The following is a 66,261-nucleotide window of genomic DNA, read 5'->3' on the forward strand; positions in this document are numbered from 1 at the left end:
CATCCCACCCATCCTGGCACATCCCACCCATCCCTGGCACATCCCACCCATCCTGGCACATCCCACCCATCCTGGCACATCCCACCCATCCTGGCACATCCCACCCATCCCCTGCACATCCCACCCATCCCGGGCTCATCCCACCCATCCCTGGCACATCCCTGGCTCATCCCACCCATCCCGGGCTCATCCCACCCATCCCGGGCACATCCCACCCATCCTGGCACATCCCACCCTGCTGGGCACATCCCACCCATCCTGCTGGGCTCATCCCACCCATCTCTGGCACATCCCACCCATCTCTGGCACATCCCACCCATCTCTGGCCCATCCCACCCATCCCTGGCACATCCCACCCATCCCGGGCACATCCCACCCTGCTGGGCTCATCCCACCCATCCCGGCACATCCCACCCATCCCGGGCACATCCCGGGCTCATCCCACCCATCCCTGGCTCATCCCACCCATCCCGGGCTCATCCCACCCTGCTGGGCTCATCCCACCCATCCCGGGCTCATCCCACCCATCTCTGGCACATCCCACCCATCCCGGGCTCATCCCACCCATCCCGGGCTCATCCCACCCATCCCCGGCTCATCCCACCCATCCCGGGCTGATCCCACCCATCTCTGGCTCATCCCACCCATCCCGGGCTCATCCCTGGCACATCCCGGGCACATCCCACCCATCCCGGGCTCATCCCTGGCACATCCCGGGCACATCCCACCCATCCCGGGCTCATCCCACCCATCCCTGGCACATCCCACCCATCCCGGGCTCATCCCACCCATCCCGGGCACATCCCGGGCTCATCCCACCCATCCCGGGCTCATCCCACCCACCCCGGGCTCATCCCGGTGCCGGGACTCATCCATCCCTGCAGAGGCAGCCGAAGGAAGGAGCAGCAGCAGCTGCAGGGCTGTTCCCAGCCTGACTTTCCTGTAGGAACACGCCAAGGGTGCCCGGGAGCCTCCCCCGCCCAGGAAACCTTTCCCCGCTGGAATTTGGCACCGGAGCTCCCCATTCATTTTAATTATAAAAACCAACATCCTGAATGTCAAACCCAACTGTTTGCCGTGGAGAGGTGGAACTAATCCATCCCTTAAAAGCTTTTTCTCCTAGGAATGATTTTTCTGGGGCTCTCCGAGTTTTCTAACGGAGGTTATTTTGAATCCAGCCAGGACTGACTGATATTCCCGGAGGAGAAGGGCAGGGAGTCCAGGCAGGGTCCCTGCTGCACCTCCTGGGATTCAGCAGAGCTGCACTGACTCGCACCAGCTGAGCATTTGACCTGGAACATGTTTGGCTTCAGCAAAAAGGGATTTATTTCTTGGCAAGCAGAAAAAAGAGTTTTTGCTAATAGCCCTTGTCATGCTTAAACTGCTGTAACACTGCAGCTGCAGAGGGGACTTCTGGAATCCAAATGAAACAAGAATTTTCCTGCCAATGTTAATTACTTGGGCTTTCTTTCCCCCCCCCCCCCCCAAAAAAAAATATTTTAACCTGTGGCCTAAAAAATCTCCCTGTGCTGTCAGCTCAGAATACCTGAAGGGACAGCTGGGAAGGATAATGATTGTCGTGAGCCTCTTGTGCAGGCTGAGCTTGCTGTGGGGACAGAAAATATAATATTTATTTAGGATTCTTATGCCCTGAGGCTGCAGAACAGAGACTGGAGGTGTCTCCCAGGATGGTATCAGGAAAATTAAAGTCCAGAATGGTTTTAGGAGGTTCTCAGCCAGGTGACAGGCAGACTTTCACCCTCAGAAATTTCCTTTATTGTAGGTGATTCCTGATACAATTAACAGTTTGTGGAGGGCGTAGGATAAAACGCCAAATTTTTGTGGAACAATTTACTGAGGAATAAATCCGCTGCTGTTTTCAAACAGAAGCAGAGAAAGTATGAAAGCGAATCGGGATCCTGAATTGGGAAGGAAAAGACCCTCTAAAATTAATCTTGCTGCTTAGCACAGAACAAAACTCGATTTTTCCAGCTGCGTTATTCCTGCAATCCAAAGATTGAAGCTCTTATTAGGGGCTGCTTATGGCGCTAGGCTGCTGCGATTCAGAGCCAGTGCTTTAATCCATCCTTCAAATTAGAATCCTCGAAAAGGATTTGGATATCCTCGGCTTATCCTGTCCTCAGGAGTACACGGGAGACGTCAAATTCGGCTTCCCATAAACCCGGACTCACCCAGCCCTGCTGCAGCCGCCTCTCACCTCCCTTCTCTTCCAAAAGCCACAGAAATTCGGGGATAATTCTGTCTGAATGAACGCGGAACAAATCGCAACGAGCGAGAGCGGCGGGGAAGGGCCAGCGGTGCCCCGAATGACTCAGGGATGTGTCACCGTCCCCAGCCGGGGGAGCAGGGGGTGACAGGGGGTGACAGGGGGTGACAGGGACCCCCCACCCTCCGTGCCACCCCCGGCGGTCACTCGCGGTGCCAGGGGAAGGGGCGGCAGCCCCAGGCACTCCCAGGTTCGGCCGCGATTCTTTCTCCCTTTCACCCTCCCCACGAGCTCGGGGAGGGAATTCCTGCGTGTCCCAGCCCTCCAGGCTGTCCCTGCAGAGGGGACAGGGGGCTTTTCCCAGCGGTGCCCCACGCGTGACCGTCCTGCCCCGGCGGGGACAAAGCGCGGGGGATGCGGCTGAGATGAGGCCGGGGGAAAACCTCTGGCTGTGCTTGGTGGGAGCCCCCCGGGGCACCCCAGACCCGCGGGGGCCATCGTCCAGGGTCTGGGGTGCCCGGGGGGGTCCCACCAAGCACAGCCAGAGGGGATTCCCGGCCAGAAGCGGCTGCGGGGACATTCCCAGGGCGCGGACGGGGAATCCCACGGCCGGGAGCGCGTCCACGGGGAAACATCGCTGCGGGGGAAGCTGCCAAGCAGCCCCGATGCTCGGGGTGGGGGGGTCCCCGCGGGGCCGGTCCCGGTGCCACCCCCGCCCCTCCCGCCGTGTCTCCTCCCTCCCGGCCGGTCCAAGGCGCCTGCGCTGCCCCGTTCCAGCCGCTCCGAGCCCATGGCATCGCCGGCCGTGGGGCCGTGCCCCCGGCCGCTGCCGCCCCCCGCTGCCAAGCGCCGCCGGCCGCCCGGCCCCGCCGCGACCCCCGCGGGCGTCCGCTCTCCGGAGAGCCCCGGCGGGGCCAGGGCTGCGCGGCGGCTGCGGCGGCGAGGGGGAGCCCCGAGGCTGCTGCCGGACGTGCGGAGCATCTTCGCGGTGCCGCGGGAGCCCCCCGAGCTCGGCCGAGGGCACCGCTTCGCCCCGCGGCTGCCGCGCCGGGGATGGTGCGACCTGTGCGGGGAGGCGGTGCGGGAGCGAGCCCTGCGCTGCGACTGTGAGTGCTGTCCTGTGTCTTCTCTGTGTCCTGTCTGTCCCCTGTCTGTCCCCTGTCTGTCCCCTGCCTGTCCCCTGCCCGCTCCTCGCTGTCCCGCACCCCTGCCCTGCCCGCATCCCCGCCCGCTGCTGCCGTCCCGCATCCCTCACCCTGCCCGGACTCTGCCCCTCCGGACCCTCTCCCTCCCCTTCTCCCCATCTCTGCACCCCTCAGGACCAGCTTTGGTGCTGCCAGGACCTGCGGGCTCCCCCCGCTTCCCCTGGGGGCTGCGCATCGGGAGTGGCCGGGCCGGGGTCTCTTCATTTTCCGGGTTTGGAAAATGAAGCTTTTCCAGGAAAGAGGAGATGATCGGCTCATGGGCGGGGCTGGCATCAGCGGTGAGCGGGGAGGGTTCGTGTTTGTAAAGATTTCCAGTGGGGGGTAAAGTCCTCCAGAATTTGCAAGTTTGCCTGAAGCTCTGCCCGAACTCCTGGGGTGAGGGAGCTTGTGGCAGTGGGATGCACCGAGGAGCTCCTCACTCCGCATCCGTCCTGCCCCGGTTCGTGCTCTGCAGGACATCCATCCTTCCCCGGGGTGCGAAGGGGCACGGAGGGGCCCGGGGTGACCCAGATGGGGCCGTGTCCCCTGGCCCTGGCGAGCTGTGAGCCGGGTTAGGCGTTGTGGGAGAGGAAACGAAGAGTTTTTACCGATCTGTCGCTGAAAACTTGGGGATTTGAGCCCTGCTGGCTGTGAAATAACTCCTGTCCAGCTCAGCCCCTCAGGCTGGAGGGGAAACTCTTTTGGGATGCAGCTGCTGGGGCTTGAGGGGTTTGAAAATTCGCTGGTGGGGGTCAGCTGAGCCTCCTGATTTTTGGCAGAAGGTGCTAACGCTGATGCCATCCCCTGCAGGTTTGTGCCCACAACATCCCCTGGACCTGCGAGGGTGTGCAGGGCAGGGAGGCGGTGCCGGGGATAATTTGGGACTGAGCCGCGGGCTGGGGCTGGGGGAAGCGTCGCCGCTCATTTTTGGGGTTGTTTGGGAGGGCTGTGCCAGGCACGTGCAGCAGCAGCAGCAGCAGCAGCAGCTAATTGCCTCAGCGGGGTAATTAGAGCCTGGCTCAGCCAGTTCTGGTCCTTGCGCTTGGCTTTCCTTGGCTTAGGAGGCAATTGAAATGTTTCTGGTGGGGATTTGCGGGGCGGGCAGGGCTGTCGGCGCTGCCGTTTGGGATGAGGAGGATGAGGAGGATGAGGAAGGACAGCAGCACCATATGGCCCTGCTGCAGCTCATTAAGGCTTTAGCCCTGACTGCTGTTAATTAAATGTAACCCAGCACAACGTGACACGGGGACACGCCGGCACCTCGGTGGAACGAGGGGGATGTAAATCTGATTTCTGGGGTGCACCTTTGCTTCCTGATTAATTCCCCCAAAAGCTGCTGAGGGCCGGGCGATTCCCCCGGGCTGGGAGCTCCTGGAGTGCCGCAGGGAATGTGGGAATGAACGTGCTTTAAAAATACCGAGTTTAGGAGAAATAAGGTTTATTTGAGGGAATAAAACTTTGTGGAGGCTCTTTCGCCAGCCCCTGGAAACTGGGGCGAGGTGCGAGGTGAGCTCCTGGTCCCTGTGTGCTTTGAAATGCCGACTTTAAGTGGCAATTCACAGAATTTTGTGGCGTTGCGAAATGCTGTATAAATAGCTGTTTTGAGGGACTTCTCCTCTGACAGGATGTTTTCCATACTTATATTGAAACAGATTTTAAATAACTCTATTTCCCTTTTCATTTCGGAGAATTATACAGACTGGGGGAGTAATTCTGCCTCAAAAACTCCCCAAACAACCGGGATGGGAGGGGAGGGACACCCATATCTGCATTCCCTGTCATCCCAGTAGCGATTCCCATTAAAAATGCCTGAGAGCTGCAGACGGGGCGTGCTCTCCCCCTTTGGTGAACATTTATTTTTTACTCTCTGATGCAGAGTTGCTGCTTGTTTGCTTCTGACTTGCAGCCCGAGGATACTCAGGTTTTTTGTTTGTGCAGTTCTGGCCTATTTTTATTTAAGCCAAATCTGGTTGTATTTAGGAAAATGGGAAAGTGGCATTTATATGTTTATATTTATTTATATATTTATTTATATATTTATATTTATTTATACATTTATATTAATTTATCTATATTTTATGCATTTTTATATTTATTTATATATTTATAATTACCTATGTATTTATATAAATTTATATTAATTTATATATTTATATTAATTTATCTATATTTTATATACTTTTATATTTATTTATATATTTATATTAATTTATATATTTATATTTATTTATATATTTATATTTATTTATATATTTATATTTATCTATATTTTATATTTATCTATATTTTATATTTATTTATATATTTATATTAATTTATATATTTACTTATTATAAATACAATATCAATAAATATAATTATAAAGAAGATATAATACAATATAGTAATACTATTATAATAATAGTAATATAATTAGAATAATATAATATATTAAGAAATATAACAGCAATATAAATATAACAGCAATATAATATTAATATATTATATAAATATAATTAATATACTAATCAATATACTCTATAAATATGTTTTTACGTATTTATATATTTATTTATTATAATAATTTACTGTTCAGTCTGGAGAAAAGGAAGCTCAGGGGGATTTTCTTTGATTTTAGCCCAAGTCCTGCCCGTGGCTGCTGCCCCTGGGGCTGATGCAGACGCTGCCTGAGACATGGGAGCCTTTTTCCCTGTTTTTATTTGGAATGGGGGGATCTCAGCTGCAGTTTTTGGGTGTTTAATGCAGCTCCAAAGCTCTCTGAGTGTTTGGTGAGCTCTGGGGGGATCTCAGCTGCAGTTTTTGGGTGTTTAATGCAGCTCCAAAGCTCTCTGAGTGTTTGGTGAGCTCTGGGGAGATCTCAGCTGCAGTTTTTGGGTGTTTCATGCAGCTCCAAAGCTCTCTGAGTGTTTGGTGAGCTCTGGGGAGATCTCAGCTGCAGTTTTTGGGTGTTTCATGCAGCTCCAAAGCTCTCTGAGTGTTTGGTGAGCTCTGGGGAGATCTCAGCTGCAGTTTTTGGGTGTTTCATGCAGCTCCAAAGCTCTCTGAGTGTTTGGTGAGCTCTGGGGGGATCTCAGCTGCAGTTTTTGGGTGTTTAATGCAGCTCCAAAGCTCTCTGAGTGTTTGGTGAGCTCTGGGGGGATCTCAGCTGCAGTTTTTGGGTGTTTAATGCAGCTCCAAAGCTCTCTGAGTGTTTGGTGAGCTCTGGGGGGATCTCAGCTGCAGTTTTTGGGTGTTTAATGCAGCTCCAAAGCTCTCTGTGTGTTCTATCTGCCTTTGGGACAGCACAGAGACCGGGCTGGGGCAGCTTCGTGCTGGGAACGCTTGGGTGGACACCGGCTGGGAATGGCTCAGGTGCTTCCCTGCCTCTCTGATAACCAAAAAAATCGAGTATTTTTATTGATATTTGTATTGATAATTGAATATTTGAATATTGGTTTCTTTGCTGCTGGAAAACACTGCGTGTGGGGCAGCCCTCGGGGGAAACCTCCGAGCGTGTCCAGCAGCTCTGGGAACGCTGCCACACCCGGATCCAGCCTTTGATCCGCAGATCTTGCCACAGAGCCGGCTCAGCATCATCCAAAGGGTTTTGTGCCTCTGCTCTGGAGCCGCCCCTGTCTCCCGGAGCAGTTCTGTGCTCTGCCTCTATTTCCTTAAGGAGGCAGCCGGTTAAACCCCATTTCTCTCTCCAATTTCTAGAGTAAAGCTCAGTTCCGATCGCAGTTTGCTTTAGATAAGGAGTTCTTTACCGAGCCCTGGACGAGGCTCTGCTGCTCCCTGATTTTTGTGTCTCCCACGCTCAGTCTCTGAGCCGCTGTAAACAATAATCGCCGGCACTTCACAGGACCCACAGCGCTTTGCATTTCTGTCCCATTCAGCTGATCCTGGAGCAGATTCCCGGAGCTTTTCCTGCTGCCAGGTGGCTGGGATGGGGTTGGGTGAGGACGGGGTGGGGTCCGGGGGTGCCTCCCGCCCATTGAGGCTGCCCCGGGCAGGGCAGGGCAGGCAGGGCAGGGAGGGCTCCTTCCTGGAGCTGCCCAGAGCCCTGGGGACCTGCCCAGAACCCCGGGGACCTGCCCAAAGCCCCGGAGACCTGCCCAGAGCCCTGGGGACCTGCCCAGAGCCCCGGAGACCTGCCCAGAGCCCCGGGGACCTGCCCAGAGCCCTGGGGACCTGCCCAGAGCCCTGGGGACCTGCCCAGAGCCCTGGGGACCTGCCCAGAGCCCTGGGGAGCTGCCCAAAGCCCTGGGGACCTGCCCAAAGCCCTGGGGACCTGCCCAGAGCCCTGGGGACCTGCCCAGAGCCCCGGAGACCTGCCCAGAGCCCTGGGGACCTGCCCAGAGCCCCGGAGACCTGCCCAGAACCCCGGGGACCTGCCCAAAGCCCTGGGGACCTGCCCAGAGCCCTGGGGACCTGCCCAGAACCCTGGGGACCTGCCCAAAGCCCTGGGACAGGCTCCTGGCGAATCTCAGCTCTCCCAGGGTCATGTTCCCTGCTGCGTTCCACTCCGCTGCCTTGGGAAGGGTTTATGGAGAGAGACACCGGCCCAGGCTCCAGCTCTTGCCTTGCAGGTTGGTTTTCATCCCAGTGAAGCTCAGTGGAGTTTGCTGGTCTGGCTGTGGGAAGGAGGGAGGGAGGGAGGTGCACAGGGGTCTCTGGGTGACTGAGGAAGATCCCCCTCATTGCTCTGGCTGCTCGGGGTGGGGTTTGGACTGGTTAAATTCCATCTTTGTTATTCCCTGTGTGGTGCTGGACGCTGTTTGTGACAGGGGTTCTGAGCAGAGAGGGTGTGGGGTACAAAGTGACAGATTTCAGGGGCCTTGTTAAGCTGGTGTTTGTGTCCCACCCCATCACTTGACCCCTGGGACAGCTGTAACTGATCCACCATGGAATGGTTTGGGTGGGAAGGACCTCAAAACTCATCTCATCCCACCCCAGCCATGGCAGGGACACCTTCCCCTGCCCCAGGCTGCTCCAAACCCCATCCAGCCTGGCATTGGGCACTGCCAGGGATCCAGGGGCAGCCCCAGCTCCTCTGGGCACCTGTGCCAGGGCCTGCCCACCCTCCCAGGGAACAATTCCTGCCCAATATCCCATCTACATCTCTCCTCTTTTAATTTAAAACCATCCCCCTGGTCCTATCCCTAAAAAGTCACTCTCCCTCTCCTTTAAAATGCCCTGATTTTCATGGATGCTGTGAAAGGCTCTACAAGCCTCTCTGAACTATGTGCAGAGTTTAAATCAATGTTACAGACACCGTTAATCTCAGTGTATTCCTTTAACCTCTGATTAAACACTGGGGACTTTTTTATCCCTCAAACTTTAAAAGACTGCGGGGAAAAGCAGCAAAGAGAGAAGAGAGGATGCCGGGAAGAGACCTCCCAGCACACGGCCGAGTCCTGCGCTTTCTCTCTCTAATCTCTTCCGTTGGGTTATTTTATCTTATCAAGCAAAAAGCCCCAGAAATAGAAAGTTTTCCATGGCTTACAGGAGATGCACGAGCCCTGAGCTGCTCTCCCTACTCGGTAAAATAAATAAATAAGCCGGTCAGATGGCAGCAGGTTGTAAATGGACAATGTCAGTGCTTTATCTCCGTGGGGGAAAAGGCCTCTGGTGGGAGCAGACACCTCTTGCTCCAGTGCCTGCTGTATCCCAGAGCATTTGGGGTTGGAACGTGCCTGGAGAGCTCCTGGCCTCCCCTCCCGAGGATGACGGACGGGAAGGCGGGAGCAGCCGCTTGTTTTGGGCTTGTAACAAAGAGAATCCGTAAAATCTTCAGGCATTTCCCCAAATCGCAGCCCTGGGCGGTGGGACGGCGCCTGCCGAGGAGGCCCAGCAGGGAGGTGTTGCTGGTCAGAGGTAGGTGCTGCTGGGGCTGGGGGATCTTGGCTGGGTTTGAAGGTTTTCTGCTGCTCTTTGGGGTGCAGGGTCTGCCCAGCTCTGGGGATCCTGCCTGCCAGCACGGGGTGGGCACGGGGCTGGCACCACAGCTGGGGCACAGCTGGCTTCAGCTTCTCCTCTGGCTGCTCTGCAGCCCCTCTCTGGCAGGAGCACAGGGCTGGCACCACAGCTGGGGCACATCTGGCTTCAGCTTCTCCTCTGGCTGCTCTGCAGCCCCTCTCTGGCAGGAGCACGGGGCTGGCACCACAGCTGGGGCACATCTGGCTTCAGCTTCTCCTGTGGCTGCTCTGCAGCCCTGCTCTGGCAGGAGCACGGGGCATTGGTGCTGTCCCACCTGCAGCTCCAAAGGAAAATCGGGTTTTTGTTACCCCCTGGCTCCAGAACATCTGGGCAGCAGCTGGGGCTGTGCTGCAGTGCCACAGGGACCTCTGTCACCGAGGGGGCCTTGCCTGCCCTGGACAAACAGAAACAGCCCCTGGGGCTTCCCAGTGTTTGCAAACAACGATCCCAAACCATCTGCTTTAGACCCAAAACCGCCAAGACCGGAGCAAAGTGATGGAGCTGCAGGGCTGGGCTGGATCAGTGCCCTGGGGGGGTTGCAGAAGGACTGAGACCCTTCCCTGGGTGCCACAGGTCCTGCCCCAGCCCTTCAGAACCCTCTGAGCCCTTCAGAGCCTCCTGCTGTCCTGGAGCCACAGGGCCACATCCTGCTGCCAGCCCTGAGGTCACCCCAGTGACGCCAGGAGCACCTCAAGCTTGCAAAAGCCAACCTCAGGGTGGAGGTGTGTGAGCCCCTGGAGGATTCCAGAGTTTGGATGGAGGAAATCTCTGTTCTGCCACCTTGTCCCAGCTCTCAGACGCCTGTGGAGCCTCCTCCTCCTCCTTTTGGCCCCATTTCCACTGGGGTCAGGTGGAGTTGGAAGATGCCCTGGGGGGTGTGTGGTATCCTGGGGGTGGGAATGGGAGGATTGGGGTGGGCAGAATGACTGGAGAAGTTCTTCCCTGGGAGGGTGGGGAGGCCCTGGCACAGAGCAGCTGTGGCTGCCCCATTCCTGCAAGGCCAGGCTGGGAGAGGTGAAGGTGTCCCTGCCCTTGGCAGAGGAGTTTTAAGGTCCCTCCCAGCCCAAACCATTCTGCAGTGCTGTGTTTAGGCACTGAGATGGGCATTTATATGGGACTGATTTACTCATTTATCCCCCTGAGAGACTCTGTCTGTGGGGAAAGGGAAATTCCCTTCAACCACCAAAGTTTTTCACAGTATCACAACCTTTCTCTCTCTTTTTTTTTTTTTTTTTTAATAAGAAACTCCATTTCCAAGTGTTCCATTGTTTGACTGGAATGGAAATTATCTTAAAGCCTAAGTGGAGGCATCCTGCTCCTCTTGGCAAAGTGGTCACGTGGCTGCTTCCCAAAGCTGTGCAGGCTTTCTAAAATTAGTGTTGCCCAGCGGATCCCCAGTGATTAGCCCTGTTAATAGGTGACGGTGACTAAGGGGGTGTCACACTTTAATCCCACACAGAAATGCCACAATGGGCCTGATCCGCAGGAAGTGCTTGGGAATTGACATTTCTGTGCTCCAAATTACCCGTGTCAGGCTTTGCTCTGCGTGCTGGAGCCGCCCAAATGTGAAAATCTGGGCCCCTGTGGGCAGAGGGGACATTGTGGTGGTGGTGGCAGGTGCTCAGGTGAAGCCACAGCTGGAGCATTCTCCAGCTGGCAGCTCCAGCAAAGACTTGGCCAATGTCCCCCATTTCCAGTTGCTGGAAAGGTCATGCATTAAATTACTGTGTAACTGCAGCTTATCTCTAATTAAAAAAAAAAAAGAAAAGCCAAATCTCTCTGCTTTTCCCCCAGGCTTACTTGAGACAACTGACTTGGAATGGGGGAATGACAGACAGCTCAGGCCAGATGAATGTTAAATGATAAATGATTCCCCTGTTTCCCCTGGAGATTGATGTTTCCCCTCCCAGCACTGGTTCAGCTCCTCTCATTCATTCTCAGGCACTGGAGAGTTCACCAGAGCTGAGCAGAAAACCAGTTTACAGAGCAAACATGGGATATTCCTTTGCTTTCCTACAAGCCCCAGACATTCAAAACCAACGACCCAAATGCTAAAGAAATAAAATAGAAAAGGAAGAAAAAGGAAAAAGAAAGAAACGTGTATGTAAAACACGAGTTCAGTGGCTCTTAGCAAGGTGATGGGGCTGGTGCAGGGACAGGCACTCACATCCCTCTGTGGACTGAGCTCTCTTGCCTCACTTTTAGGATATAATTTTTTTTTTTCCCAGGTTGGTGACCGCTCTGGAATTTTGGGCAGTGTAAAAAGCAAATCTAATGGTGTTTGTACAGCAGTTAAAAATTAAAAGGCTCAGGTGGGCCTTAAAGTGGAAGGAGGTTGTTCCCTGCAGTTTGGAGGGGTTGGGAATTTGAGGGAGGGGGATGAAGGAGTGATGGCCACGAGTGTGGGATCCTGGAGCTGGCTGTGCCCCTCTGCACACCCCTGTGCCTGAAGGGGTTAAACCTGGTCTGTGCAGAGCCCCCTGTGCATGGATGGGTTCATGTCTGACACAGGGGCAGCATCCAGAGAAAACAGCTCCAGAAATGCCCTGCTGCAGCTGGGGACAGGAGGTGACAGCCCCTGCTGGGCTGGGATGTGTCCCTGCCCTGGCCAGGCGGGGATTTGGGGCTGCTGGTGGCAGATGTCACCAGATGTCACCAGAGCTGGCCCTCAGAACTTTCATCTTTAGCCTTGGCTCAGAGAAGCTGTGGCTGCCCCATCCCTGGGAGTGTCCAAGGCCAGGTCAGACACCTGGAGCACCCTGGGATGGTGGAACTGGATGATCCTTGATGTCCCCAAACCCCTCTGTGATAATTGAATCATTTGCTGTGTGTCCAGCACAAAGATATTTCCTGGTGGTGGGAGGTGAAGGATCCTTTCCCCACCCTTGCCAAGCTTTTGCTGCAGGTGACACCTCCCAGGAGCAGAGCTGGTGTGGGGTACCCCACGCTTTGGTGGGATTTGAGGATTTTTCCATCCTTTATATATCAGTGAGGCGGCAGGAACGTGGCTTGTGCTGCTCCATTGCACCCAGGAGCTGAGGTTTCCCTGGGGAGAGGGTGGGGGAGAAATTTTTACCCTGGATGAGGCGTTCTGGGGTTTCTCCTCACCTGCAGGAGCGTGCCTGGACGGGGACAGGTGTGTTAGAAGGGACATGTGTGTGCACATAACTTTTTAAAAATCCTTTTGTTTCTTTTTTCTCTCTCTTGATTCTGCATTTCTTTTCTCTCCTGGATTTCTCGGAGCTGAGCTCCTTGGGGATTTTCCCTCATGGGGAGTCCCACTTATTTCAGTCCTCTGGGTCAGGACAAAAACTCCTGAGCTCGTTAGGATCTCGTTTCTCGTGTTTATTAGGATAATCATTAGGATGTTATCACAAAACTTGGCAGGTCTCTCCAGACTGGCTGCACAAGTTTAAATCACTGCAACCTGCCTCATTTCTTTCTGATGGTACAGCAAGGCCTTGTGGCTCACTTTGGCCTTTGAAAGCACAAAATGGCCTCAAACAACACAGTTCTTTTATCTTTATACTCATTCTTACCCAATTAACCATAGACATGTAAATTATATTTTAATGACCCAGTGACCCATCACCTGTGTGCTGCACTGTGACATTTTCTGTCCAATCACTCACTATTACCCAAAAACCTCGAGGAGAACATGAAGAAAAAGGAAAAGAAACAACATTCTAAATCCTCCATCTTGTCTTCAGTTTTCTAAACTATTTTAAACTCTAAACTTTAACTTTTTCACCCAGAGACTTAAGAAAACTCTCTAATTTACACACTCACGCTTTTAGCTTTTCTATCTGACTCTAACAGTTGGATCTAACATGGATCACCGTGAGAACATGCTGACGGATTTCATGTTGTGTGAAATTCAGTGTTCTCCTGGATCTCAGAGCCCAGCTCCAGGAGCAAGGGTGTGAGTGTGTAAATCAGAGCTCAGCTCCAGGAGCAAGGGTGTGAGTGTGTAAATCAGAGCCCAGCACCAGGAGCAAGGGTGTGAGTGTGTAAATCAGAGCCCAGCACCAGGAGCAAGGGTGTGAGTGTGTAAATCAGAGCCCAGCTCCAGCAGCAAGGGTGTGAGTGTGTAAATCAGAGCCCAGCACCAGGAGCAAGGGTGTGAGTGTGTAAATCAGAGCCCAGCACCAGGAGCAAGGGTGTGAGTGTGTAAATCAGAGCCCAGCTCCAGGAGCAAGGGTGTGAGTGTGTAAATCAGAGCTCAGCTCCAGGAACAAGGGTGTGAGTGTGTAAATCAGAGCCCAGCTCCAGGAGCAAGGGTGTGAGTGTGTAAATCAGAGCCCAGCTCCAGCAGCAAGGGTGTGAGTGTGTAAATCAGAGCTCAGCTCCAGGAACAAGGGTGTGAGTGTGTAAATCAGAGCTCAGCTCCAGCAGTAAGGGCGTGAGTGTGTAAATCAGAGCTCAGCTCCAGCAGCAAGGGTGTGAGTGTGTAAATCAGAGCCCAGCTCCAGCAGCAAGGGTGTGAGTGTGTAAATCAGAGCCCAGCAGCAGGAGCAAGGGTGTGAGTGTGTAAATCAGAGCTCAGAACCAGGAGCAAGGGTGTGAGTGTGTAAATCAGAGCCCAGCTCCAGCAGCAAGGGCGCACACTCTGTGTCTCAGACTCCGAAAGTGTGAGCAGGGACAGAGGTGTGAACAGGGACAGGGGTGTTAGAAGGGACAGGGGTGTGAACAGGGACAGGGGTGTGAACAGGGACAGGTGTGTTAGAACAGCCAGGTGTGTTCAGGGACAGGTGTGTTAGAACAGCCAGGTGTGTTAGAACAGCCAGGGGTGTTAGAACAGCCAGGGGTGTTAGAACAGCCAGGTGTGTGAACAGGGACAGGTGTGTGAACAGGGACAGGTGTGTTAGAACAGCCAGGTGTGTGAACAGGGACAGGGGTGTTAGAACAGCCAGGTGTGTGAACAGGGACAGGTGTGTGTACAGGGACAGGTGTGTTAGAAGGGACAGGTGTGTTAGAACAGCCAGGTGTGTGAGCAGGGACAGGTGTGTGAGCAGGGACAGGTGTGTGAACAGGGACAGGTGTGTTAGAACAGCCAGGTGTGTTCAGGGACAGGTGTGTTAGAACAGCCAGGGGTGTTAGAACAGCCAGGGGTGTTAGAACAGCCAGGTGTGTGAACAGGGACAGGTGTGTGAACAGGGACAGGTGTGTTAGAACAGCCAGGTGTGTGAACAGGGACAGGGGTGTTAGAACAGCCAGGTGTGTGAACAGGGACAGGTGTGTGTACAGGGACAGGTGTGTTAGAAGGGACAGGTGTGTTAGAACAGCCAGGTGTGTGAGCAGGGACAGGTGTGTGAGCAGGGACAGATGTGTGAGCAGGGACAGGGGTGTGAACAGGGACAGGTGTGTGTACAGGGACAGGTGTGTTAGAAGGGACAGGTGTGTTAGAACAGCCAGGTGTGTGAACAGGAACGTGTTCCAGCTCTGGCAGTGCTGGAATACCTCTGGCTGCCATCCCCAGTGTCCCCCAGGGCTGCCTGACGCTGTCCCTTTCTGTCCCTGCAGACTGCAGGTACACGTGTCACCAGGAGTGCCATCCCCAGTGTCCCCCAGGGCTGCCTGACGCTGTCCCTTTCTGTCCCTGCAGACTGCAGGTACACGTGTCACCAGGAGTGCCATCCCCAGTGTCCCCCAGGGCTGCCTGACGCTGTCCCTTTCTGTCCCTGCAGACTGCAGGTACACGTGTCACCAGGAGTGCCATCCCCAGTGTCCCCCAGTGCCTGACGCTGTCCCTTTCTGTCCCTGCAGACTGCAGGTACACGTGTCACCAGGAGTGCCGCAGCCTCATCCAGCTGGATTGTCGCCGCTGGCAGAGCCAGGTGTCCCCGGAGAGCAGCCTCCTGTCACCCTGCAGCCAGGTACACCCGGGGGGGTCCCAGGGGAGGGGACACAGCCCCTGAATGTCCTGCAGAGAGCTCAGCTCCTCTCCCCAGGGCTTTGCAGGGAGGGAGGGCTGTGAGTGTCATCGTGCCCTGCCCAGCTGGGTTGGTCCTGTGGGATGGAGGTTGGGAATGTGGGCATGGCCCTCCCTTGCTGTAAAGGGATGTGTGAGGCTCTGTCGTGTTTAAAACACCGCTGTCACCTCCAGCAGAGCGGGGACATCGACCGCCACACCCCCAAAATCCCAGTGCCTGCAAGGGAGGCTCAGTGCTGGGAGGGAGTTGTCCCAGCACAGCACCTGGCAGTCAACTGGCATTTGGAAATTGGCATTTCTGTGGTCCAAATTACCCGTGTCAGGCCTTTGCCTCGCGTGCTGGAGCTGCCCAAATGTGAAAATGTGAAAATCTGGCCCCACATGGGCAGAGGGGACGCTGTGGTGGTGCTGGGACTGCGCAGGGCAGCAGCGTGGGTTTGTAAGGAGCGCTGGCTGCCAGCCTTGCTGTGAGGGTTTCAGCAGTCCTGGGGGATGGAGACTCCTCAATCTGTGCTGGGGATGTGCAGTAATCCCAGGATTACTCCGGAAAGCTCAGCTTTGCATTAATCCCCGCCGGGGTCCTGCGTGTCTGGGGCTCCGGCGTGGGTGGCACAGGGAGGCTCTCGGCACGCCGGGTGAGATGTGAGCTGCTCAGGGCATGGCTGGGAGACCTGCCTGCAGTGGGTTTGGCTGGGATGGAGCCTTTTCAGGCTCTGGGTGCTTTTTGGAAACGTTTGGAACTGCAGATGGAGCCTTTTTAGGCTCTGGGTGCTTTTTGGAAATGTTTGGAAGTCCGCAGGGAAGTCCCCGTGCCTCGAAGTGTTCAGAAGATGAGTGGATGTGGCACTTCATGGTCTGGCTTAGTGGGTGTGCTGGGATCCAGTCCAAGGTCTTTTCCAGCCCTGATGACTCCGTGGTTCTGTGTTTTCTCCTTGTTTATATCCCCCTTTGTGCAGGACCTTGCTGTGCTCGTGCAGAACTGGAGATGGGAACACTTTGCGCTTTTCCAAAATCAAACACAGAGTTTCTGTGTGGTGTGTGGGGTTTGGATTCCATCTGTCCTTTGCTGGGCAGCTGCTGCTGGGAATAAAATGACCAGGAGGGATCTGAAGTGGGATGGGATTCATCTTCCTAAATTATGCATTACGAAAGGGCTCAGAGTGGGTTCTTCAGGTGCTTGTATAAAGGTGTGAAACCAAATTTGTGTGTGGTTACACCTCCTTTGGATGTCACTGGGCTTCCCCCAGCAGTGCTGGGCTCTTGGAGAAGAGAAAGCTCTTTGAGAAAGGCTCGTTTCAAATTCAGGGACATCACCCCAGCCAGAGTTATTGATGGGCCTAATAACAAACTGGGAGCCCGAGCTTTGTGGCCATCCATCACCCTGGCACGGCCCTGGTGTCACCCTGGGGAGGGGGAGGCACCCTGTGCCAAGGAAACAAAAGTGTCTCTCCAATTCCAGCAGCAGCCAGAAATCCATCAGCCCTTCCCAAAGGCACCTCGGAATCCTCAAAGCCCTGCCTGGGTTCCTGTGGCCTTGCTGGGGGTGTGGGAGATGATTTGAGGGCTAATGAGGGTAAATCACTGCAGTAAAGCTCCGTTATTCCTTGTGGATAATGGATAATCAGGGAAAAATCCGTGCCAGGTTTGCTTGATCCGAGCCCCCAGCCACGTTCCTGGGGGGTTTCTGTTGGTCAGGCAGGTTTTGCTGCTGGAAAGGAGGAGGATGGAGGGAAAATAATGTTAATATTCCAGTAGGAGACTAACAGGATGCCTGAATACACTGGCAGGAGGGGAAGAGGCCTGAACACACACGAAAAAATTAATAGCTGGCATAATTGGAAGTCATTAAATCATATTATCAAAATTAAGCAAAGTGGAGGCACCAGAGAAATAACTATTTTAATATCACCTATTTAAGGACTGTTACCATGTCATACCAGGCATTAATAATTCGGGCTTTGCTCCAGTTAAGTATTTAGGAGTGTTTTACATTTGGGTCCCAGCTCAGCCTCCTGGGGTGACACCCAGAATCTGCTGAAGCTGCCAAAAGCCTCCACTGGTGTCGGTCCCTGGGTTTGGCAGGGCTGGTTGTGTGCTCTGAACCTGGGAAGTGGCACAGACCATGGGGGGCAGTGGGATTTTGGGGTGCAGGTAACCATCACACAGAGCTGCTGCTGCTGCTGAACAAAGCAGAGTTATTTGGGTTTTCTGGCTCTGCTGTATTTTTTACGGTGCTGATGTCCCAAGGTGGACTGCAAGGAATAAATGAGGGATTCTTGGAGAATCCCATGGAACATCCAGAAGCTGCATCCTGGCTCCACTGGGAAACTTTGGGGCTGAGGCTCCATAGAAGACCCCAGTGCTGATGCTCCCAGCCCTCACTTTCTGCTGGTGTTGCACATGCTCAATTTAAGCCTCTTTCTCCTCTAAATTTATCCCTGTGGAGCAGAGGGGGCTGTGCTGCTGCAGGAACGCTCTGCTGCCATAAGAACTTATTTTTCCCCTCTGTAAATAAGGCACTTGGATTCTTGCCTTCCTCTTCCTGAGATGCAGATGTTGCCACATCCCCGTTTGTATTCATGGGATGCTGCTGTGGTGGGCACAAAGCCTTGGAGCAATTGGAGTTCTTCAGCAGATACAGCTGGAAGGGTTTGGAGCAACATCTGCAATCTGTCAGGAGGAGGAGGAGAGGTTTTGGTGCTGGGGGAAGGTCTTGGAGCCCTGTAGGAGCAGCTGGAGGGGCGAGTTGAGATATTGGGAAGAGATTCTTCCCTGGGAGAAGGGAAGCTGTGGCTGTCCCTGGATCCCTGGGAGTGTCCAAGGCCAGGGTGGACACCGGGGCTTGGAGCAGCCTGGGACAGTGGGAGCTGTCCCTGCCTGTGGAATCCTGTGGGGAGCAGAGCCCTTCCCCTGCCCAGCCCCACAAATCCCTGTGATCTTCACCCAGCAGGAAGGTCACGGTTGCTGTAAAAGCAGGACCCAGGAGCTGAACAGCTTTTTCCTGGGCTGCAGTTAAAGCTGCCTCGGTCTGGGTGCTGAAATTGCTCCTTCTGCTCTGAAATCAGCTGCGGGGCAGAGAGGCACCCACTCCTGATGACCAGGGGCTCCTGGCACCCCGGGGAGGGTCTGAGCTGCATCCCCACCTGCCTTCCCCAGCACCTGGATCCCCTCAGGTGATGCCACGGCCGCTCCCGGGGATGCTCTGGCGGGCACGGAGCCGCCCCCAGCCCCCCGTGGCACCGCCTTTGGGCTCCCCAAGCCGGGCCGGGGGTCCGCAGGGGCCGGGCCCGAGCAGTTTTGCAAGAGGAAGTGGCCGGGCTGCTGCAGTGCGAGGCGAGGGCAGGAAGGGGAGGCGATGCTGCCGCTGCTGCTGCGCGGACACCCCCGGGAGCGGCGAGCGGAGCGGCAGCGAACTGGGAGCCAACTGGGAGCCAACTGGGAGCTCTGCCCCTTCCATGCAGCGCAGGGAGGCGGCTGCGGGAGGCGAGGGAAGGCGAGGGAAGGGTTCCCCGGCACTGCTGCCTGTTCGGCAGGAGCAGCTCGGCAGGATGAGCGGCAGGAGCTGGTGCAGATAAGCGGCGAGCCGGGGATGTGAGCGCGGGGCTCGCCGATGCTCGCCGGCCCCCCGAGCCCCCCGGCTCGCCCGCAGCCCCTCTGCTCTGCCCGGCTCCCATGACCATCGGCAGCAGCATGAGCAGCGGCTACTGCAGCTTGGATGAAGACCTCGAGGATTGCTTTTTCACGGCCAAAACCTCCTTCTTCCGCAGCGCGCACAGCAAGGTCCCTGCCAAGGTAACGCAACTCGTGCTCAGGCCGGGGGATGCCGGCGCTGCCAAAACCGAGCTGGAGCCGGGCTCAGGGCAGAGCTGAGGGTGGGGAGGGGGTTCTGCCCTCTCCTGTGCGGGGTCTGCACCGCTGCGGGTTTTTCTCAGCCTTTCCCAGGCCGGCTTTCCCCGTTCCCCGGGGATTCACGCAGGAGGAGCCGGCTCTCGATGTGTTTTTCCAGCATTGGGTGAAATCCTCCGGCCGCGGGTCGGGCTCCCCGGCGGGGACCTGCGCTCTGTGCCTCGCAGAATCGTCACCCTGGGTGAAAAATTGCACCTGTGGGGTGGATGGGAAAGTTCAGGGCAGAATTAATCTGTGGACTGATGAACACGATGATGAACGTGCCTTGGAGAAGGGCAGAGGGTTTGGCTGGGCAGTGTTTCACCCAGGATGAGATTTGTGTCTCGGCAGCATTGACGAGGCTGCTTCACAGTTTTTAAACGTCTATTTTTAAAAAACTAATTAATTAAAAATCCCTGTCATGAACTTTGGGGCCCCAACCAGAGCTGAGCATAAAAGGAGAAGGCGCTGCTGCAGAAGTGGGAGTTTCACACGGGAACAAGAGCCCTGCAGCACCCAGAGATCAAATCTGGCCCAGCTTTTTCACTTAAAATCCTCCTGTAAACCACCAGCACCGCCGTGCTCCTGTTCAGCCTCTGCTGTATTCGCACCTGAGGCTGCAGAGCTGCAATCCTCAGCAGCTGCTTTGGGGTTCAGCTTCCTGCAGCAGCTCCAAGGGCTCTCCTTGGGCAGGGGGGGCTGCTCTGGAGGGACAGCTTCAATCAGCCGGGAATTTTATTGAATTTCTCTGCGGAAATGGTTTAAGATGGGCTATTCCCCGCTAGCCAGCAGCTCCCTCTCGCTATGATTAACCAACACGTAGTGCTGGTTTTTAAATGTCATTTGATGATTCATTTGTGTAGGAGATGGAGGAGATCGGGGTGCTGGTGCAGCCAGAGCTGCTGTGTTTGAGCCAGGGCACTGCAGATCCTGGGGGAACTCTGGAAATCAGCCTGGTGCTGCTGCTGTTTGGGATTTCTCCCTCTCAGAGGGGACAGGAGCTGCTGCAGCCCCTTTTTGCCCAGCTCCTCCTCACCTGGATGTGACCAGCGTGGGTGGCAGAGCTCAGGCTGCCAGAGAAGATGGAGCCTGTCGGGGGTTTGGTGTTGTGGGGAGGAAATGGTTCCTGTGCATGAAGAAAAAAAACCCCCACACGCACTGAACGTGGTGCTGAACCCAACTGGTGTTGTGTAATGGGGCTGTGTGAGGAGCTGGGCTCTCACAGAGGTGGAAACCACACTCAGACCTTGGTGGAGGAAGGTTTTGGGGGGATTCATGGCTTGTTTGGGGTTGGTGGTGGTGCAGGTCCTGCAGGAGGAAGAGGAGGTGGTGGACACTGAGGAGGTGGTGGACATCTCTCTTGGGTTTTGATTCACTCCCTGTCCTCTCTTTTTCACTTGGCACCTTATTTAAGTGGTAATTATTGAATGTGGAGCATCTCCACCCCTGCAAGAGCTGTGTGTGACAACAGCTCTGTTTTTCACCAGCTGCTCCTGGCCACGGGGTGAAAACATCAGCTGAGGAGAGCCCAGAGCGAGTTAAACTGGTGGAGATGATTGTCCATCCCAGGATGGCCAGGAGTGATTCCTGAGCCCAGGACAGGGCTGGCAGTGTGGCAGGAGGAAGCTAAATATGGATAACTTAGGGATGCATGTCCTGGAAAACACAGGAAACATCTCTGGGGAGGAAATGAGGTGTGGGTGGGTGGGAGGGGACACACAGGCCACTGCATGGCACATAAACCGAGTGGGATTTCATCTGGAGGATTACAGAAACAATTTTTCTGATTGAAACAACTGTATTAGTCTGAAGAGCCTCTTTCTAGGAATGCTGTAATCCCTTTTTATTTTCAGAACCATCAGTGAAATCACTCTTCATTAGCGAAGAGCTGGTTTAGATCTCAGATGTGACCTCATCCTTGGAGATCCATTACTTTGCATTTTTGGGCCTCTCCAGCTGAATGGCTTCAGTGGCTTCTGAAGCCTGATTGCTCAAAACTCTGCAAAATTGCTTAAGGAGTCCTGCATCAGTGGCTGATGAGAGAAGAGAGCTGGCTCAGAGAGGGAAGGGGCAAGGGAATGTCCAGGGATGGGACGCACAGGAGGGGCAGGACCCAAGCAAGGGCTGGAAGAAGGGATCTCCAGGATCCCAGCCAGCCTTGCCCCATGATCCCAGAGCTGGCTGGGGCTCAGGGCAGGGCTGTGGGGAGCCAGCTGGGATTGCCTGGGCAGCAGGGGCACGGCCAGGCTGCTGCAATGCAGAGCAGCTCCAGCCTGGACCCCCCTGAGATGCAGCTCCCTGGGAGGACCTTGTCAGCTCTCAGTGCTGAGCTGAGATGTGGCAGGAAAATCGGTTTCTAAGTGAAATCTCCATGGCAATCAAAACACTGAGCCCATCTTCACTTGCTCTAACCTCTCTGAAATGCAGCAGCTATCCCTCTCCCCTGCTCTAGAGCAGCACAGCTCTCCTGGCTGCTGCCTTTTCCTCTGAACCCCAAAGTCAACCACAGCACCTCGTCTGAGTTTCTCAAAGGGAGGGAAATGTTGGGGGTATTAAAAGTTTTTTTGGGTTTTTTTTTGGTCCAGATCTCTTGTATGATTCTCCCTCCTGCCAATCCGTGCTGGAGCAGTGGATCCTTTCCCAGTTTAGTGCTGTGAACCCTGGGAGTGGGTGTTGAAGGGGAAGTGTTGGGTGTTGTGCAGGGATGGAGAGCTCTGTGAGAGCAGAGATGTCCCAGCTCTGGTGACAGCCCTGTCCCCCCAGTGTCCCCAAGCTGCCACCACTCCCTGCTGCAGCCGGATTTACAGATCTGAGCTGCTGCTTCTCACGTTTTGGACTCAAATCTGAAGCATTCACATTTATTTCCAGTCCTTTGTGCTGTGTTTGTGGTCGATGTTTCTCTGAACTGCAGCTCCACAGCCAGGGACACTCACATGTGCTTCTCCAGGCTTTGTTTTCTGGTGTTTTATGAAAAATATTTCCTTAATAAGCAGAAAAGTTGAGGATTGATGTCCTAGCTCATAAAATCCCTTCAGAGGAGATCTCTGAACTGCTCCTGCAGTCTGAACAAGGAGCCAAAGGGAGAGCTTGGGCCGTGGGTTTGGGAATGTGGATTGTCACAGCCTGGCTGATGGAGATGGTGATGGAACTGTGCCTGAGCACACCAGGGAGGACTTGGCCACTCCTGCCCTGAGCTCAGACTGCCAAGGACGTGGTGATGCTGGGCCAGATCCATCCCCAGTGCTCTGCTCTTCAGGTTCATTAAGGAAAGAGCTGTGAGGAGAGAGCTGGCTGGGAGCGAGGGGCAGGGATGGTGTCCCTGGGGCTGGGACAGCTCCTGGGTCCCACCTGGAGCTGTTATTCCCAAAACAGAGCTGCTGCCTTGGGAGCTTTTAAAAGGTTTTTAAGTAGGGAGTTGACTTAAGAAGGTGAGAGGCTGTAGGGAGGGTGCTCTGAATGTGGGGTGTGTTTCTCCTGGCATCCTTGTAAATGGAAATATCCATCACAGGCGATTTCCTTATTGCCTCTCTGGGGTTAGGACTCCTTTGAGAGCTGTCACCACCATCTCAGTGGCCCCTGGGTTGTCCATAACAGCCTGGCAGGAATTTCCAGCTCATTAGCTGAGTGCTGGCTCTCACAGAGGGGCTGCTGAGCCCTGCCCAGCCCCAGGCCATGGGATTTGTGTGCCACGCTCCTGCCCCTTCCCAGAGCTCGTCCCAAGCAGCCTTTGTCCCTTGGAGCATTAACCCAAGTGCCAGCTGAGGCTCCATCATTCCTTACAGCCGGCATTTCTTACAGCTGAGCAATAATGTGTGTGGTGCAGGGAGGGCAGATGTGGCTCCTGTGCTGCTGTGGATGTCCCAAATCCCCGTGTCCAGCCTGTCCTGGCAGCCTGTGTGTCCCAGCAGTGTCCCAGCAGTGTCCCAGCAGTGTCACAGGGCTGGCAGAGCCTTCACCTGCCGAGGCTGGGCGATGCCAGTGAGCTGCCAGCGCCTCCAGCTCCTGGCTGTGCCGTCTTGTGGAGCAGGTTTTCCATGGAGCAGGTTTTCCATGGAGCAGGTTTTCCATGGAGCAGGTTTTCCATGGAGCAGGCGTGGAGGAGCCCTCCTGGCAGCTCCGGGCTTCCTGTGGTTTTCCTGCTGGTCACACAGGAGGGTGGCACTGGGAACGTGGCCATTTGGGCTGCCACACCGATGTCCTGTGCCCTTTTGGGCTGCCACACCAATGTCCTGTGCCCTTTTGGGCTGCCACACCAATGTCCTGTGCCTTTTTGGGCTGCCACACCCATGTCCTGTGCCCTTTTGGGCTGCCACACCAATGTCCTGTGCCTTTTTTGAGCTTCCAAACCAATGTCCTGTGCCCGTTTGAGCTGCCACACCAATGTCCTGTGCCTTTTTGGGATGCCACACCCATGTCCTGTGCCTTTTTGGGCTGCCACACCAATGTCCTGTGCCCATTTGGGATGTCACACCAATGTCCTGTGCCCTTTTGGGCTGCCACACCAATGTCCTGTGCCCTTTTGGGCTGCCACACCAATTTCCTGTGCCCTTTTGGGCTGCCACACCAATGTCCTGTGCCCTTTTGGGCTGCCACACCAATGTCCTGTGCCCTTTTGGGCTGCCACACCAATGTCCTGTGCCTTTTTGGGCTTCCAAACCAATGTCCTGTGCCCGTTTGAGCTGCCACACCAATGTCCTGTGCCTTTTTGGGATGCCACACCCATGTCCTGTGCCCTTTTGGGATGCCACACCAATGTCCTGTGCCTTTTATGGCTGCCACACTGATGTCCTGTGCCCTTTTGGGATGCCACACCAATGTCCTGTGCCTTTTTGGGCTGCCACACCAATGTCCTGTGCCTTTTTGGGCTGCCACACCGATGTCCTGTGCCCTTTTGGGATGTCACACTGATGTCTTGTGCCCTTTTGGGATGCCACACCAATGTCCTGTGCCTTTTTGGGCTGCCACACCAATGTCCTGTGCCCTTTTGGGCTGCCACACCAATGTCCTGTGCCCTTTTGGGATGTCACACCGATGTCCTGTGCCTTTTTGGGCTGCCACACCAATGTCCTGTGCCCTTTTGGGATGTCACACCGATATCTTGTGCCTTTTTGGGCTGCCACACCAATGTCCTGTGCCCTTTTGGGATGCCACACCGATATCTTGTGCCCTTTTGGGCTGCCACACCGATGTCCTGTGCTGAGGCCAGTGGCCAGGTGATTCCCAAGGATGGCTGAGCTGGCTGATCCCTGTTTTCCATGCAGGAAAGCTGCAGGCCCAGCAGGGTTGAGGTGCAGATCAGAGATGGGGTTTTGTTACCAGCTCGTTTCATCCTGTCCCGGTGCAACAGGAAATGTGGCAACGGTTTATGGTTAAAAGCTTCTGTTTTTCTTCCTTTAGCCAGAAGTGCAGATTCTGCATCAGAAACTTTGCACAACCGGAGGTTGGGGTTGATTTGTGAGGAGCAAGAAGTGGCTGATCTGGTCATGCACTGCAGGAGGAGCAGCACTTTTCTTCCCAGGCTGTGGCTGCTCTTCCCAGGGCTCCTGCATCACAGGGCTGGTGCTGCTGGGCTGGTTTGGGTCTGGAAGCAGAAAAGCAGAATATTTAGGTGTGAAAGATTGGGATGGACGGAATGGATGGAATCCATGGATGGATGATGGAGGGATGGATGGATGGATGGATGATGGATGGATGATGGATGGATGGATGGATGATGGATGATGGATGGAATCCATGGATGGATGGATGGATGGATGGATGGATGGATGATGGATGGATGATGGATGATGGATGGATGATGGATGGATGATGGATGATGGATGATTGATGATGGATGATGGATGATGGATGGATGATGGATGATTGATGGATGATGGATGGATGATGGATGATGGACGGATGGATGATGGATGATGGATGATGGATGATGGATGGATGGATGATGGATGGATGATGGATGATGGATGGATGATGGATGGATGGATGGATGATGGATGGATGGATGATGGATGATGGATGGATGATGGATGATGGATGGATGATGGATGATGGATGGATGATGGATGATGGATGATGGATGATGATGGATGGATGGATGCATGGATGGATGATGGATGGATGATGGATGATGGATGGATGGATGATGGATGGATGATGGATGGATGGATGATGGATGATGGATGGATGGATGATGGATGATTGATGGATGATGGATGATGGATGGATGATGGATGATGGATGGATGGATGGATGATGGATGATGGATGGAATCGATGGATGGATGATGGATGGATGGATGGAATCCATGGATGGATGATGGATGGATGGAATCCATGCATGGATGATGGAGGGATGGAATCCATGGATGGATGATGGAGGGATGGAATCCATGGATGATGGAGGGATGGAATCCATGGATAGATGATGGAGGGATGGATGGATGCTCTCTCTGCTGGGCTGTGTCTGTGCCATGGATAATGCTGGGGTGCCCTCACAACTCTGTGTGTGCAGGAGGGGACAGTCCTGGGGGTCCCCTGCCCTCCCTCACTGCGTGGTTGGGGTGGGGGCCAGCCCTGGTGAGGGCCAGCCCAGCTGTGCCTGTCTCAGTGCTGTGACATGGGTGACATGAGGAAGTGCAGGCTTTCTGACAGTTCATCTTCTGTTAACTTATAGGGAAGGGGTGGGGTTTGTTTTGTTGTTTTTCTTTTTTTTTTTCTTTTTTTTTTTTCTTTTCCATCATGCTCCTTTCGAAATCTCAACCCTTGGCATGATTTCTAAAGATGATTTTTAAAGACTCCCCTGCCAGCCCAGCACCTGTGTGTGTGGCCAGGATTTGGTGCAGCGAGAGCCCAAGGACTCTGACAGATTGGGGAGTTCTGATAAAGGGAGATTTATGTGCTGTTCTCAAATAACCCAGGAAAGCTTTGCTTTTATTGTCAGAGAATGCTCTGGGTTGGAAAGGACCTTAAAGTTCATCCAGTCCCACCCCTGCCGTGGGCAGGGACACCTTCTACTGTCCCAGGCTGCTCCAACCTGGCCTTGGACAATTGCAGGGGTGTGCCAGGGCCTCTCCACGCTCCCAGGGAAGGATTTCTCCCCAATATCTCACATCAATCTCCTCTCTTCTGGTTCAAAGCCATCACCCCTTGTCCTGTCACTCCATGCTTGTTTAAATTCCTTGTTTAAAGCCCCTGTCCCTTCTTGGAGTGCCTGAGGCTGCACCCCCCGTGTCACCGATGTCCCCTGGGTGTCTGAGAGGTCTGGAGCTGTTTGCTGCTGTGGGGCAGGAATTGGGAAATGGTGAAGCTGCCCCTGGGGAATGGCCTCAATGAATCCAGGGCTCCCCAGTCCCAGCACTGCAGCTGCCTTGCCAGATTGCAGCCAGGCTTTCAGTTCGTCCTCTGCTTGATTCTCCTCCTGAAAGAAATACCATGGGTAGCCTCGGGCAATATTGGATTATTTGCAGCTTGCTTCGTCCTTGTCCTGTGTGCTCTGAGGCTGTCAGAGAGGAGATGAGCTTTGCTCCCTGAGCTGCCTATTTTTCCCTTTTTTTCTTCCTTCTCAGAGGTTACAGTTTTCATTCTGAGCCTTCCCAGCCTTGATGGCACGTCCCTTCACGCTTTCTGCTCCCTGCTAATGCCAACTTCTGAGCAAGCCCACATAAAATCTGGGCAGAATGCATTCCCAGGCTGTCACCAGGGAAGGTGGTGAGTTCTGGGAAGGCAGCAGAGCTCTGAGCATTGCCCAAGACACACAGAGCTTTGTTTGCTGCAGATGGAGCAGATAAAGCAGGCAGTGCTGTAGAGACCTGCCCTCCTGGCTGGAGGGGAGCCAGGAGAGTGAAAATTTCCTCATGAAAGGATGGTCAGGCTGCCCAGGGAAGTGGAGGGATCACCATGCCTGGAAGTGTTCAAAAGGCCATGGGTGTGACACTTGGGGACACAGTTTAATGGTGCTGTGTTGACAGCTGGACCAGATCTCCTTAAATTCCAGCCTTAATCATTCTGTGATTATTCATTAGTGACATTTCCATGGGTGGCCTTCAGGTAGAGCCCACCTACATGTCACATCTGTTGGTTTTAGAGGAAATTCCCCCAAATTCCCCCAAACCTGGGCGAGCAGCAGCCTCTGTCCCACCCTGGGCACAGCCAGGCAGACACTGAGCAGTTTTTGACACAGTCTGGGACGCCTGGACTGGCCCTGCAGTGCCTGATTTATAATCAGTCACACAGCCAGCCTGCTGCTCGTGTGCTTTTATTGCTCTGAGCTAGAATTTCCCAAGCTTTGGACAAGAGCAGTGAGAGATTTAACTCCATGTTCTGCCTGGGTGAACCCACTGGAAGCTGCTTGGGAGTCAGAGCTGTGAATACTGGGAATAGACTGGAAATAGGATGGGATTTTTTTTTTCTTGAGTTCAAGAAGGAAATAAATGATCACAGGTGCAGGTGGCTTTGCTTTGAAAGTGGGTTTTAATGGCTGGATTTTTTGCCCTGGTTTGTACTGGGATATTTTACTGCTCTGTGCCACCAGCTGGTGTGTTTTGTGCTGCCCTCCCCTGCCTGCCACTGGTGTCAGAGGTGCTTTGGGGTTGGGATGTGGCATCACTGCTCGGGATCTGTGCAGGATCCGTTCCTGCTTTCCCAGGAAAACGTGGAGCTGAGCAGATGGAGCGTTACCCAACTCACCAAGCAGCTAAAACCCCGCTCTTCTGATTGCAGAATGTGACACAAACGGTAGAAGAAGAAAAACCCGAGCCTCCGACCGTCCAGGAGATCAAACAGAAGATTGAAAAGTACAATGCAAAGGTCAGCAACTGCCTGCTGATGAAACTGGTACGTACTGGGCTGGTTTTCCTCTCACACACAGTCTGGTGCTGGTTTCCCTTCACACACAGACTTGTGCTGGTTTCTGGGGGCTCTGAATGGGGCCAGCCTGTGGGGAAGGTGTCACTGGGGTGTCAAACTGCTTTTCCTCCTGCATGGCTTTCCAGTGTCACCGACACTCCAGGTGACCCTTCCCTGCCTCCATCCCTGATTTCTGGGGAGGAGTTGCCCTGAAATCTTGCCCCAGTGGGGATGAGTCACGTTAGATCTGGAGCTGTGACCCTGCAGGTCAGGAGCTGTTGGCAGTGGGTTTAGGAACACAAAACCTTCCTAGAGAGAGATGCTCTGCCCTCACCACTGCCAGGCTTCCTGTGTGGACTGTGCACAACCAGCCTTTTCTCCTGATTCCTGCAGTTTTGTGGAGCTGAGGGTGGGGGAGGACACCTGTGGTGGGGTCAGCCGATGTCCAGGGATGATTTGTTCCATGAAGATGTGAGAATCCCTTAAATGGGGAATAAAACACAAGGAATAAGTTTAGGAGGTCCTGTGGAACCAGGCATTTCAAATCCATATTAAGTGCAACTACAAATCCCATGCAATGGAATTTCCATGACTGCCTCATAGCAGGGCTGGTTTGAAATAAAACAAAATCCCACAGACGAGAGGAAGGGATGAGTCATTACCAAGAGAAAATCAGTAGTGACTGTCCCGAAATTACTGGGTATTTTTGACACGATTAATGAGAAACGCTGGAACTCCCAGAGCAGGGGCAGCTCCTGCTGTCACCCCACGCTGCAGACCAACCTCTTGTGGTGGGAAAAGGGGCTGGAAAAGCTGCCTGGAGCCTGATCCCTGTGTGCTTTGCCCCAGAACGAGGATGGGACGTACACGGGGTTCATCAAGGTGCACCTGAAGCTGCGGCGCCCCGTGACGGTGCCGGCCGGGATCCGGCCCCAGTCCATCTACGATGCCCTCAAGGAGGTGAACCTGGCGGAGATGACGGACAAGAGGACCTCCTTCTACCTGCCCCTGGATGCCATCAAGCAGCTGCACATCAGCAGCACCACCACGGTGAGCGAGGTGATCCAGGGGCTGCTGAAGAAGTTCATGGTGGTGGATAACCCCCAGAAGTTTGCACTTTTCAAGGAGATGAGGAAAGATGGGCAAGGTGAGTTGGGGGTGGTGAGTTTGGCTTGTGTTTGGTGCCCTGTAGGACTCGCTGGGGTGTCAGGCAGGCAAAGCCTAAATCCAGGTGAATCAACAGCCAGACTGTTCTCAATCACAGGAGGTGACTCTGCTTAGGCTAACAGGGAATTCCATTTTCAGAAAGGGCTGAAACCACCTGAGACCTTACAGTGATCCCAATGAATCCATGAGAGAGACTCATCCCTGTGTGATCCTGAGCATCCTTTCCCATGCTCCAGCTGAGCTCCTGAGCTCCCCTGTGCCCTGGCAGCCCTGGTCTCACTGGGGGTGTGTGCTGTCCTTGCAGTGCTCTTCCAGAAGCTTCCTCTCACCGAGTACCCCCTGTACCTGCGGCTGCTGGCGGGCCCTGACACGGATGTGCTGAGCTTTGTGCTGAAGGAAAACGAAACCGGGGAAGTCGAGGTACGTTGCTGACTTCTCCTTGTTTTTCACACGAATGTGGAGCACGAGCTGGGAGATGAGTGGCAGAGGCAGCACAAAAAGGGATGTTCTCCTCTAAGAGGGTCTTTTATTGCTCCTAAATGATCTGGGTTTTTAACACGATTCAAATTTGAGCTGTGGAAATGCTGAGGCCAGTTTTGATGGCAAATAATCTGTTTATGGAACCCAGCAGTGCCACCCCAGGGTTAATCCTCACTAATTAGATTAGCTGAGCACTGTTAGAAGTAATCCACTAATTTAAGTAAAAGCCAGGGACACTCAGGTAATAAATTCAGAGTTTTTGGTTGAAATCTTGCTGCCCATCACAGTGAAGGGAAGAGCTGGGAGCTGCTGCAACCTGCATTGGTGTGGGAGGATTGGGACGTCCCTTACCCCATCTCCAAGGTTAAAATCCCTGGAGATCAGATACATTTAAATGTATTTTATTGCTCCTCCTCCCAGATTCAGAGGTAAGAACCCACAAAGCCCAGCAGGTGTGTGCTCACTTTGCCTCTGTGCTGGTTTTGCAGTGGGACGCGTTCTCCATCCCAGAGCTGCAGAACTTCCTGATGATCCTGGACAAAGAGGAGAAGGACAAAATCCAGCAAGTGCACAGGAAGTACGAGAGGTTCAAACAGAGGCTTCAACAGACCCTGAAAGAAGCCAGAGGCAAACCTGGATAACCCTCAGGATGCACTGGGCATCAGACTAAGCTAGAGACTGTTTTTAAATCAAAAGACTTCTCAGGACACCTTAGTAATCATTCTCCCTCTTCAACCTTCTGTGAGGACTGGCTCCCAGCGCCCCTAAAATGATCCTATTGCATTTTCTTCTTCTGAAACCTCTTCTCCCAGGACCAGAGCCTGTCCAAGAACGGGAAGCCTGATTTTAAAACAGCTTCAACAAAGCAAACACAGCTGCTGGTTGGATTTCCAGCCGTGCCACCCGCTGGAGAGGCTGCGTGGAAGATTCTCGGTGTGACACCCAACAGAACCCATCTGCTGGCTGAAGTTTGGAGCAGGGCAGCTCTTGCTGCTCCTGCTCCTCCCAGAGAGCTGCTGGTTCCTGTTTGGAGGTGGCTGTGGCCCTCGTGGCCCAGTTCTGGTTTCGTAAGGAGAGCACGGGAAGCAGCAGGAAAAGGGGAGGAGGTTGTTGCACCACGTGGGTGTTGCAGCTCTAACCAAGCCCTGGACTTGTTCAGGGCTAAGGCAGCCAGGGAAATGCCAGGTTGTGACACCAAGGCAGCTGCAACACCCCAACAGTCTGTTAGTAAATATTATTGGAACTCGGTAATAGTAATTCCCAGGAAAATCATTCCTTTTGATTCTATTTGACTTCTGATTTTGAAAAGAGCTGAATTACTGTGACTGTCCCTGATGCTTACCTAAGTTAGCCAGTGTTTCACCAGTTCTCTACTCTGTAGGAACTGGGACCTGTGTTTCCAGAAATTGTGTTTGAGAAGTGTAAAGGTGATGGTTGGGGCACAGACTGAGGGTTCAGTGTTGAAGGTTTAGCAATACGTGTCCATCAGAGGAACCCAGGAAAGCTCAAAACCCCTTCACAAATTGGATTTTGAGCTGGGAACGCGTCTGGCCCCGAGGGAGAGGAGCCCCATCCAGGGCTGGGGTGTGGAGGTGGCACCAAGTAAAGGAATTCCTGTCCTTGGGTGCTTTCTGCTCACCTCACCTGTGCCTCCTCCTGCTCCTCACAGCGCTGTCCCTGTCACACCCTCCCTGTGCCCTGTTCCCCTTTCCCCACTCTCAACTGGTGCTGTCCTGCACATCCAGGAAGCTTCCCAGGATTTGCTCTCTCCGTGGAGCCAGGAGAGGACAGCAAGTCTCTCTCTGCCTGTCTCAGGGCTCCCAGCACACCGAGCATCCCTCAGCAAAGCCCCGGAGCTGCAGGCTCGGTCCCTGGCCTCGCTCCAAGCCGCTGGGATGGGGTTGGGAATGTTCCAGGGATCCCAGGGGAGAGGATGGCTCCCGTGTTTACCCTTGGGAGCGAGCACGCTGCACACAGCCAGGGCCAGCCTCCCTCTGTTCACCGCAGGGACGGGGAATGGCAGCGCTGGATGGGGATGGAGCAGGGAATGGGCTTTGTGTGACAGCTGTCCCTGTGAGCTCACTGTGGCTGCTGTTATTGGGGAACGGGGACCAGTCTAAAATTTACCTCAGTGCCTTTTTTTTCCCTTAAGTGTGAAAACTTTGTGTTTGGGCTAAGGAGGAAGCTGTGCAGAGTCCTCGTCCCTCCTGTCCCCGCAGCGCTGGTGTGACAAGGCCTCGTGTGCGGGGAGGGATGAGGAACTGGATTGTTTCTTTCTGGAAGGTGACTGCTTGGGATTTTGGTTTTTTTTTTCCAGATTTTGAGTATGTTTGTTTCTAAACCTTATGAGAGTTAACTGCATCGCTTGGAGCAGTGTGAAAGGCACTTTCTGCCAAGCTCAGCTGCAGCTCCTGTTCTGGTCAGCAGTGAGGGTTTGCTCATAGGGCTCTGGTGCAGAAGAGCCTCCAGCTGTACTGTACTCTACACCCAACGACCTTTAACAACTGCTGGCAGCCACACAGCAGCCTTGGCCACGCTCTGGGGCTGTTTGTCCAGCTACAAGCAGGCTTAGCACTTCACTATTCACTTGTGGAGTCCTTTAAATACCGTTTATCTGGTGCTTTGAGCCTCGACAGCACCGTATAAATACTTCAGTTCCACCATGGGGAAGAACGCTGTAAAAACCGCCAGTGGCTCTCAGAGGGAAGAGCCACGTGCTTGGCTTGAAATCTTGAAATCCCTTTTCTTTCTGGCTGAAAGTCGTGCAGGTTTCCTTATTTTTTTTTTCGTTTTTTTGTATTTTTCCAGTGAGTTTTGGTGAGTGTCCCCTCTCCCTTCCTGGCCTCAGCATGTCTTTGACAGTTTGTAGAAGGCATGGCTTCGTATGCAATCACTGTGGATGCTGCTGAAAACCTCCTGCCACCAGCAGGACTCGCTCTTTTGGGTTTGTTTTTTTTTTCAATATGAGGGGCATTTGAAGAGTTGGTGGGTGCTGAAATTCCAATTCTCATGGGTCAGTCGAGCTGTTTTTAGGAGTATTTGCCTCTTCTTTAAGCGCAAAATCCTGTTGGCAGTGCCTTTGGTTAGCAATTGTCTCGCCTAGGTCGTGTGAGTTTATTTTCCATGGCTACTGTAAAACCTGTAAAATAATGTGTATAGGATGGAATAGTAGAGCTTCTATGGCAAAGTGAAATGCATTTTTGCAATGCTGTAATTTATTTTTACTACTCCCTAGTGATTCTATGGCATTTTTACAAAATGTCTCACTCTCAGCTTTTTTTGAAGGTTCTGGAACTATTTGTTCATAGGCAGACAGTGTAAGAGACAATGATAATAAAACTGTCAGTAATTAAAGAAATCTCTTGACCTTTTACTGGTGCCCTCCTGTGGAACTTCAATGGATCAAGTCTAAAGGGAAATACAGGAATCCTTCCTAAAAGTGAATTTAAAGATAAAATTAATATTTTAGCTGGGGCCTACAGCACTGTTATATGAGACAAATTACAGCTCACGTCATACATTAAAATGTATTTTTATATATAGAAATAACACAAACTACAGCAGTCCAGCTAATACAGTTAATTCTCAGCACTGAAATGTCTGATTTCAATACTTGGAAATGTTTAAAAGTGTAAAATCTACACCAGAGTGGGTTTTACTCAATGGCAGAACACAATGGACTGTCCCAGGATTGTGTTGGAATATTTTTCTCATATTTCACATATATCACATCCTTGATCAAAGATGTAAAACAAGAATGTTAAACCACAAAAGCCACTGTAGCATCCAGTGCTTCAGTATCAATTATCAGGAAAAAAAAAAAAATCACAAAAGGATAATACCAAGGGCTTGATTCAGCTTTTTATTTTTATGAAAAATTAACACCTGGAGCAGTATTATTATTTGGGTGAATTCCAGACCTTGTAAACATCCAGGACTCATTTTGGAATGAGCAGGGCCTGTACATGATCCTTGATTTGCTAGCAGCAAACACTTCTATAAATAATGAGAGCTGAACAATCCTCATGGTAGATTTTTTCTCCTACTTCTTGCGGCCAAGCTTTGGAGCCTTCTCCAGGCCTTGGATGTATTTCCGAGGTAGCTGATATTCTTCTGCAACACAACCAAGAGCTCACTTCAGGTAAGAAAGAGTTAAATAAGAATTAAAATCTCAAGTTTTGCTGCGAGCAGCCCAGTTCCAGAATCTTCTTACCGAGCAGCATCTTGGCCAGATGATGGATTTGGTTGCCTTGGATCTGGACCTGGACTCTGTCCTTTGCTCCTGGGGCTGGGCTGATGGTGGCACTGGCTTGCACCTTCTGTTGGAGAGTGTTGGCCACACACTGTGGGTCCAGACCATACAGCTCAAGGTTCTTGATAATTGTTACCTGTGGGGATAACAGGGATTGGAACCATCACTGCTGAGGGGTTAATGAGGATTGGAACCATCACTGCTGAGGGGTTAAGGAGGATTGGAACCATCAGTGCTGAGGGGTTAAGGAGGATTGGAACCATCACTGCTGAGGGGTTAACGAGGATGGGAACCATCACTGCTGAGGGGTTAACGAGGATGGGAACCATCACTGCTGAGGGGTTAACGAGGATGGGAACCATCACTGCTGAGGGGTTAATGAGGATGGGAACCATCACTGCTGAGGGGTTAATGAGGATGGGAACCATCACTGCTGAGGGGTTAATGAGGATGGGAACCATCAGTGCTGAGTGAGGGGTTAACAGGGATGGGAACCATCACTGCTGAGGGGTTAACAGGGATGGGAACCATCACTGCTGAGGGGTTAACAGGGATGGGAACCATCACTGCTGAGGGGTTAACAGGGATGGGAACCATCACTGCTGAGGGGTTAACAGGGATGGGAACCATCACTGCTGAGGGGTTAATGAGGATTGGAACCATCACTGCTGAGGGGTTAACAAGGATGGGAACCATCACTGCTGAGTGAGGGGTTAACAGGGATGGGAACCATCAGTGCTGAGGGGTTAACAAGGATGGGAACCATCAGTGCTGAGGGGTTAATGAGGATGGGAACCATCAGTGCTGAGGGGTTAATGAGGATGGGAACCATCACTGCTGAGGGGTTAATGAGGATGGGAACCATCACTGCTGAGGGGTTAATGAGGATTGGAACCATCACTGCTGAGGGGTTAATGAGGATGGGAACCATCAGTGCTGAGGGGTTAACAGGGATTGGAAATACCACTTCTGAGGGGTTAATGAGGATGGGAACCATCACTGCTGAGGGGTTAACAAGGATGGGAATCATCACTGCTGAGGGGTTAATGAGGATGGGAACCATCACTGCTGAGGGGTTAACAAAGATTGGAAATATCACTTCTGAGGGGTTAACAAGGATGGGAACCATCACTGCTGAGGGGTTAATAAGGATTAGAAATATCACTGCTGAGAGTTTAATAACGATTGCAAAGCTGTCCTCAGGATCTGGGATCTCATCTGCTCAACCCCTCTCATTTAATTGTCTTTTGTCACCTTCTTGTTTGATGATCTCTGTGCTATGCTGATGTCAATGGGCTCAATGTTTCCTTTCCTCACCACGGGTTCTTGTCCAGAAAATGTCACCTGGTGTAAGGGCTGCAGTCGTTCAAGGCACCTGGACAATGCAATATCTGTGTCATTCTGGGAAGGGATATTGAGAACAAACACCTGCTCAAAAGATTGTCCCATTTAAGGTGTGAGATCTCATCTTGTTCCCATTTATCTCCAGGAAATTACAACTCAGGCAGCTCCCACCACGGGGTCTGAGTTGCAGGCAATAAATCTGTGCAGTTCTGGGAAGGGATATTGAGAGAACAATCACCTGCTCAAGAGTTCATCCCATTTAAGGTGTGAGATCTCATCCTGTTCTGATTTATCCAACAGGCAGTCACACAGAATGGCATTCACCTTCACAAAGCTATAAAACAAAAGCACACAGAAGGTGCAAACCAGGTCACTTTTTTTTTTCTCTAATTTCAGCCTCTCCTGTGGAAGCAGGGGAGGAAAACTTCCACCTGTACTCACTTTTTGTTTGTTTCATCAACCAACTCGTTACTTTTCACATAGTTAATGATGATGTTTCTCACCTCACTGCTTGAGAGGATGCTGCCTTTCCTGAAGACAAAGAGAATTTTTAACTCAAGTATTTGGGTGTCAGGTTCTGGCACTAAAAGAGAAACACCAACTGCAGTTTTGTTGGTCTCTCTTCATTTTTCTGTGCTTACCTGTGTCCAGATTCCTGAAAGAGTGGGATCATTTTTGTGGAGACCCCATAGAGTGGAATGATTTCAGGAGCGTGGTACACTTGTTCTCTGTCTTCACTTTTGCTGTCTTGGGCAGCAGAGGCTGAAGAAAATCCTTCAGGCACTACAAATGCTTTAATGCTGCCACAAGAATTGTTTGGTGTGAGTAGAAGGGATGGAAAAACAGAGCTGGAAGCAGCAGATTCCACTCCCTTCTTTCACAGACTCCCAACTCTTTTAAAGACCGATATTCTACATACTCTGGGTGTTTCCAGTCCACGTCCACAATGCTCTCCACACCTTTGCTCAGCTCCTTCACTTGTAAGACCCCCTGGTGCTGCATGCATTGCAGGAATTTAGAAAACTGAAGGAAGCAACAATCAGAAATGTGGAGTCAAGCATTTTAAACTCCTGCTATTGTGTTTTAAACTTTTTCTCTTATTCTGTTTCTTATTAAAATTAATTAAAAAAACCCCACCCAAGCCAACAGAAAAATCTCACCTTCTTATAGCTTGATTTCTTTATGTCCAGTTGTTTTCCAGCAGGGCTATAAATGGATTTTTTAAAAGTTCTTTAATTATAAGTCACCCTCCATTTCTTCTTAAATCTTGCTACTTATGCTAGAAGTTTCTTAACAGCAGGAATACAAATCACACAGAGAAAGAATTACTCCCAAGAAGGTGATAAATAGAATGTGATGAGTGAAATTAGTGCTGATGTTCTTGTGGGCAGGCAAGCAGCCACTCAGGTAACTAAACCATGGTAAAACCAATGTCAGCCAAGTCAAGTTGGCTCCCAAGCACAATTCCAGGTCTGTACAATCCTTACATCCAAGTATTTAATATAAGGATTGTATTTGATCAAAGTACTTGATGGCAAAAGTGAGCATAACCTTATCTAAGAACTGGATTTTATTTTTCACTCAAAACCTTCTTCCTAAATACCCCACACAGTCTCCACGTTTTAAAGACCAAATCCCAGCATGCAAATCCCAATTCCATCTCCTTCCCACATACCAGCAGGAGACCATGTGGCTGCCTAGAAATGTGCTGGTGAGCAGAGGGAGCTCTGACTTCTTTACTTTGCATTTTAAGGCATGGAAAAAGCACTGATTAAACAATGCATCCATTTGCTCTGCAGGGAGAGAAAAGGACAGGTAGGCAGTGAGTTGTCTGTGGGCTTCAGCAAACCAAAAGGGTGTGGTTTGGTTTCATTGGGATCCAAAAATACCTTGTGGGGTCCTGCTGTCCTCAGCCTCTTGCTGGTCCTCTGTGCTGGCATCCTCAGCTGGTTCTGCAGCTCTGTTCTCATGGAGCTCCTCCTTCCCCAGCACTTCTGCACAAGTGTCTCTGTCCTTCAGGCTCAAATCCCTGATTTCCACGTGCTGCTCTGGCTCAGGGGAGCAGCTGCTGCCAGGCTCCTTCCCCTGCAGCTCCTCCTCGTCTCCAGCACTCTCCTTTGCAGCAGAATCCGTTACCAAGGGAGCTAAGGTAGGAGGAGAAGATTTGTCACCATATTCCCTACAAAAGGAAGAAAAAGCAGAATACAGCTTTCCTTTTGTTGCTTTGAACCACAGGACAGTGAACAGATGTCACCCTTGAATAAAGGCACTGGCACCTGCACAGGTCTTTTTCTGCAATCAATGAACTGCAAAATTTATTTAGAATTTATGGAGGAAGGTGAGTTCAAAGTAAAAGTCCTACCTAAGCTGTACCCAAATAATTCAGTCAGTTGGCCTGGTAGATTACTCTTAGTGGGGCACAGATTTGGATTTCAGTAAGCACGTGAGACCTGTTGCACTTTTTCCCCCAGGCCTGGCAGTTACCCACCAGAGGTGATCCAGGTGAGTGTGCAGCACAGCAAAGCCCTTTCCTTTCATTCCAGCTGCCAGCATCTCCTCCGTGGACATGGTGGCAACTCCAACTGCAACAGGAGCTCTGGGAAAAGAAGGGAATGTTGGAGCAGGACAACACAAACACACTGTGCTATTGCACACAGGCTGTGCTACTGTGTGAGACTGAATTTAGTTTACAAAGTCCTTGTTCTTTACAAACTGGGTTTTTTCAAGCATTTACGTATTTTCTGGTTATCCTTCTGATATATAAGGTTTTCCAAAGAATCCTGAGGATAAGTGCAGCCTGGATGAAGTGAAGGTTCTGCAGTGACACATTCTTGCTTTTAATAAATTGCTAGAAGCACATGCACTGCCAGAAGAGACCAGCAGTGAGAGAAAACCAATGGCTTGAGCACTCCCTCACTCAATTTCCACACAGACACAAAGACAATCGTGCAGAATACAATCTTTTGTTAAAAACATTGGTCCAAAAGAACCAATTTACAAAGCTTCCCACCTCAGCTCAAACAGATCCTAACCCAGAAAACAAAGATTTTTTTTTCCTGTTGCATTTTCCACTGCTGAGGTTCCCAGTACATCAAATGCACGACAACGCTTCTGCTTTGATTTCCTCAAAACCCTTCATTTTCAGTTTCTGGACAGGTTCTGGATGGGAGAACCCTCTGTACCTGTTTCCCAGGAGGGTGACAGCGCAGAGCGTGCCCCGTTGCACTTGAGGGAGGCCAGAAGGTGGCACCACAACTCCTGGCAGCATCAGGTCTGCGGGAAGAATGAAGCGCATCCAGTTCTCAATGAAACGCTCAGGCACCGCCTCCTCCGCCTCCCTCCCTCCCGTTACTCAGCAAAAACACGAGCCGAGCACACGCCAGGGAGAACAGGATTCTCTGTTTCTCCTCCTAAAGCAGCGCTTTTTCCCCGCGGAGTGCGGGATCCAGTCCATAAGAGTGCTGGGCACATCCCAAAGCACTGCAGAGGAGTGAAGCTTGCTCAGCCCTGTCAGACCTGAGGGACTGTTTTTAACGAGCTTCATTAATGGCATGGAAATGGAAAGGAAGAAGGAGAAGTTTCAGGAATTACCCATTTACTCTCCTCCTTCACAAGGGAAGACTGGCCCAGCAGCTTTTTCCCTGGAGAGAGGATTGCCTCAAAGTGGCCACTGCTGCTCCATCCCTCCCAAATCTGCCACATCAGCTGCAGCCAGCTGGGAATTCTCAGGGAGCTGCCTCCTTGCTATTCTAGACAGAAACGACACCCCTGCTTCCTTCTGCTTCCCACACCTGGAATGACCAGACTGGGATGTGAGCAAAGGAAAGTTTTCCATGCTGCAGGTGTGGCACGATGTCATCACCACGATGGAAACAGCAGCTGCTCTCCCTCCCAGCAGCTCTCTGCAGGCTCCTGCACTGAGCTGTTCCATGGCTTGGCTCTGCAGGCATCTCACTCACATTTTTCTCAGCATCCCTGATTTAATGTGGAGGCTGCAGAAGCCAAGATTCTTCCCCCTATTCATTGTCACAAATATTTTAATCAAGAACTGAATGAAGTCTGCAACTGCCACCAGAGCTCCACATGGCTGGGGACAGAAATCACATCAAGGCTTTAATGTGACCACGTAAGCAGCATAAAATTATGTAAATTACCCGGGCAGACAGCAGCTATTTGAATGTATGGAAGAGATATCCCAAAACATGCTGCTTTTAGGAACTGAACCTCCTCCAGTGCCCCAATCTACAGCACTGGAGAGCCTCGTCCCCCTGCCTTTGTTGCCATTGTCTCTTGGCCAGCTCCTTATCTTTGGATCCCGAACAGAGGTAGCCTGGTTGCCAGGGGCGATGAATGACCCACAGGCCTCTTTCATCAATGTCCTTCCCCATTAGCAAGTCTTTTTCCCCAGAAACTGGGTCAGTACGAGAGGCTCGCTCAGATGTCTATCACAGCTACACACTCCAGCACTTTATTTTCGCCAAAAGCAAACACACCAGAGAGAAGACCCGAGTTCCACTTTAGATGCTGTGTCATGGAAAAAGACATCCCTTCCTACGTGAGCACTTCCAGGTAGAGATCAAGGCTGCAGCAGCTGCAATTTAATCTTTTTCTGCTTGAGCAGTTCAGCAATTTAAAGTTTATAATGAGCTGATTCTCCTGAGTCTGAACTGCATCCAAAGCAGGTTCCAGAAAACAGACTCCTTTCCTGTCACTCCTGATCCATAATGAGGTGGTAGAGCCAGTAACCCAGGAATTCAGCTCCAACCTCACCTGCACAATCCACAGTTTGGCTGACAGTGATTGCACTGGAGCTTCCAAAATAAATTCCCTTCTGAATGATCAGCTTGTTCACCTGGGCACTGACAGGAAGCAGGGTGGCAGCAAAGGAATTTTCAAAAGGGACAGACCAATGGCATGGGCAGTTCTGTGTCCCAGTTCAGGGCTGCTCGTCACTCTGAGAAGGGATTTCCAAATCTGAGCCTCCCACACAGAGCTGGTTACTGCACAGCTTCACCTACTTTCTTTCATTCACAAACTCTTTTTACAGCTAATTTATTTCCTTTCTAGGACACCACCACCAATGATTTTTGAGTACTCATCCCTTCTACTTGTTTCAGGTACATTTTTAGCCCTGTGAAGGAAAACACCTAAAAAACCCCAAAGGTAACTCCCTTTTGTAGGGCAAAGGGACAAAATTCTGGTGCTCTTACCTGCTCCTCCTGCAAGTTTCTGTAGCACTGGGGGCCATGTTGTAAAGGCAGGGAGAAGGTCTGGGTAGACCCACAGAGTGTACACTGTCCCAAAACAGAAATAAATTTAAAAATCCATCATTAAGACCATCTCTGTCTGTTGTTCCTTCTAACCTTTAAGACTAAACTCTTCTTGGCTAACCATGAAGATTAAACTTAATTGGATAATAAAACACTTAACTGGATCATAAAGAAATGTGAAATCAAAACAATGCCACAATGATTAATTGGGAAGGTAAGCAAAGAGGGAGGATTATTCCAATCCTACCTGTTGGATACAGCACTTTCTCAGCTTCAAACAGTATTGGGTTCCTGTGGTTCATGTAAACAGTGATGGCCTCCCCTTTGTGACAGTGTATTTTGATGACATTGAGCTCCTCCTTGTTTGGAACCAACTCAGCCAGTTGTTCAGTGCTCAGGGTGGGAAAAGCTGCTGCCACATCACTTCGTAGCTTCCTCCTACAATGATAAAACCCCAAATGTGTTACAAAGCTGTCTAGGCCTTCCCTCAAACTAATTCCTACATCTGCTGTTACAGTTTTGTTGGCTGTTCCTGAAATTCCCACCTTTTCACAGGAGATAATTTGAAGTATTTCTGTGTGGGTTTACAGATGATGTAAGAATACCAGGAAAATACCAGATATACTTGCCCTGCTCCTATCTTCCTTAAACATCTGCTTTCAGCTTCTGTTTGCAGCCCATGCCTCTGTTTTGTGCTGTGATTTCCACCTGGGAGTGCCACACTCGCTCTGCCCAGCCTGTCACCCCCAGCTGGAGCAGGGGACAGCCAGATTTCCCTGTCCCCCAGTTTTAATTGAAGTTTAAGCCCCAGTGACCAGCACGGGGGGGTTGTGGTCATTCACAGCAGTGTCCAGTGACCCTGAACAATCGGGGGGTCAGAGCAGCATCGCTGCTCAGGAACATAAAGAACTAGAGAACTACAGATGGCTCGGGTTAAAAGAGACTTTAAATCCGATCCAGTCCCACCCCTGCCATGGCAGGGACACCTTCCACTGTCCCAGGCTGCTCCAAGCCCTGTCCATCCTGGCCTGGACACTTCCAGGGATCCAGGGACAGCCACAGCTTCTCCAGCACCTGTTCCAGCAGCTCCCCACCCTCACAGGGAATAACTTGTTCCTAATATCCAATACAAACCTATCCTCCTCCAGTTTAAAGCCATTCCCCCTCCTCCTGTCACTTCTTGTCCTTATCCAAAACCCCTCTTCAGCTCACTTACCGCCGTTAGGCACTGAACGCTGCTATAAATAAGCACAGAAGGCTCATCCAGGCCTCGGCATGACATTTCAATTAAACCTGGCTTAATTACGGCAGCACCTTCCAAGGAATCGCACATTCCGTGCTCAGGCCGGGGCAGGGAGGTGAAAGCAGCTACCCGCAGAGGCCCCGGGACCGAGCCCCGCGCATCCTCCCGGCCAGGCGGGGGTCCCTGCGGGGTCCCGGCGCGACACTCACCGGTCCGAGCCCTTGATGTTGGTGTTGGCCCTCACTCGGAACGCCCTGGCGAACATGGCGGGCCCGCGCCGTCCCCTCAGCCCGCGGCGGCCGCCATGGCGCCGTCCGCGCCCATAAACCGTCCGGCTGGAAACGGCGCCCGGCCCCACCGGGTCCCCGCGACCCCCGCCCCGCCGCCCTCACGGCTCCCGCTCTCCCTCGGCCGCATTGGGGACCCCCGCCCCAGTTCCTTGAGGGGTCCCGGTTCCCCCGCCCCAGCTCCATGAGGGGATCCCGGTTCCCCCGCCCCGAATCTTTGAGAGGTCCCGGTTCCACCGCCCCAGCTCCATGAGGGGATCCCGGTTCCCCCGCCCCGAATCTTTGAGAGGTCCCGGTTCCCCCGCCGCGGCTCCTTGAGGGGTCCCGGTTCCCCCGCCCCAGCTCCTTGAGGGGATCCCGGTTCCCCCGCCCGGGTCTGGGGTACCCCCAGGGCGCCCCCCGGGCTTCTCCACACGGGGGTTCTCAGAAGTGTGGGGCTTCTTTTGTGCTTAAACTTCTGAGCTGTCTTGTGGTTAATGTGCCCTGGCAGCTGGGCATTCTTGCTGTCATTTATGCATTTGCTTGAGTGTTTCTGATCGATTTCTAGCTGGAGATTGAGGAGTGTGGAATGAGTATTACAGGAGTATTGTAGTAATTGGAGCCTTCCCAGGATCACAAAATTGTTGAGATTGGAAAATCCCTCCAGGATCATCGAGTCTGAGCTGTGCCCGATGCCCACTCTGTCCCCAGCCCAGAGTGCCACATCCATCCTTCCTTGGACACCTCCAGGGACGGGGACTCCAAACCTCCCTGGGCACTTCCAAGGCCTGGCCGCCCTTTCCATGAGGAAATTCCTGCTGCTGTCCAAGCTGAGCCTCCCCTGGCCCAGCCTGAGGCCGTTCCCTCTCCTCCTGTCCCTGTTCCCTGGGATAACATCCCAAATCCCCCCCGGCTGCTCTCTCCTGTCAGGGAATTATGCAAAGCCAGGAAGTCACAGACAACCACTTCATTTTTACCTTTTTATTAATTTCATGAAGGGAATAAATACACCTCCTATATCCCATTAGAGCCCTCATGCTCTGAAACACCACAGATGCCTCCAGCTCTGTAACTCCCTCTCTACCAGGTGAAATCCGTGGCTGCTCATGGACGTTCTCCTGGACTTTTTACTCCAAATCAATTCCCCCAGAGGGGTTGGCAGGATGGGGCAGCCTGTGCTGTCCCACAGCCCCCGGCGTGCAGCACTCAGCGTTCTGCCTCCATCCGGCTCTCCGCAAACACGTTACTACTGAGCGTTCTTAACACGCCTCGCCTCGAGGAGCCGCCTCTCCTCCGGGCCGAGCGCTCTGCGGTGTGCGGGGGTCCCGCGGTGTGTGGGGGTCCCGGGGTGTGTGGGGGTCCCGGGGTGTGCGGGGGTTCCCCGGTGTGTGTGGGGGTCCCGGGGTGTGCGGAGGTCCCGGGGTATGCGGGGTCCCGGGGTGTGTGGGGGTCCCGGGGTGTGCGGGAGCCCCGCGGGGCAGGTTAGGCTGAGGGCAGCAGCGAAGCGAGCGCTGGAGCCCCGCATCCCGAGCGCGATCCCGGCCCCCGGCGGCCTCCTCTCCTCCGGGCCGAGCGCTCTGCGGTGTGTGGGGGTCCCGTGGTGTGCGGAGGTCCCGGTGTGCGGGGGTCCCGCGGTGTGCGGGGGGTCCCGCGGGGCGGGCTGTGCTGAGGGGAGCAGCGAAGCGATCGCTGGAGCTCCGCACCCTGAGCCCCATCCCGGCCCCCGGCGGGCTCCTCTCCTCCGGGCCGAGCGCTCTGCGGTGTGTGGGGGTCCCGGGGCGTGCGGGGATCCCGGTGTGTGTGGGGGTCCCGCGGTGTGCGGGGGTCCCGGTGTGTGTGGGGGTCCCGCGGTGTGCGGGGGTCCCGCGGTGTGTGGGGGTCCCGCGGTGTGCGGGGGTCCCGGTGTGTGTGGGGGTCCCGGGGTGTGCGGGGTTCCCGGGGTGTGCGGGGGTCCCGGTGTGCGGGGGTTCCCCGGGGTACGGGGGTCCCGCGGTGTGCGGGGGTTCCCCGGTGTGCGGGGGTTCCCCGGTGTGTGAGGGTCCCGGGGTGTGCGGGGGTCCCGGTGTGTGCGGGGGTCCCGCGGTGTGTGGGGGTCCCGGGGTGTGCGGGGGTCCCGGGGTGTGCGGGGGTCCCAGGGTGCGGGGGTCCCGGTGTGTGTGGGGGTCCCGGTGTGTGTGGGAGTCCCGGGGTGTGCGGGGGTTCCCCGGGGTGTGCGGAGGTCCCGCGGTGTGCGGGAGTCCCGCGGGGCAGGTTAGGCTGAGGGCAGCAGCGAAGCGAGCGCTGGAACTCCGCACCCCGAGCGCGATCCCGCCCCCCGGCGGCCTCGTCTTCTCCGGGCCGAGCGCTCTGCGGTGTGTGGGGGTCCCGCGGTGGGCGGAGGTCCCGGGGTACGGGGGTCCCGCGCTGTGTGGGGGTCCCGCGGGGCGGGCTGTGCTGAGGGCAGCAGCGAAGCGATCGCTGGAGCTCCGCACCCTGAGCCCCATCCCGGCCCCCGGCGGGCTCCTCTCCTCCGGGCCGAGAGCTCTGCGGTGTGTGGGGGTCCCGGGGTGTGCGGGGGCCCCGCGGGGCGGGTTAGACTGAGGGGAGCAGCGAAGCGATCGCCGGAGCTCCGCAGCCCGAGCGCGATCCCGCCCCCCGGCGCTGCGCAGGCGCGGGCGGGCGGCGGGCGGGGGCCGTTCCCGGGGCAACGGCCGGGCCGGGCCGGGGCCGAGCGGCCGCGCGGGGCAGCGGCAGCCGCCGGGCATGGGGCCCGCGCCGGGGCCCCCCCGACACGATGCTGCTCGGCAGGAAGCCGGACGGGCCCCTCGCAGCAGGTGAGGAGGAGGAGATGGCGGCCGGGGGTCCCGCGGGGCTGGGGGGAAAAGGGGGGATGCGGTTTGGGTCGGTGGACGCCGAGCCCCCCGCGTGGTCCCGGCCGTCCTTCGGGTCTGTCGCGATAGTCGCGATTTTAAGTTCTTGAGAAGCCGGCAGCGAGAGACGCCGCCTTTTTTTTTTTTTTTTTTTTTTTAATTCCCCACGTTTTTGCAGCTGTAATTCCCAGATCTCATTTTTAAGGGATAACCTGCTTTAAAACATAGTCCTATCAAGTGTTTAAGTATTTGCTCGTTTTCTGCTCGTTTGGGATTATCCTGATTAAGGGGAAGCGGGGAGAATGGTGTTTAACGTTTCTTAGGGATGTATTTTTTTTGCAGTGCAGAAGTTGATTAACAAAAAAGAACCTCTAAATTAAAAGTATCTCGAATTAAGATTCTCCAGATGCATCGCACTCTTGTGGTATGAAAATATAGTTAAACTCCAAAGATCATTTAATGAATGAAGGAGAATCAATGATTTTACAGACTAAAGCGTGCAAAAGGGAGCCACATTTAAGCCTTTGGCTGTGTCTCCACCAGTGTGAGTTGTTGTGAATAACTGGTTTCTGTGTGGGACCTTTCCAGCCAGGATTGGAGATGGATTGTACGACTCCTATATGAGGATAGATGACTGTAGATACCCAGAGCCTACAAATGAAGAACACAGCCCTTCAGGGCTTCCTTCCCTTTCAAGACCTCATGTGAGTATTTCGAAGCCATCTTCATGTTGTGCTGTGTGGCAGTCAGAGCTATCTGGGGGTCTGATACCTCCCTACAGAGAATAAATTTTAAAAGTGTGATTTTTGGGCTTCTTAACGTTATTGTTTTTCCTGAGCATAGAAACGATGTGCTGTGTTCGCTGCAGAACTTGCTGGCAGCCTCAGGAATCCCATCTTACTGCCCTCAGCTCGTGTTTTAATAAAAAAAAAAAAAAGTTATTTTACAAAGGGTTGAAGCGTTCTGCCCTGTCACTTTGTACTCTGATAAGTAAATCCACACACACTTTGCTCTGCCTCCTCCTGCACGTTTCCATTTTAGTTTCCCTCATGAAAATTCCGACGTAGGAGCAGCAGAAGGAGCAGTGTGAGTCTGTGTGGCTGCCAAACGTCTCACAAAAGTATCTTTCTGCTCTGAAAACTTGGGCATTATCTGTCACTCCTTTTGCTACCGAAATAGCCCCTCATGAGCTGAAGGTGTTGCCAGGCTCTTTCATCAGGGCTCTGTTCTCTCAGCAGATGTGGAGTTGGGAGATCTTTTTTATCCCTTTAATTGGTTCATGTTCAGCTGTACTTTTGTACAGTGATCTCTCCTTTAGATGGGCTTTAAATGTGTTCTGGCTCTTGTTGAGTTCTGGCAGAAGGGAAGGAGCTTAAGCTTAAAAAAAACCCTCTCACTCTCTAAAAAGTGAAAATAGACGTTGCCCTGAGTGAGATGCATTTGAAAATCATCACCTTGTTGTAACAAATTGGGTCTGTGCAAACTCAGGGGCATGAATCTGGGTTTTTTTTTTCCCTTTTTGGAAGTGTTGAGGGGGATCAGAAGGAATTTGGATTTTTGTTGAGCAGTAGGGTTTGAAGAGTGGTGGCTTGGGGTTTTTTGCTTGCAGGGCTGTGGAAGCATTTCAGCTGCAGTGTTTTAAGTTGTATTGAGGCTGCATTTGTTCATAACTGAATACAAGTCAGTAGAGTGGAATTATCCTGTGAAATACAAATATAAATCCATTAATATTTTGTTCAACTTGTCTTCATCTGTGTTTGGTCCCTGAAGCCTGTTAACTTCTTAGGGCAAGGTTAAGGATTTATAGCATGCCCAGTTTGCATGGTGATGTACCAATAAAATCCAACCTCAGTGCTATCAGGTGAGCAGGAGCTGAGGCTGAAAATGATGCTCCTGAGTTTTAGTGGGAAAATACCTGGATTTTTAGTTCCCTTCCTGCAAAATGTTTTATTGTGATGTAATGTTAGATGAGAATGGAGGAGTCTTGTTGACTGCAGCTGCCCATTCCTGTATCTGAGCCTGCAAGAGAGCACAAAGTCTCTGCTTTGTGAACACATGGGCTGAATTCAGTCTGTTTAATTCAATGTTCAGAACATCTCTGCAATCCAGTTGTGTAGGAACTGCAGTAACTGTTTCCTTGTCAGTGAAAATGAAGTTTTTGTCAGTGAGAGTTTTCAACAGGATGCCACTGGTGTTGTCAGCCTCATTTCTTGCTGCACTTCAGCACTAAAACCAAAAAACCTGTGGAGCCTGGGATTTGTAAAAGGAAGCTGTTGAAAGAAAGCTGGTGTTACCCAGGAGTCATCTGACTTTGAGTGCAGCTCTTCTGAGTTCAAGTGAAGATGGAGCTATATTTGTGTCTCACCATCATGTGGCAACTGATTTTGGGAGTCCTCTAAGGATGAAAATTGAGACCTTACTACCGTTGAGTCAGGTTTGAAATCCAAAGCCATAATTCCTTCATTAAGAAATCGTTCCAGGATAAATGGAATCATGAATTCCTGATTTATTTAGGGATTCAAAGGTACAAAATGTTTGCTATGAGCAGCAGCAGCAGAGCTGCTAAAGCTCTTGGGTAGAGGATATTTAAATAAGTGTGACCCTAGTTCTGTGTTTATATCTTCTGTTTATTTGTAAACTTTCTGTTTGGGTCTGCCAGCAAAGACTGAGGAGTCTCTGAGCCAGCTCTGAAAAAATGTCATTCTTATCTCAGAGGTTCAGCCAGGCTCCAAGAAGAAGGCGTTTATTCCGAATTACCAGGGCTGGGCTCTGTTGTTTTTATTTCAGACTCTGGCAAGGCGTGTCCCTCCAGTACGCTGCATTTTGGGGCAGATAGGAGGAGTGGAGCTTGGTAGGATCTCTCCACGTTGATAAGGACTGACTTCTGCAGGGAAATGCCCATTTTTTGGGGCTTGTGAGCAAGAACTAGGATTTCAGGGCGGCACCAACAGACAGAGTCTTTTATGAGCTGTGTGTAGTTGGCTTTGGCGAGAACATTCACTTCCCTTATTTGCTGACCCTGCTGAGATGTTGGGCTGGATGTAACTAAAAAGGAATTTGGTTTTATTGCTGTGGGGCTGCAGGTTTATTTATATTTTTTTTTGTTTGATTCCTGTGTAGTTATTTTGGTTTTCAGGGATTCGGTTTGGCATGTGTCTGAGATCTTTATTTTTAGATTAAAGGACAAAATGGAAAACAGATGTTGCTGCTTCAGTCAGGGCTTCAGTTCTGCCTGGGATGGGACAACACCTCTGTGCTGCCTCTCAGCAAGGAGTGCCAGCAAGCAGGAAAGGGAATAACTCCTGTGCTAGTGGGGAACTGACCTCCGGGGTGTTGAGCATTTTCTAAATAGTAAAATCGACAAGCCTGGAAAAATTTCACAGTGTTTTTCTCACCTTGTATGGGTTTGTTTCAGATGTAAATATTTTAGCACATGGTGGTAAGAGGGAGTGATTGCAGACTGCTCTCTGCTGAGTTGGAGTGGGAGGTGTTCTTGGTTATTCGGGTCTGTGTTAGGAGAGTTGTGCAGTTCTCTCCTCCCTCTGGGGCAGAAACAGGACCCGAGAGAATGGCTGCAGCCATTCAGGGAGGTTTAGGTTGGGTAAAAGTTCTTCCCCCAGAGGGTGGTGGGGCAAAGAACAGGCTGCCCAGGGCATGGGCACAGCCCCAAGGCTGCCAGAGCTCCAGAACAACGCTCTCAGGGACTCAAAGGGATTTTGGGGTGTCCAGGAGTTGGACTTGATGGTTTTTGTGGGTCCCTTCCAGCTCAGGGTATTCTATAATTCCACCATGATTTCAAAAGGAGGTGTGGATATGATCATGTTTTCCCCTTGAATTTAAAACCCCACAATTAATTTTTGTTTAAGGATGGTTTACCTTGCCTTGCCCTGTCCTCCTTCTGCTCCTGGTGCAGCTGCCTCACACCAGCCATATGTCACCTGCTGCTGATGCTTTGTGTTCCTTTGGCAGCCTGGCTGTGCAATCTTCCTGCCACTTCTCCACACATCCACGTTCCATTCCGTGCTCCAGACAGGTGCAGCTTGCATCTGTCGATGGCTGTGCTGCTGCACCCACGTTTGAAGCTAAACATAGCTGTTCCCTGGCCCTTTGCAGACTGGAGATAGGTATTTTGTGGTTGTTTGAGTCCTTGGCTGGCTAGGGTTTCCCTTTCTGGATTTAAAAGCACAAGTGTTGTTTCAGATAATTGCTTTCTTTTTGTGTACCCTTCTATAACTATGCTTGTAAATTAATTCAATCCAGCATTTTATATTTGTTCCTAATAAAAGCCAGACTCATCCGTGTTACTGATTTTCTGTTGATAGTGATTTAATTTTTAATCTGTGCTTTAAAAGATAAACTAAACTTCTTTTACCCTCATAGGTTTCTATCAACAAACTCATAATGAAGGATCACTCTCTGACTGGAAATCAGGTCAAAGTGGAGCAGTTATTTGAGGACTCTGGCAACAGAAGGAGCAGCGCTCTTCAGTCTGCAGGCCTTACTCCAGAAAGATCTCTCCCTTCCCTGACAAAAGAGAAAACCCTAGAGAGCCTGGGTCCCAGAGGCAATGGGAGCTCCTTGAAATCACATAAAGCCATCTCCCAACCTCCAGAGCAAGCTGTCAAGCAGTTCAAACATCAGCTGTCAGCTTATGAGCTGCAGGAGATCTTTAGTTTCTCTGAGATTTATTTTGTGGGGCCGTCTGCCAAAAAGAGGCAGGGGGTGATCGGCGGCCCCAACAACAGCGGCTACGACGACGACCAAGGCAGCTACATCCACGTGCCCCACGACCACCTGGCTTACAGGTATGAGGTGCTCAAAATCATTGGCAAGGGAAGTTTTGGACAAGTTGCTAAAGTCTACGATCACAAACTCCACCAGCACCTGGCCTTAAAGATGGTTCGCAATGAGAAGAGGTTCCACCGCCAAGCCGCCGAGGAGATCAGGATCCTGGAGCACCTGAAGAAGCAGGATAAAACAGGCAGCATGAATGTGATCCACATGCTGGAAAGCTTCACCTTTCGGAACCACATCTGCATGACCTTTGAACTCTTGAGTATGAACCTGTATGAGCTGATTAAAAGGAATAAGTTTCAGGGCTTTAGCCTCCAGCTGGTTCGGAAGTTCGCTCACTCCATCCTGCAGTGTTTGGATGCCCTTTATAGAAACAAAATCATCCACTGTGACTTGAAGCCAGAAAATATCCTCCTAAAACAGCAAGGGAGGAGCGGAATCAAGGTTATAGATTTTGGGTCCAGCTGTTTTGAGCACCAAAGAGTCTACACATACATCCAGTCCCGGTTTTATCGGGCGCCAGAGGTGATCCTGGGCAGCCGCTACGGGATGCCCATAGACATGTGGAGTTTTGGCTGTATCCTGGTGGAGCTTTTGACTGGCTACCCTCTTTTCCCCGGAGAGGACGAGGCAGACCAGCTGGCCTGTATAATGGAACTTCTTGGAATGCCACCTCAGAAGCTTTTGGATCAATCCAAGCGAGCCAAGAACTTCATCAACTCCAAGGGTCACCCCCGTTACTGCACGGTGCAGACGCAGCCGGACGGGAAGGTGACCCTGAGCGGGAGCCGCACGCGCCGGGGCAAGCTCCGGGGTGCCCCAGGGAACAAGGACTGGGTGACAGCTCTGAAGGGCTGTGATGACCCCTTGTTCACTGGATTCCTGAAGGATTGCCTCAGCTGGGATCCTTCTGCACGCATGATTCCCAGCCAGGCCCTGCGGCACCCCTGGATCTGCAAACGGGTGCCCAAAGCCCCCAGCTTGGAGAAAAGCTCCAGCAGACGGATTTCGAGCTATTCGGGTTCCTTCCAAGGAATTGCTAACAAGCTGCCTCCCGTGGCTGCAGTCCCCAACAAGCTGAGGGCCAGTCTGGCCACTGAGCCCAGTGGCAACATCCCTCTGTGTACTGTGCTCCCCAAACTGGTCAGCTAGTGGGGAGTGCTGGGTTCCCAGGAGACACCCGTGGCTGTTAACTGTCCGTTCATGCTGTGGGAAGAAGTTAAATGCAGAGGGGTTCTAATGGATTTACTTTTTGTTAGGGGCTCAGTCTGGAATACTGGAAGATCAGTTAAAAATATGCACATTAAAGGGCTGATTTTATCCAGTTGCTTCACTCACACCTGGTGCATATTCCACTGCTGAGGTTTCAGCTCAGCTGGGGAGTACAGAGACAGTTTGGCTGATGTGCTGTTTAAAAATGCTGGTTTAGAAATCAAACCATTTCTTATCATGGTTCAACAGGTTCTTTTGCTTCAGGCAGGAAAAAAAAACTTGATTTAAACTCTTGTGTTTTCAGTTATCTCCAGCTGAACTCTTTCTGTTCTAGGGGAAAGTTATTCAATCTCTTGTCAAAAGCACAAATGCATTCATGTAATGCATTAGGAACCTGCTTGCAAATTGCTTAAGTTTGAAGAATTTTATTACTCTGCATTGCTTTTCCCTTATCTATCCTGGGATTTAAAAAAATGTGATGGGATGTAGACACCAAAGGAATTTGTTGTTGGAAAGGAAAATACTCAGATGATAAAATTTCAAAGCAGCATAGAAATGCCATGAAACACAGGACATATCTAAATAAAACTACTAATTTCCATAACACTTGCTATTTCCCCCCTAAAAATCTATGGAAAGCTTGTTGGGGGTATTTGGGATCAGGCCTGGTCCATCACCAGTGTGAGCCAGTTTGTTCAGGAAATAATTCAATTTTCTGTTTCTTTGGAGCTCAGATTTCCATCATGAGTTCTGCCAGGTGTGTGTCTTTGTTTTTCCTGTATTTCAAAAACAAAAATGTTGAACTTCAAGAGCTGGTTTATATCCATGTTTGAGATTCTGGTAATTGCAAAAAACTATCTCTTTGTGTAGAGTGAATTCCATTGAGTTACATGAAGCTCTTTTAATAAAAATGCAAACATGCCACCCCTGTCAGACAAGTGGAACTTTTTCAGGCCCAGGGCTGTGTCTGGAAAATGAGGGAGGGGGGGAAACACACATTAATAATTGGGAGTGTGCTCTGAAATCTCAGCAAAATCTCTTGGAAACATAACCAGGAAAGGCTGATAAGGTGCAAGAACTGGCGGATCCAAATGGAAATATTTAATGGGAAGAGCTGCTTTGTTTCTAATTGCCTTCCTTCAGGCCTTTGGGTGCCTACATTTTCTCATTCTTGAAGTCCATGAGCTTGTATTTCCTCTTCCTTTATCTTCCCAGAACATGCCAGGGTGGTGTGACCTGTCACAACCACAGCACAGCTTGTTGGGTTTGTTCCTTCTTGCAGCCTCCTGGCCTGAATCCATCTCCAAAACCATCTGATCCCTTGCCAGGTGCCTCAACAGGACTTTAAATGTAATTTAGAGCTTTTATGAACAGAAGGTTTTAAATGTAATGACTTTCTCTGCAGCAGGTTTAGAATGCTAAAGGAGACTCTCAGTATGCAAACAAAGGTGATTTTAAAGATAAAGTGAGCAAATGTTCAGTGGGAGACCCTTCCCCTGAGGAGATGGGGCTGCTCTGGCCCCTCTGGGTTGTTACAGCACTGGGTGGAGGCCTGCAGAAAACCTCAAAAAAGACTCAGAAATTGCTCCAGAGAACTTTGAACTTTGATGTCCCAGGAGCTGAAATGGAGGTTCTCGTGTGTGAGGCTTTTCTGACTTGTTTTGTTTCACAAGTGTCAATTCAGTGAGATTGGTAATGATATTAAAATAACAGTCTGGCCCTTATCCGTGCAGCAGCCAGCATGGATGGGCTGTTCCTGGGCCACTTACAACAACAATTTGTATTTTTTGTTTTGCTTGGCTGAGTGAAGTTTTATTTGAATGAAGACCCAGGGAAGAGGATTCTGGAGGGAAGTGGCAGTCTCTAAAGTCTCCTAAAATCTCCCATCGATTTTAGGAGAATCTCTAAGAGATCTGGCACGTTTTCAAAAGCCAGAAATCTTCCTTTTCTGCCTTTTATGTGTTTTTTGTAACAAAATTCTCCAGGTGAGAGAGCAGAAAGGAACCTTTCAGGAGCAATAGCTGGGTAGGAAAGATGTGTGGAAAAGGATTTTCTGGAGGAGATGAGGTGCTGGAGCCTGGCAGTGGTGGTGTGCTGGGAGCTGCACAAACAGGGCTCAGGAGCACACAGCAGGCTCCTGGTTCAGAAACATTTTGTCTATAAAAAATGTAGAATAATAATGATAATTCTGTGACTTGTGGGAAGAAGTGACTGCGAGGGAACTCCTCCTGTGGCAGCCTCTGGTGCACACTCAGTAATTTTGCTTAAGGCTGGGGCTGTGAAGTAGCAGATAAATCAATTAATTGGCAAAACCATGGTTTTTCATCTAGAAAATGTGTTCAGCATGCCCTGAGTGCACGAGGTGTTTGTTTAAGAGTGGCTCTTGCTTACTTGGTACTGCCATATTTGAAAATCAAATATATAGTTAAGTGAATTGCTAATTTGGGTGAAAAGGAAAAACATCCTCAGCAGATTTTTACTGGGCTGGAAATTTCTTCCTAACCCAGGAAACACAGCTGAGAATATCAGGGTTTTGATCACTAATCCTCAATTTCTTCATAAAGCATTTGCTTTTGGTGAATTGTTTGATGCAGAATTCCCAAACAGCTGAGCCAATAAAAATCCTCTGAGGAATTGTCTGTGCAAACTCTGGATTTGTTGAGTTCCCTGTGAGTTGGAGCAGGAGTTGTGTGAGCCAGGGGGACCCTGGGCTGTGTCACTGTCATTTATCAGGGCAGTCACAGTTCGGTGTCTGCGCTCTCCAGATATGCCCAAACCTCAAAGTCACACTTGTTTTTTGGGAAAGCCCAACCCTGGTGAGGTCTGGAATCACCAGAGACATCACACCACGAGCTGTGCTACTGCTGGGAGTGTTGGAAGGAGCCTGAAATGAAAAATGTCTGGATAGGTAAAGAGCAGATTTTATTTTTGTGGTAGATTTGCTTTGTTGAGCTGCCAGCACTGGCACCTCGCTCGTGTTCTCCTCAGAAGTGAGCACAGAACACATGCAAATCACTTTATAAACATAATATATATATATAAAATATATATAAATAAAATAGTTATATATATATATTTATATATAAATATATATATTATATATTTGTATATATATAATATATATTTATATATAAATATATATTATATATTTATATATATAATATATATATTTATATATTGATATATTTATATATTGATATATTTATAAATATATACTTGTATATAAATATATATTTATATATAAGCATATTTTATATATTTATAAACATATATCTATATAGAAACATATATTTATATATTTATATATAAATATATATAAATATATATAATATATTTTTATATATTATATATAAATGTATATGTAAAAATAGATAATATTTTATATATAAACACATAAAAATATATATTATATATAAGTATATATAATATATAAACACATATAAAAATATATCTTATATATATATAAATAAATATATAAACACTGTAAATGTGTTTACAGCAAATCAGGCACTGCATTGCTGAAAGTCACCCAAACTTCTTTTAAAATGCTCTTTATAGTGTTTTACTGCCCTGTGAGAGGTGCAAATAACAGCTGTTGGTTGGCTGCAGTTTCAGCAGCATATTTTTATGTAAATATTTTTATGTAAAGCAATGCCAATGCATGAGCAGCACATCTGAAAGACTGAAACCTAAAATCTGGAGATTTTCTGGGTACCACAGACACTCCTCACTGGTGATTTTTATCCTCCCAGCCAGCTGGAATGGGAATCCTGCTGGACCAGTGATCTAAGAATTCCCAGCAGATTAATTAGCTTTCACTTTTGTGGAAGACTGAGTGATTTTCTTACAATCTTTCTTTACCTGTTAGGGTTTTTGTGCAGTTGAAAACTTTTTAAGGAACGATCACCATCATCAAATCCACCTCTCAAACAAACACAGGCTCCTTTTTAAAGGGCTGCTCCCTGCAGGCTGCAGCTCTCCTGGGGTTTTATTTTTCCTTGTTTAATACCAAAAGCTGTCCTGGCTGTGGAACATATATATGATGATCTCAGCAATGTCTTGCTAATCCCAGGCACACAAGCAAAAGGCTGATGCTGCACCCAGAGATCTCTGCTGAAATGATACAAATCCCCTGCCTGCCAAAGTTTAATTCCCTTGTGGAAGTGGAGAGCCAAAATAATATGGAAAGATCTGTGGGACTTGTGTGCAGCACCAGCTGAGACTGAAAACAAACTGTGCTCAGAGACTTGGATGAAAAATCCTGGGGCCTCTGCAGGTGCTGAGTGCTCAGAGCTGTGGCTCTTGGACATTGTGATTTTATATTTGGTGCTTCACAGAGTCCTGGAATTGCTGAGGCTGGAAAATCCCTCTGGGATCATCAATTCCAGCCTGTAGCTGATCCCCACCAATGTCCACTCACTGGACACCTCCAGGGACAGGGACTCCAAACCTCCCTGGGCACTTCCAAGGCCTGGCCGCCCTTTCCATGAGGAAATTCCTGCTGCTGTCCAAGCTGAGCCTCCCCTGGCCCAGCCTGAGGCCGTTCCCTCTCCTCCTGTCCCTGGGATAACATCCCAAATCCCCCCCTGGCTGCTCTCTCCTGTCAGGGAATTATGCAAAGCCAGGAAGTCACAGACACCACTTGATTTTTATTTTTTTATTAACCTAACAGCAGTTTGTAGAAATAAATACAGCTCCTACATCCCATGAGAGAGCCCTCGTGTTCTGAAACACCATTGATGCCTCCAGCTCTGTAATTATCCCTGAGCCAGGTAAAATCCGTGCCTCCAGAACATTGTCCTGGATTTTTTTATTCCAAATCAGAGGGGCCAGAGCCCCACACAGCACTCAGGGTTTTACCAGCCTTCATCAGCCTCAGCACAACCACGCTCCTGCTCAGGGGTTCTTACACATTGCAGATGTTTCAGCTAAATGTCAGCATCCTCTCAATCTGCAGGCTTGCCTTTTTATTATAAATATCGTGATGAGGTGTGACAAGGGTGGGGAATGTGGAAAACATTGGAGGTGCATGTGGATATAACCGTGGAGGAACATTCTGGAAATCAATCTCAAATTATGTATCTAAATGTAACGAGCAGATTTCTTGAAGTTGTACTTTGGGTCGTTTTTTTTAAAAAGAAAATAAAAGCATAATTTTCTTTAGCATTCGAGTGTGCAAATTCCTAAAAGCCCTGGATTAAAATGAAAAAGTAATAATTATTTCCAGATGGTGGAATTTACCTGCTGCTGGCAGACAACACCTCCTGTGGCATCTGCCCAGGGAGGAGAGAAAATTGTCACTGGCTGAGTGGGAGGTTTGTGTGTCTGTGCTAAACGTGATGAAGCTCTGGTCTGACAAATGTTCCTCTCGTTAACAGTGCTGTAATTAGAACACACCAGAGTTTTGCCATGACATTCTTCAGTTGTCACTTTCTTATTCAGCCCACTAGAGAGCTTTTTAAAGCCCAGAATCCTGCTTATCCCCAGGCTGAAGGGAGAAATCCAGTAATAGCCACTTAGGGAAGATTTGCTTTTATTAGAAACCTATAAATGGGTAACTTACTGTACACAAGTGGATATTGGGATGGTTTGAAGATGAAATCATGCTCCAATAAAAGGTCTCCAGCTACAACCTGGGTGATTAAACCATGTGTGTTACACACACAGAGTGTGCAGACAACACAGAGAATTTTTACCTCGTTTTTAATATGGGTGAGCAGCAAATAGCTGATTTTTGAAAAGTCTGCAAGCTGAAAACAGTGAAACAAAATATATCTGTAGAGATTTAGATGTCTTTGTTTGTGGTATATGTATATAAATATGTGGAGCTCTGTACTGAGCCTGCCATGAGTCCATGGGACTCTCTCAGTGACATTTTCTCAAGAACAGCACCTCAGATTAAAAAAATAAACTTATCCACCCTGCTGGAATGCTTGTTGATGTAGCATGATAAGGGATTGTCTCCCAAATTCTGCTGTGTGAGCTACACTGGGCACTGGGAGGGGAAATGAGGTTTGGTGCCAGCAGAGGGGCTGGGGAATCCAACACCAAAGCTGAGCTCGTGTCTTTCTGCCTGGTGAAATCATGATGGGAGATGCTGGTAAAAACCCAAATCTGCACAAAGATGGGGAGCAGAAGCCTGGAGTTTGTTGTTCCTGTGGTGTATTCCCATGATTATTAATTATTGTAGTGACAGGACAGCTGGAAAGGAGAAGGGTTAGGTTGGATATTAGAGAAAAATTCTTCACTGAAGGTGATGAGGCCCTGGCTGCCCCAGTGTCCAGGATGGGGCTTGGAACCACCCGGGACAGTGGAAGGTGTGAACCAAAAAGGAGAATTTTGCCCCTAATTATGTTTTCTTTAAGCTTCGGGGAGCAGGGATGATTCATCTGATGGTTTTTGTAAGCTCAGCTCCTCGTGGCACAGGCGAGGAGGGAGCGGTGGCAGCTTTGGGTTTGTTTTCTTTCCTCTTGTCAAATCACCCCCATGGGCTTTACAAACACTTTTGGGGACAGCCACGGGCTCAGATGCTCCACAGACTGCTCTCTTCACTTGGATTTTGGGTGTAAAACCCAGGAAAAAAGCACATGTTCTTGACCAGATTTTTGTTTTCCCTGTGGTTCCATCCCTCTCTCCCAGAGTTTATAGGGGAATGATAAATGGGATTTCCTGGGTGCAGATGCAGACAGAGACATCTGGGGAAAGCTGAACTTATAAGGAGCGGCAGGAGAGTTTGGGATGTGGGAGGGAGATGGGGATTCTTGGCACCAGCAGCTTTTCCCCCGCCTCTTGCAGACAGGGGGATTTAAATAATTGCTCCTTAAGTGCGCTCCGGCTTGTTTCCTTTGTCTGCGGGGATGGAATAGCTGCCCGAATTAAGTCTGTCCATTCTTAATCGCTGAGAGGAGCTTTGTAAAGCCGAGGAGAGGCAGCCCCAGCCCCTGGCAGAGGAGCAGAGCCATGTAAGGGTTCGCATTCCTGCCGCCGGCTCGGAAGCTCTGGAATTCGGCTTTACGAGCACAGCAGCAGCGCCCAGCATTGTTCTGCTGGGCTCGTGGGTTGGAGGTAGGAAGGCAGAGACCGGGATTATAATAATTAAGTGTAATTAAGCATAGCCGAGAAGGGATTGAGAGCAATAAAGCCTGATGGGACTGCTGGAGGTACGGACCGGTGGCACGAACCCGCCTGGATTTAATAGGAATTTCTTCCGAGTTTTAATTGCAGAGTGAGAACACCTCCCCTGCAGTGTGCTGGGGAGGGGGATGTGAGCAAGGGGCTCTCCAGATGGGAAATGACACAGCCAGGTCTTGCCCTGGGTGGTTTTTTGGCTGCTGAGGATGTGGAAATGCAAGAACTCATAACCCAGAAGCTGCTGGGAGAGCGGAGTTTGGCTGCCGTGGCCTTTGTGGTGGGCACCCACGGGAGGATGATCCTGTAGGGCAACGAAAAGAGTTGGAAAAATGAGCCAGCAGGAGCCTCAGAGCTCAAGGAGAAGACAAAAGAAGGATTTTACTCAATCCTGTGGCAGGTGTGATGGAGAAGGCGCAGGGTCCTTGGCCGTGTGTCCCTCAGCCTTGTCCCCTGTCCTGCCACTGTCACAGCCCCCGGTGACAGCAGCACCAAGCACAGGAGCTGCCAGGCTCCCCAGCAGGTGCTAATGATGGATGGCATAAATGGAATTATATTTGAGGTGTGAGCAGCCAGCTGTAAAGTCATCAAACAGGAAAGGTCGTGCAAGTAATTTACACCAGAACTCCTCTGCTCCCAAAACCAGGAGCACAAATAAATACAGGCAAGCAGGCAGAGAGGGATAATTCTTTTTTATTCTTTTTTGTCTGAGGCTGGCTCTCTGAGACAGGAGCTGTAGATCCCTCGTGGATCCCCTGAATTCCCTTCACTGCTGTTTTCCTGTGTGGAGCTCAGCCCCTGGCATGGCTTGGTCTGGATGCTGTCGATTCCTGTCTGACCCAGGACAGAAAGAGGCTGGAGCTGGGCAGCTCCTGCAGCTCCTGGGGCTTCTGAAGGAGCCTGGAGAAAAGTGCTGCCCACCTTTTTATGCTCTGCTTCTTCTTTAGATGAGATAAAAGTGGAAACAATGGGGGCAGTTTAAGATGATTTTCCTCCTTGCTGGACGTGCCCCACAGCACCTCACGACCTCCACACAGGACCCTGGGCACTGGGAGGGGGGGAACCGTGTTCTCCAACAATTTTCAGACATTTGCAGCCTGGTGATCTTCAAAAATGTTCATTTAACGTGGTGACTTGTGGGGCACAGGGAGCAGGACACAGCCAGGCGCTGGTTCCCGGGGGAGCTGGGGGTGTGAGTGGTCAGAGGGAGCGAGGAGAGGGAAGCTGCTGGTTATTTTAGGAGGTGCAAGAGGGGAGCAAACAGCCCAGCTTTCATTTTCCAGCCAGCTGGTGCTGATTCAGGAGGTTTTAGCCGTGCCAGTTGCGTGGAGCTGAGCTGACGAGGCCTTGGTGACGCGGTTTCACGTCCCTCACCATCTCATTCCTCACTCAGGAGGAGCAGAAAGGTGACAGGAGAGGTAAGAGAGAGCCAGAATCTCCAAGCTGGATTTCCTTCCTCTTTTCCCCCTTCCAATGGATCACATGCTTTGCTATAACTATTTCCAGGCCCCTCTTCAGCACTTGCAGGACTAAGCTTGGTCCTTTGACACATCCCCATGTGATGGGAAATGCACCAGAGTGACACAAACCTTTCTAAATATTCTTTTGATGGTTTTCTTTCCCCTATTAAACTAAACCCAGAGCTTCATGCATCACCCACACTTCTGGATCTAGTTACACACCGTGGAGAAATTGGCCTTTATGAGCTGCTTTCTCAGGTTCTGGTTTTGTCCCATGGCCCTTCCTGGCAGCATTACACAAAGATGTTTTACCTTCCCACAGGGCCACAACAAATTCACCTTTTGCTGGGTCCAGTTGAATTCCTTTCCCTGTCTCCAAGCTCCCTGATGCTGTTTGCAGAGCTCTCCCCACATGGCACTGCCAGGGGATGAAGTGCCAGCAGCAGCAGGGGTGGGAGGTGGGAGCTTTGTCACCGCTCTGTCCCAGCCACAGGGTGACCTTGTGCTTTGCCCCGTGCTTGCAGGAAGGTTATTTTATATATAACTTGTTTGGATACTTTAATCAGCCCATCTTCCCTGTTTTCTGCCTTCTTGGAGCTTGCTCTGTCCTCCTGGATCCTTCCACTGCAGGGGTTTGTGTCCTGAGGAGCCCATCTGGAGAAGCCCAAATCATTCCTGACTCCCTTTCCCTGTCCAAAAAATGCAATAACAGCTGGAAAGGGACTAGAACACAGCAATGTCAGTGATGTCTCCCAAATATTGGGGTGCACCTGGTTCCAGCCTGTCCCTGCATCCTGCTGGCTCTGCTTTGTGCTGTACCCAGCATTTCTCCACTCACCCCAGCATCCCAAAGCCTGTGGTTCATCAAAGGGCAATGAAGATGCTGCTGGGAGTCCCAGACCTCCATGGAGACATCCTGCTGCCACTTGCAGCCTGTGGATGCTCCAGGAAACTCACATCCCAAGCAAAAACCTCTTCACAACAAATCTCTCCCACCCCAAGAAATATTTCTGACCTCCCAAAAAAACCCAACAACCTCAAACAAAAAAAAAACCCAAAACAACAAACCCAAACAAAACCCAACCAAACCTCAAACACCCAAAGAGGAGAGTCCCATCCCACCTCTGTGCCGTTGCTGTGTTTCCAGTTGCTACACAAACAGGTTTATTTCTGGCTGCTCCACATGCCAGCTCCAGGCTGTGCAATGCAATCGGGGCAGCTCCAGCCCTGCCTGAGCTCGGTCCTTCCAGCACGGCCCCGGCAGCTGCTCGCCCTGACCCTGGCCACTTTTAGCCACTTTTAGCCTCTCGCTCGGTGGCCCAAGGGTTTTTCCACCCTACGCAGAAACCCCGATAAAGAAACCCCAGCCAGCCCTGCTGGCACCTGTGCGGGGTGGGAGGGGTCACTGTCACCCCTTGGGTTGTCCCCAACCCATGGCTGTATCAATGGGGTCACTGTCACCCCTTGGATTGTCCCCAACCCCAACCCAGGGCTGTATCAGTGGGGTCACTGCCACCCCTTGGATTGTCCCCAACCCAGGGCTGTATCAATGGGGTCACTGTCACCCCTTGGATTGTCCCCAGCCCATGGCTGTATCAATGGGGTCACTGTCACCCCTCGGATTGTCCCCAACCCCAACCCAGGGCTGTATCAATGGGGTCACTGTCACCCCTCACATTGTCCCCAACCCAGGGCTGTATCAATGGGGTCACTGTCATCCCTCAGACTGTCCCCAACCCATGGCTGTATCAATGGGGTCACTGTCATCCCTCAGACTGTCCCCAACCCCTGCCCCAGGGCTGTATCAATGGGGTCACTGTCACCCCTCAGACTGTCCCCAACCCCTGCCCCAGTGTTGCCAGCCTGTTGCAGGGGCTGGGCAGGGATCTGTGTGTGCACAGTGCCCACCCTGACACGGGGACACGGGTGACAGCCGTGTCCCCCAGCTGCCACAGGTCCTTGGGACAGCAGCAGCAGCAGCAGTTCATGGGCCACATATGTCCCTGTGGATTAGGGCCAGCCCAGGAGCTGCTTATGCTAATGGGACTAATCTCCATAATCTTGTCACACAAATTCCTCCTCTCTGCTGGCAGAGCAGCGGGATTTGGGCTGTACACGGATGATGGGATACCGTGGCACGGATGCCAGCACAGGAGGGCTCGGGGAGGTGGCACAGAGAGGAGGCAATGCAAGGCTGGGCTGGGTTCAGCTGGGGCTCCAGGGAGATTCTCCTCCTGCTCCAGGTCTGACCCCACTGCAGGATCCCCCTCTGCCATCCAGGGACAGGGTGCTGGCCTTAAAACCAGATCCCTCCACCCCAGCCTGTGCTTTAGGTTTTTCCTGGTGTGGGATCTGTGCTTTCACCTGTCAGCTGGGCTCCAGCCCTTTAAAAGCCAAATATTTCATGGCCTGTACAATTCTGTAGTTCTGAGCGATGGTTTTTGTGACTGTGGCTTAGGGAAGTACATTTGGCATCATCTGGTGGGCAATGAATCAGGATCCAGTTTCCAGGTGGAAAAATCCTGGTGTTGGAAAAAGCAAAGTAAGGGGTCAGTGCTGGGGGATTTTGTGTGATTTTAGTGTTTTCCTTCCCTGTGCTAAACCCTCCCTGGATGAGGGGTCAGGATGAGGGGTCAGGATGAGGGGTCAGGATGAGGGGTCGCTGCTTGAGGTGGACACTTGCAGGATGCACCCAGGACACGCTGGTTTGTCCCTTAGGACCAGGGACCGTGCTGTGTCCCCTGCCCTGTGCCCGGCAGGCCGGGAAAGGGGCAGGAAAATGCTCATCCCCAGCAGGCAGACAGCTCTAATCCCGAGCAGCATTTCCTGCCATGTCTCGCAATCATGGGCTCTGTGTGTCAGCTCGGGAATGTCCAGCGGGAAGGGTCTGGGGAGCAGCCCCGCTGGGGAATGTGAGCAACGCCGGGTGATAATCCCCGACGGGAATCCCGGCCCTGGAGCTGCTGCCTCTTCCCACCGTGTGCCAAGGGGCATCGCTGCATCTCCTGCTGCCACAGAACAGTGTAAATATCCCTGGCAAGGAGCTGCTGCTGCCAGCCAGACCCATCCCGTGCTCCCGCAGGAGAGGGGGTCTCCATAAAAACATAATTGCTCAGACTCGTCCCGACTGGAGCAGGGTGAGAATGTCTGTGGTCGCATTTTTGGGAAATAAACCCGAGTTAAAATAGCTCCTTTCATCCTGAAGGATCCCACAGTGCTTTATAAATAGATTTGCAAACCATGCACAAGGATCACTTCCAGGCACTGGGATGCAGCCGCTTCCTGGGAGAGCGGAGCAGCTGCGGGAGCTGAGCTGGAGCTCCGGGAACGGTGGAAAAAAACCTCGGTGCAACTTCCAGTGCTACCTCCTGTGCTTATTTCCATCCTTCCGTTGCTTTGCAAGTGGCACTGATGGTTGTAATGGTGATTAGCAACATCTTCTCAACTCCATTCCCCCTCTCCTAAAAGCACGTGGGATTATTTAAAGGAATTATCATTTTTTTAGGTGGGATAGCTTTTCACCAGCCTCATACTCCCACAAATCCAGCCAGGGAGAAGAACAGGATGCACAGAGCCTTAATGATCATTACCCTCATCTTCATGGTCTATTTTTTCCTGGTAACTCTGCTATAATCAAATAACAATCTGGTTTATTGCTTGCCATGGAGAGCACGTTCATGGGTCAGCCTCTTCTGTCACGTAAAGGCTGAGCCTGCTGCCAGCCAGTGATTGTTTCCTAGTGGAAATGGGAGTGGAAGGGAGGAAAAATCAGTTTCCATTCTCATCTGGATGATTTTTCTCCTGGCTGAGGACTGGAGGTCACAGGGGCTGGGTTTGGTGTTTGTAGAGGGTTTTTTGAGTTGGTTTGTTAGTTGCTGTTTTGGTTTGTTTGGGTTAAAAAGGGAGCAAAATCTGGGGGTTTGTTCCCATTGTGGACTCCATAGGGTGAGCAGAATGTGGGGTTTGTTCCCATGGTGGACCCTATAGAGTGAGCAGAATCTGGGGGGTTGTTCCCATGGTGGACCCCACAGGGTGAGCAGAATCTGGGGTTTGTTCCCATTGTGGACTCCATAGGGTGAGCAGAATCTGGGGTTTGTTCCCATTGTGGACTCCATAGGGTGAGCAGAATCTGGGGGTTTGTTCCCATTGTGGACCCCATAGGGTGAGCAAGATGTGGGGTTTGTTCCCATGGTGGACCCTATAGAGTGAGCAAAATGTGGGGTTTGTTCCCATGGTGGACCCTACAGAGTGAGCAGAATCTGGGGGTTTATTGCCATTGTGGACCCCATAGGGTGAGCAGAATGTGGGGTTTGTTTCCATGGTGGACCCCATAGGGTGAGCAGAATGTGGGGTTTGTTCCCATGGTGGACTCCATAGAGTGAGCAGAATCTGGGGGTTTATTGCCATGGTGGACCCCATAGGGTGAGCAGAATGTGGGGTTTGTTCCCATGGTGGACTCCATAGGGTGAGCAGAATGTGGGGTTTGTTCCCATTGTGGACCCCACAGGGTGATCAAAATCTGGGGATTGTTCCCATTGTGGACCCCACAGGGTGAGCAGAATCTGGGGTTTGTTCCCATGGTGGACCCCACAGGGTGAGCAGAATGTGGGGTTTGTTCCCATGGTGGACTCCATAGGGTGAGCAGAATGTGGGGTTTGTTCCCATTGTGGACTCCATAGGGTGATCAAAATCTGGGGTTTGTTCCCATGGTGGACCCCACAGGGTTCCTCTGCTGTGGAAAGCTGTGGTGTGTTTGGGGAGGGAGGGAATGTCATTCCCTCTGGGTGAAAAGCCTTCTCCTGCTCTCCATCCTCTGACACAGCTCCCTGGACACTGCCTGGTGTCCCCTCGAGGCCAGGGGACGGGTGGCACACCATGGGGACAGATATTTAGCCCTTTAACAAGGTAATTGCAATGGCAATCTTCTGCTGGACTCCGCGGGAAGCAATGATCCCTTGGGTGTGAATTTATTAAGAAATAAAGAATTTATTAAAGAAATAACGGTGGAGGGGCAGGCAAGGGACGGCTCCCTCGGGACTGTCCCCTCGAGGCACATCAGGCTCCCACCCTGAGCAGGGCTGCGGAGCCCGGAGCGGATCCGCGGGGCTCGGCGGGGCCCGGGGGCCACCTCGTGGCGACTCCGAGCCGGGCAGCGAGTCCCCGACACCCCAAACAGGGACCGGCACCCCTTTATCCCATCCTTAGGACAGATCGGATCATTTCGGGGAAATCCCTCTAGTTCTGCCTCGCTGCTGCTCGCTGAGCTTCCACCGCTCAGGTTTGCTGTAAGGGGCGCAGAACTGCAAATCAAATATTTGTGGTCACGCTGGGCTGTCTCTTGTCTGCCCCTCCACGGTTATTTCTTTAATAAATTCTTTATTTCTTAATAAATTCACACCCAAGGGCTCGTTGCTTCCCACTGAGTCCAGCAGAAGATTGCAATTGCAATTACCTTGTTAAAGGTTTAATGATGGAAGGAAATAATCTGTCCTCATGACATGAATTATATAGGAGAAAGCCTAAGTCTATCAACAAGCACGACTGGAAACAGAGCAAGGACAAACTCCCTGCAAGCATCAGATTTACCTTAGAAATCGTTAAAAGCTGCTAAAAGGGGCTTGGTGACAGGAATGGGTATAAATTAAAGGCGGAATTAAGGGGGAATGGGTATAAATTAAAAGATGGGATGTTTAGATTTGGTATTGGGGAAAAAAATTCTTCCCTGTGAGGGTGGGGAGGCCCTGGCACAGAGCAGCTGTGGCTGCCCCATCCCTGGAAGTGTCCAAGGCCAGGCTGGAGCCACCTGGGATAGTGGAAGCTGTCCCTGCCCACGGCAGGGGTGGAACTGGATGAGCTGTAACGTCCCCCCCAGCCCAAACCATTCCACAGTTCTATGATTAATGATAATAATGGTTTCCTGACCCCCCTGAAGCCTGAAGGCAGAGGGAAGTGGGGCTCTGCTGTCCAGAGGAGCTGGTGCAGCCCTCGCCTGGGTGAGTAACCAAGGAGGATTCCATGGGAAACCCAGGACCTGAGGCTCCCAAACTGTGCCTCCTCTGGACTGCTGTTTATCTTTGAAATAGCTGAAGGGTCGGGTTACAAAGCAAATATGAATGAAACTAGAGGAAACGGAGCAACGAAATGGGTCAATAATTTTCCTTTGACCAGATTCCTGTGTGGAGAAAAACTTGGCTTAAAAGGCTCCTTTCCCCAGACGTGCTGAGGCGAGCCCAAGCAAGGGGATGCCAAAGCTGGGAAAACCCCACAGAGCAGCAGCTTTGAAGCAGCTTTGATCTGTGCTTAAAGGGTCTGTTGGGTTTAACTCCCACCCCTCCTTAGCTGGGGTGAAGGATACAGGATCAGATTCTGCTGCAAGGCCCAGAATAAATCCATTTTCCAAGTGGGAAATTCTCGCAGCCAACGCTTAGCCAGGAGCGGGCGAAGGGCTCTGCTGCTCTCCAGGTTTCTCAGGGAAACTCAGAACTCAGTGAGAGGCACGGGGAGCTCGACAAGAGTTTTATTTATAAAGCTGCCAGCGCCTGGTGTAGGTTTACTCACTCTCCCATCTGGTGACTGTCACTGCCACCTCCTGACAGACGCTCAGTCTCTTGCTGCTAATGACGTACTTTGATTAGCTGGATCCGCTGCTTCACCCAGCTATTGATCAGCCACGGGCTAACAACTGCCTGTGTAAAACTGGGAGCAGTTTTATTGCTTTGGTTAAAAAGCCTGAGAGGGTTTTATTGATCTCAGAAGGTGCTGAGGTG

General features: G+C 51.4%; 3 protein-coding genes across 8 annotated transcripts; 2 read left to right on the top strand and 1 right to left on the bottom strand.

The window, feature by feature from the left end:
* Nucleotides 1-3,133: 3,133 nt before the first annotated feature.
* On the top strand, nt 3,134-33,030 carry RASSF5 (Ras association domain family member 5). 6 transcript variants are annotated; one of them, XM_058855973.1, is made up of 8 exons: nt 7,134-7,327; nt 7,890-7,979; nt 9,188-9,267; nt 15,136-15,245; nt 27,904-28,017; nt 28,879-29,176; nt 29,501-29,616; nt 30,165-33,030. In XM_058855973.1, the coding sequence occupies exons 2-8, from the start codon at nt 7,894-7,896 to the stop codon at nt 30,315-30,317; spliced, it is 957 nt and encodes a 318-aa protein (XP_058711956.1). In that variant the 5' UTR covers nt 7,134-7,327; nt 7,890-7,893; the 3' UTR covers nt 30,318-33,030. The 6 variants fall into 6 exon arrangements, with proteins under 6 accessions (XP_058711958.1, XP_058711959.1, XP_058711960.1 ...); XM_058855975.1 differs by lacking the exons at nt 7,134-7,327; nt 7,890-7,979 and adding an exon at nt 3,134-3,333; XM_058855976.1 differs by lacking the exons at nt 7,134-7,327; nt 7,890-7,979 and adding an exon at nt 3,809-3,871.
* A 492-nt stretch (nt 33,031-33,522) lies between these two features.
* On the bottom strand, nt 33,523-42,143 carry EIF2D (eukaryotic translation initiation factor 2D). The gene is made up of 15 exons (XM_058855972.1): nt 41,995-42,143; nt 40,790-40,980; nt 40,483-40,566; nt 38,455-38,545; nt 37,761-37,868; nt 37,162-37,451; nt 36,948-37,065; nt 36,433-36,478; nt 36,192-36,295; nt 35,914-36,072; nt 35,714-35,803; nt 35,511-35,606; nt 35,183-35,303; nt 33,890-34,064; nt 33,523-33,789 (listed from the first exon to the last, which is right to left on the bottom strand). Exons 1-15 carry the CDS (start codon nt 42,048-42,050, stop codon nt 33,719-33,721), a joined length of 1,800 nt encoding a protein of 599 aa, XP_058711955.1. The 5' UTR covers nt 42,051-42,143; the 3' UTR covers nt 33,523-33,718.
* Nucleotides 42,144-44,705: 2,562 nt separating this feature from the next.
* On the top strand, nt 44,706-51,830 carry DYRK3 (dual specificity tyrosine phosphorylation regulated kinase 3). Its single transcript, XM_058855896.1, has 3 exons — nt 44,706-44,864; nt 45,489-45,604; nt 49,281-51,830. The coding sequence occupies exons 1-3, from the start codon at nt 44,825-44,827 to the stop codon at nt 50,844-50,846; spliced, it is 1,722 nt and encodes a 573-aa protein (XP_058711879.1). The 5' UTR covers nt 44,706-44,824; the 3' UTR covers nt 50,847-51,830.
* Nucleotides 51,831-66,261: the final 14,431 nt, after the last annotated feature.

This window comes from Poecile atricapillus, chromosome 23 (assembly GCF_030490865.1).
Source record: "Poecile atricapillus isolate bPoeAtr1 chromosome 23, bPoeAtr1.hap1, whole genome shotgun sequence".
Classification (NCBI taxonomy): domain Eukaryota; kingdom Metazoa; phylum Chordata; class Aves; order Passeriformes; family Paridae; genus Poecile; species Poecile atricapillus.

What these genes read in the sequence shown, in the direction of transcription:
- DYRK3 (XM_058855896.1), top strand. Translation starts at nt 44,825, where the DNA reads ATGCTGCTCGGCAGGAAGCCGGACGGGCCCCTCGCAGCAG. An exon ending in GGACGGGCCCCTCGCAGCAG is followed by an intron (nt 44,865 to 45,488) that starts GTGAGGAGGAGG and finishes GGACCTTTCCAG; the next exon opens with CCAGGATTGGAGATGGATTG. An exon ending in CTTCCCTTTCAAGACCTCAT is followed by an intron (nt 45,605 to 49,280) that starts GTGAGTATTTCG and finishes TTACCCTCATAG; the next exon opens with GTTTCTATCAACAAACTCAT.
- EIF2D (XM_058855972.1), bottom strand. Translation starts at nt 42,050, where the DNA reads ATGTTCGCCAGGGCGTTCCGAGTGAGGGCCAACACCAACATCAAGGGC. An exon ending in GGACAGCAGGACCCCACAAG is followed by an intron (nt 37,066 to 37,161) that starts GTATTTTTGGAT and finishes CTCTCCCTGCAG; the next exon opens with AGCAAATGGATGCATTGTTT. An exon ending in GTTGATGAAACAAACAAAAA is followed by an intron (nt 35,607 to 35,713) that starts GTGAGTACAGGT and finishes TTTGTTTTATAG; the next exon opens with CTTTGTGAAGGTGAATGCCA.
- RASSF5 (XM_058855973.1), top strand. Translation starts at nt 7,894, where the DNA reads ATGTTCCCTGCTGCGTTCCACTCCGCTGCCTTGGGAAGGGTTTATGGA. An exon ending in CTCCAGCTCTTGCCTTGCAG is followed by an intron (nt 7,980 to 9,187) that starts GTTGGTTTTCAT and finishes TAAAATCTTCAG; the next exon opens with GCATTTCCCCAAATCGCAGC. An exon ending in ACGAAACCGGGGAAGTCGAG is followed by an intron (nt 29,617 to 30,164) that starts GTACGTTGCTGA and finishes CTGGTTTTGCAG; the next exon opens with TGGGACGCGTTCTCCATCCC.